This window comes from Sorex fumeus, unplaced genomic scaffold (assembly GCF_029834395.1).
Source record: "Sorex fumeus unplaced genomic scaffold, SorFum_2.1 ptg000018l, whole genome shotgun sequence".
Taxonomy (NCBI): domain Eukaryota; kingdom Metazoa; phylum Chordata; class Mammalia; order Eulipotyphla; family Soricidae; genus Sorex; species Sorex fumeus.
In genome coordinates, this window is record NW_026606075.1 from 3,381,251 (window position 1) to 3,453,094 (window position 71,844).

The window sequence follows — 71,844 nt, forward strand, 5'->3', positions numbered from 1 at the left end:
GAAAGAGCATAAGAAGGAAAGATCTTCTGTTTGAGAAGAGTTTTTTAAAATTTTTTTAAAAATATATTTATTGTAACGTGCCTGATCATGCATTTCACCTGAGCTCAACTGGGATTACTGCCAAGGAGACAGGGTGCAGGATGCCACATGCTCCATCTCTCCAGCTAGCTCCTGCCCAGCAGGACCTGGACAGGCTGGCCTGCTCACTGGACTCCCAGAAGCCAGGGCCACTCACCCTGGTGTAAGCCCGAAACATAGTGGAGGCCAAAGATAGCTGGGCTTCGAGGCTAAAAGGAAATTCTGGGAGGACCAATAGGACAGGAAGTAGCCGGGAGAGAGTACACCCAGTATGGCAGCTCTGTGCCAATCTGTGCCAACTCATGCCAATCTGTGCCATGCAGTGCCACGGCTTTGCTTTCAGGCTGGGTCTTGGAGAACAGGTGTGTGTAATTGAAGGGGCTCAGCTTGATTGGCCCCAGCTGCAAGGGGACATTCCTGGAAGGAGAGATTAAGGGCGGGGCCCACTTGTCAATCAGCACCAGGGGATGCTAACCAGTTCCAGGCAGCGGTTAACCATGCCAGCCAGTGCCAACCTATATCAGGGGGCACCAGTCTGTGCCACTCTGTACCAGCCAGTACCAGTGATGCCGGTCTGTGTGTGTTGGGACAGTGACTGTGCCCTTCTCTGATGCTTCATTAGAACTGTTAGTCACCTGGCCACATGGCTGCTCAGAGCTCCGCGCTTGCCATTCGCAGCATCCTCCAAGATGCTTCTCCACCTGGCCAGTTCAATGGGTGAAGCGGGCACTCTCTGCTAGAGTCCTGCTCATCGGCAGAAGGTTCTCATAGGATGAAACAGTTCCAGCCTTTCTGTACTCTCTGATAAATCTTCTCCTGGGCAGCTAATTCTTTTTATTTATTTATTTATTGCTCTTTGGGTCACACCCAGCGCTGCATAGGGGTTACTCCTGGCTCATGCTCTCAGGAATTATTACTGGCGATGCTCGGGGACCATATGGGATGCTCGGAATCGAACCCAAGTCGGCTGTGTGCAAGGCAAACACTCTACCCACCGTGCTATTGCTCCAGTCCCAGCAGCTAATTCTGGGCCCTTCTATTTCCCAGGAGATGCATAAGCAATGTGCTACCTGGGCTCTAGATTTACAGACGCCACCCTGTGCATACCCTGTGCCAGCCAGTGCACGGCCTGTGCCACCCCCCCAAAAATGCTTAGAACAGCTCGAGGGGTGATAGCATGGTAGGAGTGGTAGACTTGTGGCTGGTGGAAGGTCTTAGAGTGGCAAGGAGCTGGAGAGATGGTCCTGGGACACAGACAATTGCCCTGCACATGCCAAACCCCAGTTTGATCCTGGCAGGCACCACCTGGTCCCTGAGCATCCCCAGGTGTGGTCCTGGAAGGCCCTCCCTCAACTTCCAACTTCCAACAAATTAGCGCCAGTGTGACTGGGTAACACCCAGAACTGCACGACTTGAGCAGTACCACATTTCAGACCCTGGCATTGAACCTGGCATTGAACCTTGACTCAGGTGGCTGAGAACTGCCGGGAGCCCCATCACGTGCCACCAAATAATGGAGATCTGAGCATCCATCAGGGGGTTCATTTTGCTCCATATAGGTGTCTGCCCTGCCCTGCAACAGGTTTTCATAGAACTTAAATGGCCTGACCCACAAATAAATCTTGGAAGAGAAGCAACATACTGCAGAGATGCCTCCTCATCCTGCATCAGGCTGACTTCATCTGGGAAACCTTGGAGGAGGGCAAATGAGTCCTTCCGCCTGCCCCAACAGAACCCCGGCAGCCACAAGCTCCAGAACCCAATCGCCGCCATGCTCATGGCTGACTTCATAGGCTCAGGATGAGGCCCTCAAGCGTGAGAATGAATCCGCTGTAAAGCCTAGATACGTGGCGTTTTGTGACTGAAACCTCCAGGCTCGCACGGAGTTGGGAATGGGCTCCTTCCATCTCCCTGTGCTTTCAGAGACTGGCAATCACGCCCAAGAACTGTCTCTGGGCGGCACCTGAGCACATTAATGGCCATGATGCAGACACTCAGAAATAAATCTTGGAAGAGAACAGCACACTGCAGAGATGCCTCCAGACCTCAAGATCACCATCAAGTTAAAGATTTACCTCCAACTCTATCACTCTATTTAAAATTTTAGAATTCCTGCAGCGACATCGCATTCTCTGCTCCCCTGATGTACTAAGAGGAGCACACCACATTTGATGGGGTGTAATGTAGAAGGGAATCTATTTCAAATATATATAAGCATACAAGACTCAACTGTGACAATCTGGCTTAATGGCTCCAGGGTGAGATACAACAATTTTCACACGATTTTCTCTAAGCAAAGCTTTGTGGATAATTTCTAGTGGATTACAAGAGGTACAAAATGAATTACTTAAGTTCTGCCTTTGGGGCAGGCTTGGGTGTCAATCCCCTGAGTATCGCCAGGAGTGATTCCTGAGCACAGGGCCAGGAGAAAGTCTTGAGCAGCCTTGATTATGACCCAAAAGGAGAATTCGGAATAATGGTGATGGGAAGGTGTAATGGTGGTGGGATTGGTGTTGAAATATTGGTAAAGGTAAAAGGTAAAGGCCCTCCCGTTGATCGTCGATTTGCTCGAGCGGGCCCAGTAACGTCTCCATTGGAGACTTTGTTGTTACTGTGTCTGGCATATCAAATACTCTCGTAATATATTATTGTGAACAACTTTATAAAAATAAATAAAAAAAAACCACAAAAATGATCTGCAGGCTAGGTCTGTTCAGCCTCTGGACCACACTCCGTGTGTGTGTGTGTGCGTGCGTGTGTGTGTTCGTGTGTGTGTGTGTGTGTGTGTGTGTGGTGTTACATAAGATAACTGAAGATTTAAAAGAAGCTTAAAATAAGGTGATTTAAAAAAGTTCCTACAGGAATTTCATCATCCAATTCCATAGATGCTTTCTCATATTCCTGTCACATGTAGCCTCTGTCCCCAGCATCGGTGCTCTACAGGCAACGCTTAGCAATGAGGTCATCCAAGATTTACTAATGCTGATAGAGGCTCCAGGGAGGGAGACTGCAGGAAAGGGGCAACGCCGGTTGAATCAGGATGGGGAAAAGTCCCCTATGAGCACCTGCACAGCACCTCACCAGCACCACTCTCCACACGCTTGGACGAGGAACTGGCAGAGGAACCCAGGTGTGCGGGACCTGGGGCTGAGATCTCCAAGCCTGCTCGGTTCGGGACTGGGCCTCCTCCACCCAGATCCCCCACCTTCCAGTAGCTAGACAGTTACACCCGCCAACTGCCGTGTAACCCCTTCACCGTCCAGGATCCAGAGACTCTAAAACCAAGCTCCCGGAAGCGACCTCTTGTTCTCTAATTTTCACTCTCAGAGGACCCGGCAGGCTACTGAAAGTATCATACCTGCCTATATGCCTGACTAGGAACACCTGTAAAGGTGATTAGAGGTTGCCCCAAAAGCTTCCATCCCCCTCGGAGAGCCCAGCAAGCTACTAAGAGTATCCTGCCCGCACGGTTAGCCTGACAAGCTAACCATGGAGTACTCAATACGTCAAAAACACTAACAATGAATGGTCCTCATTCCCCTGATCCTGAAGGAGCCCCCTATATGTCATCGGGCTACACTAGCACGTGACAGGGACGAATGGAGACGTTACTGGGCCCGCTCAAGTGAATCGATGAACAACGGGATGATAGAGATAGTGAATATAACATAACATACGTGTTCCACATGTTCCTCTGGAGAATTCTAATTGAGATCATATCCTCTGCTTTTCTTCCTAAATACTGCAATGCTGCCTAAATTCTCATGTCTTTACTTATTAGCTGTGTAACAATTTTCTCCATGGCTGTTTTACCCATAATGTCTCCTGTTATTCTCTTTCCAAGTCCTGTCAAATCCTTTTCATGAATTTTCTTCCATGTTTTTTTTACTGAGTTGCCCGTGTGCAATTTCTACCAACACTTTCTCACCTGAGAAAAACAGCAAGAGCAAAGAGGACTTGGCTCAATGATTGTCACCAACTCAGTCAGCCACCGCGAAGGACCTCTTTCCTTCCTCCACTTTCTACAGGCAATTCCACAAAGACAGGGATGCTAATTGGTCTCGTCTGAGCATTATTTCTTCAAAGAAGATCGGGTGTGATCCTGTGCTGTCCTATTTTAGGACACCCTGAAGGCCTCCAGACCTGGAAAATCTTGCTCCCCAGAAGTTACCACGCAGGGAACAGACACTTTGCCAATGGTCCGTGCTACCTTTTTTTTTTTTTTTAGTGAAACACCATGAGGTACAGTTATAGGCTTACAAATTTTGTGCTTGGGTTTCAGTTATACAATGATCAAGTGCCCATCGCCAAGTGCATGTCCCAGATCTGTGTGTCCACCCGTTACTGGAGATACCCTCCCGGGAAGACGGCGGCGCACCAGCCACACACAGCCTGGCTGATTCACAACAGCTTCAAATTCACGGAGAGAAGCTCCACACTTCTGAAATTTGTGGGTAGGTTAGTGATGAGGATGGTTGCTATCCACACCCCCACTCCCCATTTCCGCCTCATGTGTGTCTCTCATCTTCTCCCAGCAGGTGTCAGTATAACCACAGGACAAACATTCCACAGCATGGCATGTCACTTTATTTTTCTAGCATAATAATTTAAAGTATTTACACACTGCACACTCACTGTTTTACACAGATACTTATTCATATACCTATGAACCACATCTAAAGGTTTCTTTGCAAAGACTCGACGACACTGGGGGTGGGGTTCCAAGCATAAGAATAGGACCAAAAAAATACTGAGTCTTTTAAAGCCAGCCAGCCATGTGGAGCATCTGTGAAAACCAGTGTTTCCCTCCGAGTTCCTCTGGGAGACTGCAGAGCAGCTGCCCATGTGTGGGTGTGACCCCAAACGCTTCTGAGGATTTTTTGAGAACCAAGAAGTAGTTTCTCTATAAAATCCTAGAAAATAAACAGGAGAAATACCAAATCTGTTCTTTACTGAAATACCTGCATTTTGGAAAGTGACCCAGGGGGGATGTCAGGTACAGGGCTACTGAGGGTGTTGGGGAGACACGGGGACTAGTCCTAGTGCACTGGAACAATGACTGTGCACCCTCTCTAACTAAAAGACAGGGGCAAACAGAGCCCATTGTCTTCTCCCAATTAGTAAGGAGAGAAATTTGCCTACTTGGACAGGGAAAAGGCATTTGTCATATAAAACAACTCAACAATCAGATTCTGCAGACATTCCTACTTGCTTCTTACTTCACCTTGAATACCATTTGCACAAAAATAGTGGTTAGAAACATCCTATTTTCCCTTCTTTGTTCTATTCAATTTATAAAAGAAAACTCCCAGCTCATCACAGCTACGGAGCCTGGCACGAGGCCCCCAGAGGTGAACCGAGGCAGCCTAGTCCTTCCTACCCCTGTAAAGTCATGGGTTCGGGCACCATTCTGGGCAGTCTTGATTCAGAGACAGGATACTGTTTTTTCTCCCCTCCGCTGGACAGGGGGTGTCTCTCTGCGAGAGCTTCCCAGCTCTGTGAGGTGTGCATCACAGAATCTCAGCCTGGGTCCCCAGCAGGGCAGGGCCACCAACCAAAGAGACAGGGCTTAAGGAAAACAAGTGACCTGGCTGGTACCAAGTATGATCTTAAGCTCACCCCTTTGTTCCCAAGGAATCCAGACCTTCGCTCTAGGATGTTACCTCTCAGGTCACTGCCTTCAGTTTGCACTGAGCAGGAGGAGTGGAACCTACTCTCTAATTATCAGCCTTCCCGATGATTCTCTTTCCCTTCTGCTGGCCGTGCTCTCCTGGCATGAGGGAAGGCCGGCAGGACGGAAGCGGCAGGAAGATATTTGATCCTAAGGATATTCCACCTGGGCACGTCCAAGCGGGCTATATGACCCCCTCAGGCAGCTTGGCTTATTTATCCAGAGTGTGTGACTCTGCCCCGGCCACCCTGGGTCTCAGTGCAGACACGGCCGAAACAGCACTGGCCAGATGGTGGAGCCAGTGACGCACCCAAGCCTGGGAACCCAAAACCCAGCTCAGCAGTCGGGCCCAGAGGGCTGCCAAGGGGCCACCTGGACAGCTCAGAGAAAAGGGCAAGGTAGGATTACAAGACCGTTTGCTCAGGGCAAAGCCGGACGGGGCAAGCGTACGCTTTGTTCAAAAAGGAGAGCTCTGCTCGGGGTCCTGCGAGATGCTGGGCATTGGTGGCACAGGTGCCCGCACTGGCCTCCTCTGGGCTCGGAGAAACAGCAGTTTGGCTGGGTTGGCCGAATATCCGCTGGTCATCAACCAGAGCTGCGCCCCGCACCCCCCTGCTCGGGGGTCAGCGCGTCATTCCAGTGCAGAACGGGCAGAAAGGGAGCAAGGGGAGGCCCGAAGGGGCGGGAGGGGGCAGGAAGGGGTCCCAGCGGCGACCCTGGGGGCGGACCGCTCCAGGGCAGCGTCTAGGCATGGTATATATACTAACCAGGTACACACATAAATATTTAATATATAAAAAATAAAGTGCTTTCTAACAGGTCCCGGGGCGGGGACATTATAAAACATCTCACGACACGGCCAAACAGAACGGGTGGAGTCACAGGAGAGGGCGGAGTGGGGGCTGGGGAGGGGAGCGTCCCCGCGCCGCGGCTCCGGCTCCAGGGCGCTCCTGGGGATGCGCTCAGCACCGCGACCCCGGGCGCGATCCCTCGGGGCAAGTTCCAAGGGGCTCGGCCCTACAGGGCCAGGGCCAGGGCCAGGGCCAGGAGGGCGCCCAGCAGCCCCGCGCCCACCCGCGCCTGCGGGGGCGCGGCGTGGCCGCTGCGCGGTGGCAGGTGCCAGCGCTCGCGGCGCGGGTGCAGCGCGCGCACGTCGGCCAGGGCGCTGAGCGCGGCGGCCGAGAAGTTGGTGTCGCCGGTGGTGAGCAGGTCGAAGACGCACGACTGGAAGTAGATGTCCCGCTGGGGCATGGTGTCCCCGCAGCGCGCGCGGGCGCTCTGCAGCGTGAAGCCCGCGGGGCCCGGCGCCAGGCCGGCCGGGCCGGGGCCGTCGGCGATGCGCTCGGCGGCCGGGCAGCCGCTCACGCACAGCTGCAGGTCGTGGCCGTCGTCGTGGGCCAGCGCCAGCGCGGCGGGCATGCGCACGGCCAGCGTCAGGTAGCGGCCCAGCTGGCGCACCAGCACGGTGCTGGCCAGGTGGCGCGCGTGCAGGGCCACGCGCCCGCCCTCCCGCGCCTCCACGCGCACGCTGGCGCCGCCCGCGCTGCCGTCCACGAAGGCGGCGGGCACGTCGTCCGTCACGGCCTGGTACACCTTCTGCTCCGTGCACGCGCCGTGCGCCTTGAAGATGACGGTCACCTGCGGAGGGAAGGCCACAGGTGAGCAGCGGGCGCGGGGGCCGTGACCGACGGCCCCCCGCGCCTTCCCCAAGGCCGGGCCCCCCGTGCGCGCCAGGCGCCGGGGCCCTTCTGCTCGGTCACCGCCCTCCCGGCTCCTCCCTGCGCACGCACCGGCTGAGACACGCGTTCCCTTCGGTGGCACAAGCACTTACCTGGCGACTTCCAGGAAGGGTTTGCCATGGAACGGAAGGCCAGACGTGTCCCCCTCCTCCCCCCCCCACCCCCTCCCGCAGACCTCCCAGCTGCTCCTTCCTACGTGTGGGGGCCCTGAAGGCTGCCAAGGGATGGGGGGGTGGGGCGTTCTGGTAATTCCTGTGCTCCAGAAGAGCCCCCACATCTCTGAAGCCAACCGTCCCAGAGGCGCTCACCTGTCAGCCCCGGAGGCGGCCCACATGTGGCCCCAGGTACCCGCAGGCGCAACCCCTTGGGATTGTGGTGAGGCCCCTGCAGTGCCCAGTGGCGCCCTGGCTCACACCCACGGCTGTCGGACACCCGGCGCATCCAAGACTGGAGAGGGAAGCCGCTGGCTATGTCACGGTCACAAAGAAGCATCTCAGACAGGAAAGGAAGGACCCCTCCCCCCCAAGAGGCAGAGAGGTCTCTGGTTCACATGAGGTAGGCGAACAGCCCCCTACGGACTGGGGGGCGGGGGGCGTTGCACACTGTGACATCTGAGTCACCCTGGGTAAGTAACTGAGCCACAGCTCGTTTATTCTCCAAGAAGCAAAAACAAACACCCCCTCCCCGGCCCCACCCCCCAAGGCGTCAGGTGACTGGACTCAAGGGGCCAGTGGACAGGCCAGGGTCTGGCGGCATTGGCCTCTGGGGAGGGGGGGCGGCTCACAGCCCTGCAGGCTAATCAGAACAACAGACCCTTGTTCGCCACCGCCAGCCTGTGCTCACCATTCAAGTCCACATGTTCCCACTGGTGGGACTTGCCTGGAATTTTCCAGCCACTTCCTAAGCCGGATCCGCCCCAGCCACTGGCCACTGGTTAAACTCAGATCCGCTGTGTGCAGCTGCTGCTGAAGCCAGACAACGGGCTGCGGGAAAACGCCTGGCCTGGTTGCTCCCTTCCTAATTACCCCAGTGAGCGGCCACTACTTCATTTCGCTCCGACCATCTCACATTTCAACACCAGCGACCCCGAGGAGGTGGAGCAGAGATGATTTCAGGAAATTTGCTGTGTACCCAACCACGGGGCCTTGCGGAGTCTGTGGGGGTCTGCAGCCAGACACCTAAAGACATCACAGGCTCTTAAGTCAGTTGGACAAGTGGTTTTCCAAGGCAAGTGAGAATCCCTGGGAGGCACCAAAATGCAGTTAAATAAATTCCGCACCGAAGGTGGCCAGTGTAAGCTGATAACAGGGACAAAAATCAGATAAAGACTTGCCAGCTCCTCACTACCCTCACCGTCAACGCAAACATTCACACTCAAAGATAAAACAAACTGTCAGCAAACCCCGCACAGACACCAGCTTGGCATCATCTGCAAGCAGCCAAGTTCTTTTTCAGTCACCATAGGGAGAAATGTCGAGGAAGTGCTTTCGATGATCACAGAGTGATCCAATCGCAGGTAAGCGCCCAAAGAAGCCAGGATGGGTATTAGGGTCGGGTCCTGGGGTGGGGGTGGGGGACGGACGGTTCCACCTGTCTGAGCGACCAACAAGCCATGGTTGGTTTTGTAAGGCGCAAGTCCAAAGCGGGGCTCAGTTTAAACACCGCCGTCCCCCCGCCCCACCAGCATGACTGCTCTGCCAGGACCCCCAGCTTCCCGCATCTCTACAGCATCACATCAAACTCAAGCCTGCCCTGCGCTGTTGGCACCGACACCTCCCCAAGTACAGTTTACCCAGTAAACTTTGGTCTGGTTTCTTGGGGAGCACTAAAGCGAATGAATGAAGACGCAGGGAAGAGGAGGAGGAAGAGGAGGAAGAGGAAGAGGAGAAGGAGGAGGTGGCATCCCTCTCAGAGCAGAAGACACCTTTCCTAAGTGGTCCATTGCAGATGCACTGACGGGGACACAGACTCCATCTGAATGTGGAAACACTCAAGCATTTGCAGTGACATTTCAGCCCTCAGATCAAAGATGGTGCCGACTCTTAAACAGTGAGCACTAAGCCCCATAGAAGCTGAAACATATTTCAGACTCTGCCTTTGTCTTAAAAAAAAAAGACACAAACAAGCTTATTCACTTTCAGTAACTCTGAAAAGATTTAACAACAGTTTGTTCACTTTTAGTAACTCTGACTATACAAACAAATAAACAAACCCACAACACCACTGAAAATGTACATCAGAACTCTGGGAAATTCCAAAATTTTCTATTTCCAGTTAGCGGCTCTATGAGTGTGAACAACAGGGATCCTCCAAACGGCTCTAAAGCTCTCAAACAGATAATTCAAGAACACCAGCCGTACCCCCCTCCCCCCACCCCGCCCCCAGGATCTGATCCATAGGCTGTAATAATTCAATTTGGCACATCTGGGCTATGCCACCCCATTTATTATTGATGGATGGCATTTCTGTGCATTTAAAACATCAATGCCTTTTGTTAAACCTCCCCCACCTCAGACACACTACTTTAGTCCTCCTCGTTCATTTTTAATGGCTCACTCCTGAGATCTTCACCACCCACAAGGGCTATTAGGAAGAGAGCGACAGCGGCTACAAATCAACCTTTCTACACGGGAGAGGAAGTCGGGATGCAGGCGCTGCCGCTGCTGTGAAATATCAGGACCAGGCGGCTGCCCGCTTCCCCCGCGCACCCCCCAGCCCCCCGGGGGAAGAGAAAAGCAACTGGAGGCAACGATGATCAGGCCAAGACAGCAGCCCCAGGAGAGGCCCAGGCGTGGCCTGCTGGCCCGGCTGGTGGATGGCAGATTCCCCCAGCCCCCACTTACCAACTTGGGCCTACTGCACTGCAGAGCAAGCATTTGCGGGTATTTCATTGGCCACTGGACCCGACCGGAATCCAGTCCTGGAAGGCCAGGACTGGATTCTACCAGGACACCCAAGTTGGGCCTGAAGGTGAAGACCCACAGGGCGTGGTCACAGGCCAGCCACCTGGCCCTGACCTGACTCTCCAAGCCCCCGCCAGACTTCTGAGCTCCTGGTTTGCAGTGAGGGGGAAGGGGGAGGAGAGGCAGGAGGCACCTTCCCTGCACCCACTCCTGGCTAGGGTCACCTCCAGAGGGTGCTCCTGGCTGTGCCCAGTTTCCAGGAGTCTACAGAAGTGTGTCCTGACCACTGTGCTGTCCCCCCCTCGGGGCAAACCCATGGCCTAGGACACGATCCACATCTCAGGTGATCTTCCCAGGAGAGGAAGGGACAGGCCTGTCTGGGAGGGGGTGGGGGCGGGGGTCCTGCGGCCGCTGACCTATAAGCCAACAGGAGTATCCACTCCCTCAGGTGGAGCTGAGGACCACAGAAAAGTGACTGTCTAGATGCAGGCCACCCGATGAGCAGGGGACAGCAGGGGAAGGGCCTGGGCGGGCTGGAAAAGCCTCCACCACCATCTTCACAGGCACCAGGCACTGACCAGAAGGACCAGAAGCTGCGGCCACCTGTGCTGCCGGGCGTCTGGGTCCGTGTCCCCCAGCGAGGGCGAGGCGGCCCCTGGGGACACCAGCATGATGGGGGAGTAGGGTGGCCCTGGGGGAACTGGAGGGCCTCTGGGTGGCAGTGGGGGGGGGAAGGGAGAGGTCAAAGCAGAGCAGGACACCCACAGTGGGGCTGCCAGATGGAGGAGCAATCTGTGGATGGCGCAGCTGAGGGACGGGCATGCAGTCCACTTGCAGAGTGGTTTCTGGACATGCCGAGGAAGGCAGAGCTGGGGGGGTGGGGCACAGGGCCTGGTGTATGTGGGGGTGGCGGTGGGGCTCTGTGCGTCTGGGAGCTGCATGGGGACAGGAATCCAGGACTCCGCTCCCACAGGGGCTGCCAGGCTGCAGCGCAGCTGTTCCCAAACCCGCCGGCGGCCAGCAAGAAACCTGACTCGCTCCGACCCTCTCCCTGGCTTGAAGGGCTCCAGGGACACTGAGGCTCTGCGATGCATGACACAGTTCTGGTGCTCACTGAGTACTTAAAAAAAAACCCTGAGGGACAAGGGGATCAGGGGCGAGAACTGCACATCTCTGCCCTCGCAGTCTCCATGCCAAATTCCAATACTGACAGGAGCACAAGGGCCAAAGCTCCAAGGCTTCAAACGCCCAGTGGCTAACCTTGTGCCAAGTTCCCGGGGCACAAAGAGGCGCCCTCGCCCCAGAACCAGCACAGGCACCTTAAGGCTGGGCGACCTCCTGCCCCTGAGACGTGGCTACTCTGGCCGTTTTCGCTTACTGGTTTTCATCGTTTCAATTTGGGGGCCCACTCCGGGCAGTAACCAGGGCTTGCCGATGGCTCTGTGCTCAAGGGCCACTTCTGGCAGGGCTCTGGGGAACCCTGTGGGGTGCCTCCGAGGAACCGAACCCTGGTCAGCCACGTGCACGGCAAGCGCCTTCCCCACTGTGCGACTGCTCCCGCCCACAAGTTTTCACGGACAAGTTGAGCAGTTGGAAACGTCCTTAAATCACCCCGCCCACCAGAACACCAAATTCAAAACAGTGGAAGAGCAAGTTCTGCTGCAGTCAAAACAAATAAAGACAAAACGGGTGAAGGTAGCATTTTCCATTGTTCCACACTGGAGGTAACCATTTTTACATGCCACATTCCGCACCGGCGAAACTGTTTGCTTAGCATTAATCGGAGCCAACAAAGAAAGCACCAACGTTTCCTTCGAGCCCGTCTCTCAAAACGTTGACGCAAAGAAACTGAACAAGGCCGGGAGAGAGAGAGAGAGAGAGAGAGAGGAGAGAGAGAGGAGAGAGAGAGAGGAGAGAGAGAGAGAGAGAGAGAGAGAGAGAGAGATTTGGACGTGTGACAGAAAAACAAGTTCTAACTCTCAGCTGTGTACCAGACTTGGCCCCGCGCCTCCGGGTGTAAACGGTGGAGGAGTGAGGATCGGTTTTAAAGCAGCAGAGGCCTGCTTGGCGGAGGCGGCCGCAGGTTCATTTCACTCACAAACAGGCCACGGTGCCGCCCTCCCGGCCCCCACCCACCTCTTTCCGACAAGCCCGGGATGGAGGGCGGATGGGGAGAGCCAGGGAGGTTCCAGACGCCTAGAAGACAGACAGGCACGAGCGATCCTTGGTTTCGAAACGACCACCAGGCTGCCCTGCCCGTCTCCCTTATCCGGAGAATGAATGACAAGCCAGCCAAGGCTCACCCCCCTGAGTACGGGAGTGGACAGGCCGAGGCCGGGCGTGGAGAGCACAGAATCGAGACCAAGGCCGGCAGGGCCAGTCGTTTTGAAAACTGGCACAGCTCAGACCTTCTCCTCCCCTTTCAGGCCCCCCCCCCCCCCCCCCGCCCCACATGCCAGTGGAAACCCTTCTACCTCCGGGCAATTTGCTGAAACTAGAAGAAGCCAAGTTCCTGGGCCTGAGACTTCAGAATCCAGCACAAACAGGAGCTCCGCGGGATGCCAGGGAGGACAAACGGGAACGGGGCCAGCGGGCCTCACTGCCCACTCCCGCCCCTCCGCAGAGGGCGGCCTGCTTGGCATCGGCTCTGCCCGGGGCGAGGGGGGCCGGGAGACGAGCCGGGGCCCCAGGAAGGAACAGGCCCCGCCACAAGCAATGGAGAGTCCGAGGCTCGGCCGCTCTGGAGGCCCCATCGAAGACCGAACACCTCCCACCCGGTCCTCGGGCCTCTCGGCAGCCGGGACAGCGGCTGGAAGGAGCCGGAAAGAGTCGGGCAAGAAGGAAGTGAGGCGAGGCGGCCCGAGCAAGGCGGTGCCAGGCACAGGGCTGAAAGCGACGGCAAGGCCAAGGGGCTGCGGGCGAGTGGCGTCTCTCTGGGCCTCCCTCCTGACCCTCCTGGCCACGGAGACCTGCGGCTAAGTGGCCGCACTCAGGAGCAGCTGTGACTGACGGGGGCTGCCACCAGCTAAGGTGTCGCCCCGAGCAGGCCTCCGAGCCTTGCACTGGTTTCGGAGAAGGAAGTTTCTTCCACCTACACCGGGACTCTGCACCTGGTGTGTGGGTGCTGGGGGCCGAGGCGGGGAGCGCACTCGCCCCTGCACTGCAGACACCCCCGGGACTGAAGCCAGACACAGCCCCGACAAGCCCCACAGCTCTGCAGAGACACTGAGCCAAGCACAAACGCTTCCTGCCTCCCGCGGCAGCAGGCCTTGGCCAGTCGAGCCTCAGCTCTGCTGGGAACCTTCGGAGGGCGAGAAGGAGGGTGCTTGGCGGAGACAGCGGGCCCAGAACAAAGGGCCATCCTGGATGAAGACTCAGCCCCCGTGTCTCTGCCAGACCGTCTGTGCCCTCTGCCCTGCTCTCCAAGAAAAGGGCGCCCGTCCCTCACCGCAGGCAAGAAAAACGAGGTCAGAAACGATGCAAACTCGTGAAAAGTCTCCCCTAAGTGCCAATGTGATGCTGATACCTTGCCCATAAAGAGAATAAAAGCGTAACAGGTTATAAAACAGTGGCTACCAAAAAAAAAAAAAAAAAAAAGAAAGAAAGAAAGCCTGAGGTCAAGGGAGGCTGCATTTCCAAACCCTGATGTAGTGAGAGGCTTAAAATGAGAGGTGGAATGAGCTGGAAGGGCGGCAATGCGGGCATGTCTGGCTCTGACTCGGGAACCGAGAGAAAGATCCAGAACACTTCTCTGTGCCCGCGTGCCATCCTGGAACAGTAGCTAAGTGCTAAGAGCAGCAGAGAACGGCAGCCCTGTCTGTGCTCTGGGCACGGCACAGGGTCGCTTCTCGTAACTCTGAGAACGAACCCTCCGGCCTCTCTGGGCTCAGAGGCGCGGGCGCCCCGAGGCAGGAGCCAGGCGGGTTAAGGCCACTGGCCTGGGAACCCGCGCGTCTTTCTGTGGCTCTCGCAGGGCACAGTGATGCACGCGCCCAGGCAGTTCAAAGCGCAGGGCTCGAACCCTTGTTAGAGGCTTTTAAACATACGTGGGCGGGGTGGCAAGGCCTCTCCTTGACTTGGGATGGGCGCAGGCCAGAGGCAACGGCTGGTTTCCACCCAAACGGGGACAGGGCGGGGAGTCCGTGGTGGCTCTATAAAGGGACCCGCAGTCACCCCCATCTCCCCGCCCGCTTCTGATTCTGTTTAACGACTGAAGGTTCAGGAAAGGAGGGTGCTGGGGAAGGGCGGGAGCGGCCAGGGAAACAGGAGGAAAACATAAAGTGAAAGTATCCAACCACTTGTAAACAGGAACACTTTGGAATATTCCCATCATCGGGCGGGTGCAATAAAATATATTCCTGACGCTGTCTGGAAAAGCATCTTCTTAAAGGCCCCCGAGAGACCAGAGATTTTTTTAATGTCCCTATCAGGGAAACCACTTACACAGTCCAAAATCCTGCCGGAAAATGCCGAAACCTACTCTCCAAAATACTTTCTGCGCTCACAGAAACAGATGCCCGTCTCCCGAGCTCCCCTAGAGGCGGGGGGGGGGGGGGGGGGGGGGAACAGCAGCCACCCTGCGGGGCAGGAAGAGTCAGCCCAGAGTCAGGCCTGCCCCACAGAGCGTGCTCACTCCTGGGTCAGGCCCAGGGGCCGGCGCTGCTCTCTGCTCCGCAGACGTCGCTGCCAGCTGAACGCTGCCCGCTCCTTCCCACTCACCAGCCTGACTGGAGGAGAGCCACAGAGGGGCTTGGCTGCTCCTGCAGGAACCTGTGAAACACCCCGCTGCCCTCAGAAATGCCTTCTCGGCACCCCACAACCAAGACCTTAGTTTCCCAGGAGGCGGCAGAGAAAGCAGAAGCAGGGTAACAAGCCACGAGGCTGAGCACTGGATACCGAGCTGCCCTCCTGGCCCGTGGAAAGAGGCAAAGGTGTGGCCAGCCCTTAATGGGCCTCGGAGCACACAGCACCTGCCTTTCTCCTCCTGCTTCTGCCGTGTCTCTCTGGGAGGGGAAAGGCTGGTTTCGCTCAGGGCCCGGGGTAGGCAGAGCTGGCCTGTCCCAGAGGCCCATTCCCGGTACCCTGGGGCCGCAGTGGTGCCACCGATGGCCTGAAGCCTTGGTGGGAAAGGAACTGGACCACAGACTGACCCCGCAGCTGCCTCACCCAACAGTCTATAGATATGATCCCAGCAGAGCCAAAACTTGTATTAAAAAAAAAGAAAGAAAAAGAAAAAATTTCTTTTTAAAGGAATTTCAATAAACACGGGGGGGGGGGGCGCGGATTAGACATCTGGGAGAACTGATCTCATAGGTCCTTGCTGCCAAATCTTTTTTTCTTTCAAAATTATCTTTATGACCATACTCGTGTTCACTGCTGAGAATTCTGAAGCTTTTATTTTGGTCCTGGTAAAAGGAAATTGCGTGGCAAAATTTTAGGCCTTTGCTTGGCGTGGTTTCCCGGGCACACGTCACGCTAGCACGGAGAAAGGCGTTCCACGGTGAGCCTCCAGATGCTTTGAGGGCTTCAGAGTTAGAAAAAGAAGGAAGAAAAACAGCTACTAGAGGTCACGAGGAGTCATTCGTTACTGCGCGGCATGGCCACCAGATGCGGGGAACACTCTAACTGATGTCAGAGACAGTCTCCCCTGGGCCCCACTTTTGGAACGGGTAGAAACCTTTGAACCCAAAAGGGCTGAGGGAGGAAACTCAGATCCACTTTCTGCTGGCTAAAACTTCGGAGTGATCTGACCACAACTTAAACGGGTGCTAGAAAGCGCCTGCTTCAACTCATTCATTTTAGCCCATTCTCCAACTATCACCACGGTTTGTCAAGAGTAGAACTCGGAGGGTCAAGCGCCAAACAGACCAGTAACACGTGACTCGACAGGAGGAGAGGAGAAAATATGCCTGGGCTTGTGAGAGGAACCCAAGAGATATCCCTGTGGTTGCTGTTTTGGTTTTAGTGCCACACCTAGCTGTACTCAGGGATCAAGCCTGGCAACGTTCCATGAACTATGGCTCCTGCCCCATAATCCTTGTGTTTTCCCTACACGCACTGCCCTCTGGAATCCCAACAGTACTGCTCAAAGGTGCTCTTTGCAAGCCCCTAGGGATCAGCACGGCCATCTCGGGTTCTTTCCACTCTCAGTAGAACTCTCCTTTGGGGGGAGGTTCTCAGTGCTACAGGCTTTGTTCTGGAAGCCCAAGGAGCACTGGGGGATAACATGGCCTGAGCTTGCTTCACCAGGAAACTTTGTAACATAAATGGCAGCAGGTATGTCAGTGTGCAGACACGAAGAATTGTTTGTATTGTTCTAAAAATCAAAAATAAAAGGGGGAAGTTTGGGAAAGGAGAATTTTGTTAGGCAGAAGATAAGACCGGGCTTCCCAGGGTGTTGAAGTGTAAACATTTTGGAGTTCCCCCAGGAAGTGGGACTAAAGCAACAGTGCTCTTTGTCCAGAGCCCTGATTTGGCCTCTGGCATTTCTGACACCCCTGGGTGTCTCCTGCTATCTCGAGCGGTGCTGTAACCTGTAACGTTCCTTCCACAAAATGCCAAGTGAAATCATTTCAATTCACTGTGAAGATAAGCTGGTGCGGTGGTGCTCAGGGCAAGGTGTGACACCACTTCATTCGTGCGTTTTTCGTTTTTAGACTAAAAAGCCAGCTTAAGTGGAGCTCAAAGAAACAAGGACACTGAGCCTGGTAAGATGCCCTGCATGTGATTTTCTGGTAGCAGCAGGGAGGGGAGGCTGCTCCCATGGAACAGTATTTTGTGGGAAGCCCTCTGGCCTCTCACATCGACTCCCAGCTTTTCTCCAGGCCCTTGGGTGAAAACACTGGCACTCCAGGCTGGCCAAATGGCCGAGACGGCGCTTTCTCTGGGACTATTTAGAACAGACAGGGCCAGATGTACTGCCAGGTAGGCAGGGCAGAGCAGGACAGAACCAAGTCAATTTCCAACCTGATGCCAGCGGGCCGCAGACACCAGTGTCTGCTGCGGCCCCTCGGGACTCCTGGTCACTGTGAGATCAGCAAGGACCATGACACTGTGGCTTGCCATGTCCCCATGTCAGCTCAGCCACTTCCAACCGATTCAGAACACCCACCCACCAAGGATTTCTTTAAGAGGAGTCACACTCCAAAGGGAAGAAATGCAAACGGGAACTCAAACAGGGCATGCGTTTTTTTGTTTCGTGCTACAAAAGCCCACCTCGCCCCGTAAGAATCCAACCTCACAATGCTCACTTCTCATTTCTGTCATAGCCCTGTCTACTGGAATTCAAGGCCTCGTTTCACACAAGCCCCAGAATTCCAAAGAGAACTTCCTTCCTAGCTAATGTTCATTCCTTCTTTTATCAGACCCCTTAATGCTTTTTCTGAGAGGGCCCAAGACCAGTCCCTAGTAGCCTCCCACCCCCCCGCCCCACCCATACACAAAGTGGGGAGTCAGACACAGGGGCTGGGCCAACAGAGGAGAATGCAAGGCGGAGACTTGCCTTATTAGTCGCGGTGGCACTGGATCCAGGGACCACCGGCACGTTTGTCACTTGAACCGACAGGTAATTATTGTCAATGAGCGGCCAGGCCCCTTCCACTTTGCAGGTCTGGAAGTGATCCTTGAATGTCCTAAGGTGAGGATCTCCAAACAAACCACAAAAAAGGTAATTGGGGGAACTCTCGTCCCCGCCTCTGTGTTCTCTGGCCCCTTCTGGGCCGTGATAGTTACAAGGATCATGGGTCACCTCTGGGTCGGTGGAGGACGTGGGTCCGTCCTTGGAACAGTTCCTCTGGCTCATGAGGTCGCTGATGCCCAGCACTGCGGAGTGGTACACGAGGTTGCCCCGGCAGGCTTTGGACGTCCGCTGCGTGCAGCCAGCATAAGCACGCAGGGCCTTGCAGAACTCGGAGTGGAAGCCGTCGAGGGCGGAGTTCAGGTGCGAGGTCAGAGACACAAAGTCCGTGGTGCACTTCTGGATCCGACACTGGGCAGGCTGCTGGCAGTGGCCTGGGGGAGAGAAGAGGAGATGGAACGGTTGTCAGACCCTTGCGGAGTCCCAGCAAGACCAGAAGATCGGCTCCTCTGGGAACCGTAACTTCTCTCTGTCCGAGTCGCCCTATGGAATAGGCTGGTGTGGGCTCCCGCGGCCTTTTCAGATGAAGCCCCAGGAAGATGTATATGCAGCCAGCTGTGGCCACGTCACACTGGCACCACAGCAGGAGAAAACAAAGCTGGGACCCTGCACAGGCCAGAGCTCTAAGGAGACGAAACCAACTACGTCCAGGACCGCACCCCTGCAGACAGATCTCACGAGGTGTCTTTGGGGGTAAGGCTGCAGCAAACACGTGCACTTGTTCTGTATTTAAAAATTCATGCAAGTCATCTGCTTCGGAAACTGCTGCCTGAGCCCAGTTGCAGACAAGGCCTCCGTGTCTGGTGTGTTGGGGGTGGGTGAGGGCCCTGAATTCTAGAAAGATTCTACCATGGTTCCAGAGTAAAAAACAGGGCAAGGAAAATGCATGCAACATTTCCTCAGGGATGTTCAGCTAGGAATAGTAAATACATCCAGCTCCCTTCCCAAGATTCTAAAGTTTTTCTTGCAAAGCGGAGGTGGGACTCTTACACAGCCTGGCCTAGGTTTGACCCACAGGCCCTTCAAAAAGGTGATGATTCCTTTGGCCAAGTTGTGGACATCCTCCTTCCTCCTTCCCCTCTTCTGCTCTCCCTGTAAGGTTACCAAGCATCCTAGCCACAGGACGCAGGAAAGGATGATGACATTATCTTGCAGAGACCGATACGTACAGTGTTTCTAAGAACTAAAACCACACACTTCAAGGTACAGAATTATTCTTTTTTGGTTTTCAGGTCACACTAGCAGTTATCAGGGATGATATACTTGGGTCTGAGCTCAGGGATCACACCTGGTAAGACTTGGGGGGACCGTATCGGGTGTGAGGGATGAAACTCAGGTTGGTAATGTGCAAGGTAAATGTCCTGCCCACTGAACCATCTCTCTGGCCCCCAAATTCTTTTAATATATAGAAACTTGACTTTTCCCTTTTAGATCAACAACTTTTTATAAGTTATTAAACAAAGCTAAAAAAAAAGTGAAGAAAATTCTACTACTATAAAAGTCAGTTTTCTGAAGTTTGGCCACTTGCTTCTCAGACAAGAATTTATCAAATTCCTCAAAGCAAAAGAAACTCCAGCAGCAGTCCAGTTGCGTGCCTCAAACGGCAAAGCCTTTCTCTTCTAATTAGCATAGGATTTCTGTTCTTAATCCACTGAGAACAATAAAATCACAGGAGAGGAAAATGCTTGTGTCATTCACCTCCAGTTTTATAGACGTGAACTCCCACACCTTGGTTTAACACTCAAGTGATCTCTGGACCACTGCTGCTTGTATTTTGCTTGTACTTGTGACCCATTTTTGCCCAAGAAATTTTTACATGACCTTGGCTATTATATGCACGCATAAAATACATATAAACACTAAATCTTCACTGGTATCATAAAGAGACTTATCTCAAAACAATATTTTTAAGAACTGAACTCAGCTCTACAATCCTGTTGAAGAGGCTCTGATTTCAGGGGTCAGGATTCGCCTCTCCAAGTCTTCAGGCCTCACCTGGGGAGCAAGAAGGTCATTCCAAAATAAACGGTCCTCTTCAGGCATGAGAGTATTTATAATCCATTCTACAAGTGAGACTCAGCCGAGGACCATCAAATGTATAATTATTTCAATACATGGGCATAATAAACTTTGGGATAATATCAAGACCTAGAACTTTATCTGATAAAGACTTCAGGCTATTCCCAGTATCTCGGGCAAGAGATATTTTATCCCTTTCAGTAGCAAATTGTTTTAAAATCTGAATTAAATTCCCTGTGACTGTTCCTGGCTCCAGCGGGAGAGACGAAGGTGGGTGGGGGTTGATAGCTTCCCCAGAGGCCAGCAACAACGCTCTCCCTCCACGCAATATTTAAATTTCAATAATCAAAGACTGAAAAACAGAATACTGAATTTAAGCCGAGGAAGACAAGATTAACATAGGTAAATAATTTGCAGTTATACATTTATAGCTGTAGCTATCATTAAAGTGCACTAAATAAAATTCATAAAACACTCTCATTTTTTTTTATACCCTCCAGTTCCACTTATGTTAAAAAACACTCTCATTTTATGTTTGCTTATTTCAAAGCTGACAAACACAACTTCAATTCCCGAGTCATTTCCAGTTATTCATAAAAAAAAAAAGAGGCTCTCTTCCTGGAAAGGCCATTTTACAGATGGAGAAACCAAGGCCTGGAGAAAACGTACACCACTGGCCGCTCTGGGTGGAGCCCAGGGTCTGGTTCCTTTCCTCAAATCCTCACGTCTATAAATTCCCAAGTCTCACAACAGTACTTAGTATCCTGAAAAATAAGTATTCTATCTTTACCCCCACCCCTCTTTTAATTAGATTCACAGCAAGCACAAAGCAAGGAAATAAAACCTGGGCCAAGATCACTCAGCATCGAATGGCTCTTACAGGACAGTAAATGACAGTACAAGAACTTTCCGCTAAACTTGCTGGGCCTATTTGTTCTTTTTATGGTCTATAAAATCTCTCCAAGCACACACTCACTTATAATTATTTCAAATAGTCGTAAAAAAATCAAAAGTAAGAACAGTGTGGAAATGCAGGCATAATTATTCCGAAGGGTCAGGACAGAATGGAGACTTGCACCTCCAGTGCTCTGCCTGGCAGATGGGGCCCCTCCTGAAGGAGTGTCGGGACCCAGGACGCCTGGCCAGCTCTGTCTTGGATCAGTGTTTCCTAACAGCTTTCTTCCAGCGGGTCCCGCTGGTGGGAGAAAGTGCTCTGGGGTCAGCAGCCTGCTGTATAATGACTAATTTGCAGCATCCACCCAGAAATACCCAGGCTTCATGAATTTATAATGACACTGCACACTTTGCCTGTGACGGGCGGTAAAGTCAGCCTGCTGTCAAAATGCCAAGACAATGCAGAGCGGCAGTCGAAGGGACGGAGCCAACAAAGCCCCAAAGTGTATGAGTAAGCAAGTATCCCACATTGGATCTCCATTCAGGAATTGCAGAGGTTTGCTTAAGAAAGGAAGGAAAAGAGAAAAGCAGGAGCTGGAGCGGCAGGACAGTGGGTAGGGTGCCTGCGTTGCACATGAGGATCTGGAGTTGATCCCTGGCACCTACAGGGTCCCCCAAGAGCTCAGAGCCAGGAGTAAGCCCTGTGCACCCCCAGGTGTGGCCCAAAAACCAAACAGAAAAGGAGGAAAAAAAGTAAAGAAAATCAAAACACTTCCCTTTCCAGGGCAGATTTCAGAGGCCTCAATTTCAGATCATCCCTGGTGTATGGGGCCCATTCTCTTCCCAGTTCACGGAAGCGGCAAAGGCTTTGTGAAGCCGAAAAGCTTTCCGCAGAGACCCAGACCTGCACATTCACGGCAGTTTCCTCAAAAGGCACAACAGCCATGCGTGAATCTGCCACTCAATCGCCAGATTATAAGAAAAGAAATGAGATCGGGCCGAGTTAAGTGAGACGTGGGGCCAGAGGGGGTACTAATGCAGATTATATGGAGCCAGACATAAAACATATGCTAGCCCATCTGCAGAGAGGGCCGGCGGGCTCCCTGCTTCAAGATGCAGGGCCCGCATTCAAAAGACGACTTTCTGGAGGCAGCCTCCCTGGTCTTCCTCCCTTTCACTCTCAGTCACATTAACCCTCGACTGGGGGGGGGGGGGGGGGGAAAGAGGCACAATCACAGGATTCTATCTCCATCTCCATGATGCCAGGCAGGATCCAAGGGGGCTTGGGGTGGGAAATGGATGTTAAGCTAATGAGAAGAGTCCCACATTTCTAGCTCCTGAACCTAGGCACCTAACTTTCCCAAACCACTCTGAGAGCTCGTTTTGTCTTCCCTCCCTGGGCGAGGGAAGGATCCCAAGGATCACACAGTGCAATCCCACCAGCACAGCCCAAAATCAATCAGGTAAGTGGGAAAGAAAGAGAACAGCACTCCGGGCCTCTCAATCCCATTGCAAGAAACGCGCACAGACTTTAACCCCCCCCCCCCCCCAAAAAAAAAACAGAAAAGAAAAATACGCCACCGTCTCTTTGGACAATTCATGGAAGTATTTCCCAGACAGCCGTAAGCAGGAGGAGCACATATCCTAAGGTTCCGACAGCACCCCCCAATCCAAACCTTAACCCTGGGAAAACTTGAGATGACCACTGATTAGGACCTCAGCCTCCTCTAAGTGACAGTATGAACAAGGCACTGTCACACCGCAGAAGTGACACAAAAGGCAAAACAAGAAAAGGTAGGGGTATGTGTGTGTGTGTGTGGGGGGGGGGGTCTTCTCCAACGCCTCCCATCAAGCTCTCCCTGACTTTGATGCCAACAGGCTTCGAGAAGAAAAACGTCCCCGGCGGGCCGGAGCCCAGGAGCCCAGGACTTGGGAGTGGTGGCCGCTGTCCCGCGCGCAGCACGGGAGGCAGAAGGCCCTGCAGTGGACACCACGCAACCCTCGGGCAGCTCTCGGGAGATGCAAGAGGCCGTTTCTGCCCGGCCTGGCGTTTGCAGCCGGGCCAAAAAAGAGGACCGAGACGAGGGGCGCGCCTTTGCGGGGCTCCCGCTCACCCGGGAGGAGAGGGAGGGCGGACCTGTCACCCCCGGCGCCGGGCACCGGGCCACGCGCGCCCCCCGGGAGACCCCGGGAAGCTGCATCCCGAGCCCGGGAGCTGGCGCCCGAGCGGCTTTTCTCGGCTCGCACCGCGGAGCCCGGCGCGCGGGGCAGCCGCTGGGCGCCCCCCACTCCGAGCCCGATCGCGGGCGGCTGCAAACTCGCCGGCGCATCCCGCGCTCGCGCCCCCGGCCCGGGGGAGTTGGGAATGGGGGTGGGGGGGACCCCGCCGCTCCGGCTCCGCGCGAGCCTCGGGGTGCGGCGGGCGCCGGCGGGGCGGGGCGGGGCGTCCGGGCGGGCGTGCGTGCCGGCGTGCGTGCGCGCGTGCGGGGACAAAGGCCGGGCGCGGCGGCCCCGCGCCTACCTGCGTGCGGCAGCCCGAGGCCGAGCAGCAGCGGCAGCAGCAGCAGCAGCGGCGGCGGCGGCGGGCGGAGCTGCGGGCGCGGGCGCGGCGGGGCCGGGGCGGCGGCGGCGGCGGCGGCGGCGCGGGACGGGGCTGCCCGCTGGCCCATGCCCGTCCATGCAGGGCTCCGGCGACGGCGGCGTGCGGCCGTGGCTGCGGCATGGGCCGGGGGCCGCCTCCTCCTCCTCCTCTTCCTCCTTCAGGCCCGCGCCGGGGTCGGGCCGCCGCCGCCAGCGTCGCAGCGGGCGGCGCGCGGCGGGCGGAGCGGGGCGGCGGCGGCGGCGGCGGCGGGGCGCGGCGGCATGGCGGGAGGGAAGGAGCGGGAGCGGGAGCGGAGGAGGCACAAAGGCCCCGAGCGAGGCGCCCCGAACCCCCCGATCCCCGAGCGCGTGGGCCCGGCGGGCGCGGAGCGAGTGCGGGCGCGCCCAGCCCCCGCTGCAGCCGCCGGCCGCCCGGCGAGCTGCGCTCAATCTCAGCCGCGCACTGCCGGCCCGCCCCCCGCGGAGCCCGCCAATCCGCGCCGCCGCCGCCCCCGCGCGCGCCCCGCCCCGCCTCCCGATTGGCCGCGAGCGAGGGCCCGCTGGGCGCCGCCCGCCACTCGCGGGGCCGCCTGCGCGCCTCGGCCCGCCCCCGGCGTGTAATTCGAGTCCCGCGCCCGCCCACTTTCGGGTCCGCGCGGCGGCGGGGGCCCGGGGCGGGCCCGGGGCCGCCGCCGCCGCCGCCGCCGCCGCCGCTCCCGCCGCTTCACGCCTCTCCGCACGCTGGGCTGTTTCCTCGGGGCCCCTAGGAACGGGGGGTGGGTGCGCTGGGTACTGGCCGGCCTGGGAGAGGAACCAGCCTTGGACCCCGCTTGGGATCGGGGTTTCCGGCTTCGACGTCCCTGCAGGGTCTGCAAAAAAGAAAAAAAAAAAAGAAAAGTCGTGCACATCCTGCCCACTCGCTCGGCCCCTGCAGGGAAGGGGGCGCCCCTGCGGGATGCGGCTCGGGGTTGAGCCCGCCCGCCCGCCGCGGGACCGAGGTGCGGCGCGCCGGGTGGCCGGAGCGCTGCTGCCCGCGCTCGGAGCACGTGGCCCGGCTCCCGGAGCGGCCGGCGCTGGCCGGCAGGTGGGCTAGGCTGCAGTCCACCTTGGCCGCCCCGGAGGCGGAGGCGAAGGCTCGGAGCGGGCGCGGGTCCACGCGGTGGGCTCTTGCGCAGTTAGATGAACGAGGAGGGCGACTTTCGAGTGCGTGCAGCGCGATTAAAACTTTTCGCTTTGCTGTCGCGCGTGGCTCCAGCAGAGATTTTCATAGTCTCATTAGAGGGGTTGGGAGGCAGGTCAGTTTCTAAGTGAGCAACGGGCTGGATCCAAAAAGAAAAGGAAAAAAAAAATAAACGAGATAACCTCAGTGTGCTGCCCAGAGAGGGACTGTTGCACGTGAAGCACCGCCTGTGCGTTGAGAGGCCGTGAGAGTGGCACGGGCTGGCACGCTGTCAGCAGGTGTGGAGTGTGGGATCCAACATGCAAGAGCCTTGTGGCATGCTCAGCATCTCCCAGCGGCTGGACTACGCTGCTGCTGCCGTGGTACACAACGTTGCGTGTGTGTGTTACAATGTGTAACACTGTAACACGGCCCTGTGTTTGGTGAAAGCGGAGCCCCGGTGACGGCAGCTGCACTCAGTGGGCGCCTTATGGGTGTCCAGGGCATCAGGCTCCTCCAGGAGGGTGCCCATGTGCCAGCCCATCTGCTTTTCGTCGCGACTTTTCATTACTTCGACATCCTATTATGGCATCTTATTATCTCATTCCTACTTTGGACAAACTGGCAGGCTAGCGAATGTAGCCTGCCCACACGGCAGAGTCTGGCAAACTCCCCGTGGCGTACCCAATATGCTAAATACCAGTAACAATGAAGGGTCTCATTCTCCTAAAGAGCCTTGAATATAATCTCGGGGCTAGGATGAAGGAGAGTTACTGGGGCCTGCTCGAGGCAATCGAGGATTAACAGGATGATTTGTGATTTTTTTTGGTGATTTCATTACTTACTCATTACCTATTACGGCGATTTAAGTGGTAAACACGCCTTCTTTCACTGCCCAAGATATAATCCGAGCCCTGTGCACATCCATAATATGCTTAATAATAGCCTCCAAGTTGCCCCGAGACGTGACTTTTTGGGGGGTGGGGCGGTGGGCGCTGTTATCTGCTGATAATCACATCAGCAGTATTGGATTAATTCTATCAGAGCAAAAACTCACTCTCCCAGTTGCTAATATCATCGGTGAAATAAGTTGAATACTGGCAAATGCCTTTTTGAAAGGACTTGGAATAGGAACACTTTCCCCAGCGAATCTTGCTAACAAAGGCCAACAGTAAAACGTTTCTTCTGTCTCGCAGCTGCAGAGGCACTGCAGCGGGTAGGGCGCTCGCTCACCTTCCCTCACTCCTCCCCCACCGTCCGACCTTCCTGCCCCCACCTGCACGTTCCTGAGCACAGGAGCTCTTCGTTTTCTAAGCAACAGAGGGCGCCCTCGAGTCACTGCCAGTGCTGGAGTCCTGAAGCCCAACTGCTCCAGGGAGGGAAAAACTTCATTTCTCCCAACGTGCTTTGTTGCTCTTCTGCGTAACATTTGACGAGTTGGAGATGCACAAGCCTAACAACTGGCTTTTTAAAACTGCTCGGCCGGCTAGAGGAAAATGTTTGCTACGAAATTGCCTGGCGGTTCCTAGTTCCAAACCCTTAAGCTAGAGTTTTTAAGTCTCCGGACACTGGGACTCTTAGAATATCCCCGATGGGCCCGGGGAGCCAGAGAACGGCGAGCAGAGTTGTTCGTCACCCACCCCTCCTCCAGCTCTTTACACCGCAGGTGAAGGTTGCTTTTAAGACGCTGTTAATCATCGTCGATTGCCCCGAGCAGGCCCCAGTAACGTCTCCTTCATCCTGGCCCCGAGATTATATTTAAGGCTCTTTAGGAGAATGAGACCCATCATTGTTACTGGTATTTGGCATATTGGGGACGCCACGGGGAGTTTATCAGACTCTGCCGTGTGGGCAGGCTACATTCGGTAACCTGCCAGTTTGTCCAAAGTAGGAATGAGATAATAAGATGTCATAAGACGCTACCAAGAGTAATCTGGGAAGGGAGTTGGAACAGAGACATAGATCGAGGACTCATTTTTAAAAAGTTTTGTATTTTAACTAGGAAAAAAAAAACCCTTGTCAAGTGACATCTTGTACAGTCCACAAACGCACCCCTGTTTTTTTTCCTCGCCACTTCGTCTTCGTTAAGGCTAAGATGAGGCAGGGCAGTGAATCCAAGGGAGCCAGCCAGGCCTCGCCTTCGAATGCCGGACCTCGCCTTCAGCACGGTCGGATGCTGAACAGAACGCGCATCCTTTCCTCGCCCCATGCACCGGACGCCTTAGCTACTCGCCAGCGTGAACCTAGAGTTCCTCAAGCTCAGTTCCTGCAGTTCCTCAAGCTCAGTTCCTGCAGTTCCTGCAGCTGGAGCAGCGAGGTCGTGCGCCCCGTCGGAGAGAGGCGTTCCCGGCTCCCCCCCCCCCCCCCCCCCCCCCCGGTCCGCGCGAGGGCCCGACCCCTAACGGAGACGTCTAGGGCCTCGTGCTTACATCATCCTTAACCTTTCCGCTTTGGCCGGGGGCCCCCGATCGGCGGACAGCCAAGGACCTGGGTGCCAGAGGAGAGCCCCGGGGGAAGGGCCACTTGGGCCGGGCGCACCCTGCCGGACAGAGACTCGGCGAGCGGGGCTGAGGGTGGGGGGTCCGCGCCACCACCGCGGCGCCGCCCAAAGCGGCAGGTGGTGCAGAACGCATTGGGGGGCCGCCTGCCAGCGCGCGGGGGCAATGCGCTTCCTGTGCATTTATCTTCTCAGGAAGCCAGCGCAGCCGGCCCTGGAAAACAAAATTAACCTCTCATTAGCCGGCCCCGCTCTCCCGAGAAGGCCTTAAAAGCTTGACCAGCTCACTAATGTGCTTCGGCGTCTCTGCCCACCCGGGGCGGCCGCGCCCCGGCGTTCTGCTGGGGTCTCCTGGGAGCCAGCAGCCAGTCCGCGCCCTGGGCCAAGTGCTGTCCACTCCGGCCAGCCGGGACCCGGGTCAGAAGCGCCGCATGCACTGACATCAGGCTGGGAGCTGGGCTTGCACCCCGGGTCGAGGCGCAGGGTGGTGGAGAGGGTCCAGCCGTCTGCACTGAGCGGAGTCCCCAGGGGGGTTCTGGGTCTGCCACTGCGGAAAAACTGGGGGGGGGATGGATGTTCGTGTCCCCCACCCGCCAGCCTCCCCAGCTGGCCGACTGATGCCACACAGGTGGACGAGACCTCGAACGGTCCCGGCCGCCGCCTGCTGCGGGGCACCCCGCGCCCCGGACCCCCGCAAACTTGCACAAAATAAGCAGCTCACGCAGGCAGAGCCCCTGTGTGCAGCGCTGCGCTCGCCAGCTGGGGAAAGAGGCCGCCAGTGCACTGGGGAGGGCCGGGCGGGGGTCGGCAGGACCCGGGCTGGGGGGCGGGAGGCGGCCCCAGAAACCGCGGGGGGCTGCGGCCCGTGGGGCGGGGGCGGGAGGCGAGGCGAGAGGCTTGGTCCCGGCTTGTCCCACGCGGTTCTCGACCCCCGTGCGCGCTTCCCGGACCCGCAACCCTCAGTCTCCCCGACAGGCCCCGGCAGCACACCCTGCTGACGCCCCCTCTCACCCTGCAGGGATCCCCGCGGCATCCCTGCTGGGACCCGCGCAGGACCCCTGCCTGGTCCTCAGCGGCTCATCCCCGCAGTCTCACCTGTCCCTGCCTCCAACCCCGTTGCGCCCACCCCACCCTCCCCCCTGCTCCCCGCGGAGTACACAGAGACCCCGTTGCCTCAGCCAGCACCCCCTCCCACGGCGGACAGCAGTGCTGGTGCGGGAGGCCGGGGGACGCGGCCAAGACTAGCCTCTTGCGCTGCGCCAGTAGTGCCCGAGGACCTGCCCAGCGACGAGAGAAGGGGGTAGTGACGGAGGAGAAGGTGGGGGGGAGGTCCCGCGATCTTCTCTGTGCCACCTCGAGCACTGGTGTGGCGGGCAGATCAGCCGGGCCGCTGACATGGGGCATCGCAGAGAAGCGCGAGGGGCTGGAAAGGGCTCCCCAGGCCCCAGGACAGGCGCGCGCTGGAACGGAGCCCTGGAGGATTCACGGACGCTCCGTCGGGCGAGGGTGCGAGGCGCACCGGGCAGCAGAGCGCCTTTTGGAGGGGGCAGCGCACCTGCCGATGTCAGCCAGCAGCCTGCGCACCCTGCGGCCGGCCCGGAGGAGCAGGGAGGGTTGGGGGCTGCCCACGCGCTCCGTGACCGGCCCAGTCCCCTGGGACACTGGTCTGTAGCCCTGGGGTCATGGTCTCCATCGGGGTGTGAAGGCAGTGACCCCAAGTTCCTTGGCGGCGGATGTCTTTTTACGTCCGTAGACCTTCCTTCCTTCCTTCCTCCCTTCCCTCCTCCCTCCCTTCCTTCCTTCCTCCCTCCCTCCCTTCCTTCCTTCCTTCCTTCCCTCCTCCCTCCCTCCCTTCCTTCCTTCCTTCCTTCCTTCCTTCCTTCCTTCCTTCCTTCCTTCCTTCCTTCCTTCCTTCCCTCCTTCCCTCCCTCCTTCCTTCCTTCCTTCCTTCCCTCCTTCCCTCCCTCCTACCTTCCTTCCTTCCTTCCCTCCTTCCCTTCCTCCTTCCTTCCTTCCCTCCTCCCTTCCTTCCTTCCTTCCTTCCTTCCTTCCTTCCCTCCTCCCTTCCTTCCTTCCTTCCTTCCTTCCTTCCTTCCTTCCTTCCTTCCCTCCTTTCCTCCTTCCTTCCTTCCTTCCTTCCTTCCTTCCCTCCTTCCTTCCTTCCTTCCTTCCTTCCCTCCTTCCCTCCTTCCTTCCTTCCTTCCTTCCTTCCCTCCTTCCCTCCTTCCTTCCTTCCTTCCCTCCTTCCCTCCTTCCTTCCTTCCTTCCCTCCTTCCCTCCCTCCCTCCCTCCTTCCTTCCTTCCTTCCTTCCTTCCTTCCTTCCTTCCTTCCTTCCTTCCCTCCTTCCTTCCTTCCCTCCTCCCTTCCTTCCCTCCTTCTCTCCTTCCTTCCTTCCTTCCTTCCTTCCCTCCTTCTCTCCTTCCTTCCTTCCTTCCTTCCTTCCTTCCTTCCTTCCTTCCTTCCTTCCTTCCTCCCTTCCTCCCTCCCTCCCTCCCTTCCTTCCTTTCTCCCTCCCTTCCTTCCTTCTCTTCTTCCTCATTTCCGCCCTCCCTTCTTCCCTCCCTTCCCCCCCTCCCCCCATCCGTTGCTTTGTTTCTTCCAAACCCAGTCCAATTGAGATAAAACTAACGGAAACACCCTAAGCACCAGAGATGTTTTCACGAAAATGTTCCGGGAAAAGCAGTCAGGATCGCAAACCACCCAGAAAAGCTCAGCTCCTCTCAGGACGGGAACTCATGCCCGGTCTGCGCTGCTCTAAGCACTGCTCCAGATTCACCAGAGCAGAGCTTTGGTTTAGCAGCACCTAAAGGCGAGTTTGTTTTTCTCTACCCTTCCGTCAACACAGAGACAAAAGGCCGCACAAAGAAGGATGCGCAGGAGATCAAAGTGAGTCTGGAGAGCAAGCACGGAGGATGCAGCGCTGTCTTTTCCACTCTCCAGTACTGCAGGACAAAGGGACCAGAACGCGGGATCCCTCTGCATCCCTTGTTCCTGTTCCTTATCAATACTGGTCACTAGGACCTAGAGCTGACATTGTCAGTTATCATGAAGCTGCCTTCATCAAATCAATAGTCTAATTCCCTTTGAAACACATGATGTTTTTTCAGGATATTTGATTTCATTACCCACTTTAGAACCGTGAATCTTAATTCTGTTTCTGGACAACCTTGACTGTTTTTAGTGGAATCTCTTCTAAAATCCAGTACCCTCCACACCCCCCTCCAAAGTGAAATTTCATGATATAATATGTCATTAAATTTTCAATAAAACATCTCTGCTTTAATTTCAAAAGCAGAATTTTAGAATTATTTTTATAGCAGTGAACACTTAAAAATCATTTGTGAAAGTTTTTTTTTTAATTGGTGGCAGGGGGGCATACCTGACTGTGTTCAGGGTTCTGTACTCAGGGATCACTCCAAGCAGGGCGTGGGAACCATATTTGGTGTCAGGGATCTAACCTAGGTGGACTGTGTGAAAGACAAATGCTTTATACACTGTGCCATCTTTCTGGACTTTGCTAAAGATGGGTTTTAAATATACTTTAGCATTGAGGAAAAATTAATTTAGAAAACAATGATAGGAAAATATTTTCAGCTTATCTAATTTGGTGCTTGGTGGTGGGGTGTCTTACTGTCACTCACTGTGGTTTCTTTAATTGAATTCTAAAAATATTTTTTTCTAATTCCATTAACATGACTTGTGTTTTTCTCTGAAAATTCTTTATCTTGCTCATTGCACCTCATTTCCTCTCTTTTATTATATGGATGGTGTGGTTAAGGACTGTGCGGTGAGTGAGATAGAACCAGGGCCTCGGGCTTGCAAAGGTACAGCTCCTTGAACAATCTTCCTGACTACCTCAACTCACTCCCTTATTTCATTTCAGTATTTATTTATATACATATATACACATATGTACACATATATGCACACATATTTCCCCCCCCTCATACCCATTGAAACAACAATAGGACAAATTAAAAATTGAATAGTCATTTCTTTTTTAATTTAATTTAATTTTTATAAAGTTGTTCACTTTGTTCACTTTGCCGTGCTCTCCAAGAGGGGCGGAGGAATCGAACTCGGGTCGGCCAGGACGGCCACGTGCAAAACAAATACCCTACCCGCTGTGCTATTGCTCCAGCCCATGAAGTATTTGATATACCAAACACAGTAACAACAAGTCTCACGATGGAGATGTTACTGGGCCCGCTCGAGCAAATCAACGAACAACAGAGGACAGTGTTACAGTGCTCAAGTTTTTCACAATTGATTACATTTAATATTTGAACACCCATCCCACCATGATTACATCTCTCCACCACCATATTTTGAATGTTTCCATCCCAAGCCCCAAAACCTGCCCCCAAAGCAGAACTGAAGTAATTTATATTGCTTGTTATGAATGATTTCCTAAAAATGATCCAAAAATTTTTTCTTAGAGAAAAGTATATGAAGACTGGTGTATTTTACTCAGGCGCTATTAAGCGCTTCTATAAAAGATTAGTAAAATGTTGTTAAAGGTTGAGCTTTGTGTGCTTATATGTATGTATATGTCTGTCTGTCTATCTATCTATCTATCTATATTTGCCCCTAAGATGTGTTGCCTTCTACTTTAAACCCCATCAAATGTGGTGTGCTTCTCTTAGCATATCAGTTCGTGGCTGCATGGTCCAGGAATAGATTCACTCTTGACTGAGGCCCGTCCAAGCATGTGGAGTGTGGTGGTGAGCTTGGCAATGATTCAGCTCAGGGGTTTTTCAGCTAGCAGGGCTGGCTCCGTTAGAGTGGGGAGAAAATTCACCCACCCCTGTCTGGGTTGCCCTGAATGAAACAGCCTGGAGCGGGATCTGGCGGCATGGATGATCATTTCTTTACTACCTGTAAAGAACCTAATGATAATGTGATGGGTATTTGCACTTCTATATCTTCACATAAGTGAGATAGATCTCCAGATTTTTTAAAGATTCATTAGTTTATGATGTTTGAGAATTATTAGCAATTTGAATGTATTGCTAATAAATTGTACTATTAAAATATAAGTATCAGCAATAATAGATTGGTAAAGAACTATTTTTTATAAAATAGTGTCAGAAAGATAGTACAGCAGGTAAAGTGTTTGCCTTGCATTCAGTCGACCTGAATTTGACCCCAAAGCCCCACAAGACCCTCTGAATACTGTCAGCTAAGAGTGACTCCTGAGCACAGAGCCAGAGTAAGCCCCGAGCATTCAGGTGTGGCACCCAAAAATCAAAACCAAAAAATATTCATTATTATTTATTAAATAATGACCAATGAAAACATCATTTTCTACAACTGATTATTGAAAATATTTTTAGATAAATGGTATTAAAGTTCAACAAGATCTGTTCATTTTGGGGGCCACACTTGGTGGTACTCAGGGCTTACTCCTGGCCCTGTGCTCAGTGCTCAGGGATCACTCCTGGTATGGCTCTGAAACCAAAGGAGTGGAGATTGAACACAGGTTAACCAGGCACAAAGCAAGCACCTTCCCTGTACTATTTCTCCAACTCACGAGCTTTTTTTTTTTTTTTTTGTAAGCTTCTGCACTGCTAAAGAAATGATGACTAGACTGAAAGGACATTGTACAGAGAGGGAGAAAATACTCGCTGAGCACATCTAACAGAAGGCTACAATCAAGATTTATCAACCACTCACAAAACTTAACAATAAACATTTCCATCAAAAAATGGGGAGGGGAGATGAAGAGATAGCTTCTCAAAGAAAGCATACAGGTGGTCAGTAGGTGGATAAAAATGTGCTCTCAACACTTATCATCAAGAAGATGCAAATCAAGATGCCAATGAAATATTTATCGCTTCACAGCAGTGAGAATAGCATATAGTGAAAAGATGGGAAACAGCCAGTGATGGTGAGGATGTAGTAGAATTGGAACTCACCCCCGTTTAGTGGGAATGTTGTCTGGTCCAGCCTCTATGGAAAACATTACAGACACATCTCAGAAATTTAAGGAGAGTCTCCATTAAGGAGACTGTATTAAGAGTCTCCATAAAGGAGTCAGAAAGAGAGGGATAGACATAAAAAGATTGCATTCATCTGGGGGACATAAAGTAACAAAATAGGAGATTAATACCCAAGAATAGCCGCGATCAGTACCAGGACGATTACTCCATGGCTTAGAGGCCAGCTGGGCATTCTAGGGGAAAGGGCAGCCCAGATAGAGAAGGGAGCACCAAATAAAGGGTGTTTGGAGGATCCTCCCAGGATGGGAGATGCATGTTGAAAGTAGACTATGGATCGAACATGATTGCCACTCAATGCCTCTTTTGCAGACCACAACACCCAAAAGGAGAGAGAAAACAAAAGGGAATGCCCTGCCACAGAGGCAGGGTGGGATGGGGTGGGGTGGGGGGGATATTATCCATGGGGGTGGGAAATGGGCACTGGTGGAGGGATGGGCATTTGATCATTGTATAACCAAAACCCAAGCACAAACATTTGTAAGTCTACAACTGTACCTCATGGTGTTTCACTAATAAAAATATAAGCAACAACAACAACAACAAGAGTCTCCATTAAGGAGAGCCCAGCAGTTCCACTTCCTGGCATCTTAAAGCACATACTCATAAAGCACAAAAATCATTAAATTGGAAAGCTATTTCTACTCCCAAGTTCATTATAGCACTAGTCACAATAGTCAAGGCACTGGAAAGGACCCAAGAGCCTAAGAACAGATGAGCGGGTAAAGAAGTTGTACGTGGGTTGGAGAGATAGTACAGTGGGCAGGGTGTTTGCTTTGCACATGGCTGACTTGGGTTCAATCCCCATCATCCCATATGCACCCCTCAGGAGTGATCCCTGAGCACAGATCCAGAAGCCCCTCCTGAGCACCACCAGGTTTGGTTCTCCAAACCAACACAATAATTAAACTAATTAATTAATTAATTAAAAGTTGGGCCTAATTTAAAAAAAGTTGTGGCATATAAACACAAGGGAATACTACTCAGTTATGAGAAAAGAGGAAATTCTTCAGTTTACTGCAACTTGGATAGGAGAGAGGGTATCATGCTGACTGTGATGCGTCAAAGGATGAATAGCAATTGACCTCACTCATGTGGGATATAAAGAAACATAGAGAATAAACTGCCCAATGATAACAGATTGCAGGAGTCTACCTAGAGAACTGAGTTTGCTGAATGCAGGGTGAGGCGTGGAAGATGAGAAAGAACACTTAGGGCCAGTGGGGTAAGGATGCTGACTCTAGTGGGTGTTTATTGCAACAACACTGTATTCCTGAAACATTAGCAGTCTTTATAAACCATAATGCCTACATCTCAAAACAAATAAGGAAAAGGAGATCTCTTGTCTTACAGTGTATTTAATTGGGAAAAATAAAAACAATACATATGCATTATTATTTTTTTTTAAGGTCACACCCGGTGATGCACAGGGATTACTCCTGGCTCTGCACTCAGGAATTACTCCTGGCAGTGCTCAGGAGACAATATGGGCTGCTGGGAATCGAATTTGGGGTGGCCGCATGCAGGGCAAACACCCTACCCGCTGTGCTCTAGCTCCAGCCCCAGAATACATATGCATTATTCTTTTAAGAGGTGAGGATTTATTGAGATTTTCCCAAAGCAGAGCTAATAGAATGGTGAAGGTGGAGGGAGGGGTCTGGAAATAGCTCAAAAGTCTGAAGTCCCTCGTGGAAGCCTCAAGTTCAATCTCTGCATTTCTGGGGAGTGTGTGTGTGTGTGTGTGTGTGTGTGTGTGTGTGTGTACGTGTATGTATGTATGTGTGTGTGTGGGGGGGTTATCACCTCTGCAAGCAAAATGGGAATATCTGACCTAGTTGGCTGAGTATTTCAGGGAGTAGAAAATTGCTCGGAACACCCACTTCTCCCTTGCAAAAGAATCCTAATATCTTAATATGTTAGAGGTGCCACACCCTGTGGTGCTCAAGGCTTACTCCTAGTTCTGTGCTCAGGGGTCACTCCTGGTGGGCTTGGGGGTCTCTATGGGGTGCTGGGGGTTGAAACCAGGTAGGCTGCAGTCAAGGTAAGTGCCCTACCTCCTCTGGCCACAAGAATCCTAATAAATTTTTAAAAAAATTATTATATTAAATCACCATGAGATACAGTTACAAGCTTTCATGAGTTACAATCATACAATGTTTAAACACCCATCCCTCCACCAGTGCAGATTCCCTACCACAGATCTCCCTAGTGTACTCCCCCCCTTTCCCACCCTCCCCCTGCCTCCATGGCAGACAATTTCCCACATACTCTTTCTCTACTTTTGGGAATTATAAGAATCCTAATACATTTTAAGACACATCTCAGACCCCTAGATCATGAATAAAACAAATGAACATGAACAATATCCTTCCGAAGATGAAAATGATTCTTTCAAGCATAGTATAATTCTGATTGCCAAGAAAGTATTCCATGGTTCTAGAGTAGTTGAGCATATACACACAATAAAATAGGTAAATGAGTGCATATTAAATCAATAAAGCCAATTATCATGAAAATTAGAAGATTAACAATTGAGACTAAACTTCTTGAAGTGTTAGGAGAAAGGGTATACTTCATTATTATTTTTAATTGAAGCACTGTGAATTAAAAAGTTGCCCATAGTTGAGTTTCAGGCATACAGTGTCCCAACACCAATCCCTTCCTCAGTGTCCACTGCCCTCCACCAATGTCCCTACTTCCCTCCTACCTCCACACCACCCCAACCCCCACTATGGCAGGCACTTTTTTCTTTTTCTTCTTTGAAAAGTATATTTTTTGTCACTTGCAATTATCAATCCTCTGTGTGCAATTTTTTGAGGGAGGCCCACTCCTGGCAGTACTTATGGTTACTCCTGGCTCTGTACTCAGGGATATTTCCTGGCAGGGATCAGGGACCATATAGGGTGCTGAAGAGATCAAACCTTAGTTTGGCTGAGTACAAGGCAAATGCCTTACCCATTATATTATCTCTCTTTCTTCATTTCATTTGCTCTATTAAAAGAAATCTCAAAAATTATTTTTAGAAAAGTAAATAAATATGAACTACCCATCTATAAATAAATTTAGACTTCTCATCATCATCTCCAGGGCCTTTAAAGGCAAAAATCTCTACCCCTACAGTCAACTTTACATACAGAAGCAAGGGCATTATGAAAGCATGACAGAACAAAATTCATCATGACCCTAAAAGTTTCATGAAATCTAAGACATATGTGGGAAATTGAGACTCTAGTAGCCAACATTACTATTTAGGAGCTTAAATGATAACCCCTGGCAGGGATGTCCCAAAATACAGGTAAATGCTATGTATCATCTTTCTCTACAAATATTAGAGAAAATTCCAGGGGGACGTGTTGTCTTTTGAAAGAGAAAAGAACCAAGAAATAAACATTTGATAATCACAAGTACAGAGAGAGAGAGAGAGAGAGAGAGAGAGAGAGAGAGAGAGAGAGAGAGAGAGAGGGAGAGAGAATTCCACTTTTTCTTCTAATAGTTCATCTTCTTATTGTTTGAAATTGTCCAAGCCACATGAAGAGATTCAGGCAGAGTGTCAGAAGCAAGGTTTGACTCCAACCTGAGAATGCGCTCAGGGATCAAAGTGGTGCCCGTTCATCAGAAGTCTAAACTCCATCTGGCTGGACTCAGCAGTGGGGTTTGTTTGAAAAGCAGAGAGTAGCTAGGAAGCAGGAAAGTGTTCTCGGAGGCTGTGCTTCTCTGCATAATTGTTCATGTGCTTCTCAGCTGTCCCAGCTGGGCCTGTCCATCAAAGAGGAATGTGAGGAAAGGATGACAGGCGCCTGGATCTGTGTGAAATCCCTGAAGCTTCCCTTCCTCCGGCCCCCTGTGGTGGGTGCAGGGAGGGGGAGCAGCTACCTCCAGATGCCCCCTGGGAGGGGAACCAGCATCCAGGATGCTTTTTTGTTGTGAAGAAATGACGTAATACCGATTCCTGCTCAAATACCAAAACTGTGGTGAAAAAGCACAATTCCTGAGAAAATAGAAATCTTTATTTTTAATCCCTTTTTTTTTTCTTTTTGGGTCACACCCGGCGATGCACGGGGGTTACTCCTGGCTCTGCACTCAGGAGTTACTCCTGGCGGTGCTCAGGGGACCATATGGGATGCTGGGAATAGAACCCGGGTAGGCTGCATGCAAGGCAAACGCCCTACCCCCTGTGCTATCTCTCCAGCCCCTATTTTAATCCCTTTAAAAAGATAATTGCTTTTAGTTTTTATTTATTTTTTAAAAGATTATTGTTTTTGAAAACATCCTTTTAATTGAATCAGGAGGAGAAACACAGTTACAAACTGTGTTTGACTGAGTTGTTCACGACTGAGTTTCAGTCATACAATGTTCCAACATCCTTCTCTTCACCAGTGCACATTTCCTACCACCAATGTCCCCAGTTTCCCCCCACATCTACCCTTGTCTTCTGCCTCTTTGCAGATACTTCTCTCTCTCTCTCTCTCTGAAGATGAATTTTGAATTCTCAGTAGTAAACCCAGTAATTGTGTATCTCCTGGGCCTATTGCTGCAAAAAAAATTTTTTTTTAACCACAGTTAGGAAGTTGTTCGTAGTTGAGGTTCGGTCATACAATATTCCAATACTCATTCCTTCACCAGTGTACACTTCCCACCATCCCACCACCAATGTCCCCAGTTTCCCTCCTGCAACTACCCCACCACCAGCTTCTATGACAAGCACTTTTCTTCTCTCTTTCTCTCTCTCTCCTATTCTAGACATTATGGTTTTCAATACATGTACTGAAAGGTTATCATGTATATCTTTTTACCTACTTTCAGCACTGAGTTTTTATCCAGAGTGATAATTTCCAACTATCACTGATTGTAGTGGCAGCTTCTCTATCCTAATTGCCTTCTCCCCACCCTTCCATTTGGGGACCAGTCCTCCTGGCCCTTCTTTCTACTGTCCATGGGTATTAGTCACATCACGATCACGATCACGATCACGACCACCCTGTTGTTCGTCGATTGCCTCGAGCAGGTGCCAGTAACGTCTTCTTCGTCCTAGCCCTGAGATTTTTTTTTTAAAGTGCCATACTAAAGGCTCTTTCAGGGTTAGGAGAATGAGACCCATCATTGTTACTGGTATTTGGCATATTGGGTATACCACGGGGAGTTTGCCAGACTCTGCCGTGTGGGCATGTTACATTTGGCAGCCTGCCAGTTTGACCAAATTGGGAATGAGATGATAAGATGTCGCGCGGCCGCGAATTAGTCACATATTAAGTTATTTTTAATGTTCCACAGATGAGTTCAATCATTTTATGTCTGTCTCTCTCCTTTTGACTCATTTCACTCAGCATGATACTCTCCATGTCCACCCATTTATAGGCAAGTTTCATGACTTTGGCTTTTCCTTGTGGATACATAATTTTCCATTGTGTCAATGGACCATAGTTTCTTCATCCAGTCATCTGTTCTTGGGCGCTTAGGCTGTTTCCAGCTTCTGGCTCTTGTGGATAGTGCTGCAAAGAACATAGAAGTGCAGATGGTGTTTCTGCTGTGTGTCCCCCAAGGTATATTCCCAGAACTGATATTGCTGGATCAGAAGATACAAACAATTTAGACAAGTCTTTTAGGGCTGGAGCGATAGCACAGCGGGTAGGGCGTTCGCCTTGCACGCAGCCAACATGGCCGACCCGAGTTCGATTCCTCCGCCCCTCTCGGAGAGCCCGGCAAGCTACCGAGAGTATTCGATATGCCAGACACAGTAACAACAAAGTCTCCAATGGGGACGTTACTGGGCCCGCTCGAGCAAATCGACGATCAACGGGAGGGCCTTTACTTACTTACTTACTTTACTTTTAGGAATGTATATTCAGTGGTGAGAGAATAAATAGGTTAAAAAAAGTCAATAAACAGACTGATAGTTTTTTTTTCTTTTTGGGTCACACCTGGCGATGCACAGAGGTTACTCCTGGCTCTGCACTCAGGAATTACTCCTGGCGGTGCTCAGGGGACCATATGGGATGCTGGGAATTGAACTCGGGTCAGCCACGTGCAAGGCAAAAGCCCTACCTGCTGTGCTATCGCTCTAGCCCCACAAACTGATGTTTAATTGATCACTTGATCATGTGACATCCCATTACTTATTGATTCGCAGGAGTGGGCTCCAGTAATGTCTCCATTTGTCCCTGTTACGTGCTAGTGTAGCCCATTAGCGTCTGCTCATTCTAGGAACACGAAGAGCCTCAAACCGATTGTTCAGAGTCTATACAAAGAAGTCTGACCATCTCGTAGGTGAGCGGCCACTTGATCTTTTGACATCCCATGGAATCCAGTCCATAATGGCTCTAGTCCAGTGGTCATCTCCAAATCTCATTACATGTTCAGCCCTTCTGATTTTCAATGCCTTGGCAAATGAGACAGTGTCCCTGATTCTTGACTGTCAACAGAGGTTGGAACTCCGGATTCTTTATCTCATTTGAGTGAAGCGTGATACTCCAAGATTCCTCTTTGGGAGACCCGAATAGTGTTCTCATCCTGTTTTCATGGGGCCCAGGTCTCTGAGGCATATGTTAATGCAGGGAGAACAGTGGAATCGAAGAGATGTGCCGGGAGCCGGAGGTTCTTCATCCTCTTAGCTGTTTCTTCAACGCTCTTGAAGGCGTTCCAAGCTGCTCTCTTCCTCCTGTGCAAATCAGGTGCAAGGTCATTCGTCATGTTGACCACATTCGAGGCTCTTTCAGAGTCAGGGGAATGAGACCCATCATTGTTTCTGTTTTTTGGCATACTGAATATACCACGGGGAGTTTGCCAGACTTTGCCATGCGGGCAGGATACTTTCGGTCGCCTGCTGGATTCTCCAGAGTAAGAACTAGATAATAAGATGTCGTGGCTGCTTCTGGGAGCTGGGTTTTATAATCTCTGGGTCTTGGCTGTTGATGGGATTACACAGTGCCGGGGGCATTTGGTGGGTGTAATGCCTAGCTACTGGAAGATGGGGAATCTGGGTGGAGAAGACCCAGTCCCGATCCAAGCAGGCTTGGAGATCTCAGTCCCAGGTCCCGCATGCCTGGGTTCCTCTGCCAGTTCCTTTATGTGTGAGGTTCATCTGAACATGTGGAGAGTAGTCTCAGAATGGTTGTGGCTGGTTCCAGAGGTCTTTGACTGCCGGGGCTCCGCTTGGGGCGGGGAGGGAAACTCAACCTGCCCCACCTCCAAGGGGCCCTGGTGAGTCCAGCCAGGTGTGGGGGCAGGGGACTCTGCGCTGTTTTCTTCCGGGAGCTGGGTTTTATAGCAATATGAAGTAAATTATTTAGTGCCTGCTAAGTAAGCAGATTTGGAGGGAAGGTGGGAAACGGGACATTTGTAGAGGCAAGGGCACATTGTTGATGGGACCATTATTAGATTATTGAATACCTGAAACAACTTTATTGTGAACAACTCTGTAAATCAGTGTTTAAGTAAGGTTACGTTCAAGGCTAAAAACAATGAAATAGAGAGAGTCAAAGGTGAGAAGCAGGCCCCGTGGAAAGGCTTTCTGAGATAGCACACTAACACTGGTAATTCTGGTCCAGAGAGGTCGAAAAGTCAGGGTACAGACAACCTGGGGAAATGAAGTAGCAGAAAAAATTTTGGTGTGAAATGCTTTTCCCCAGAAAAGTATTAGCAATCGAAGGTAGAGTTCTTCTTCGTTTCCAGTTAGCATGAGAATTGGTAGTTTTGTTGTCTTCAGCCCCCAAGGATGCTAAGACAAGAGAATAATAATAATTTCCTCACTCCAAGTAGGCACTAGCTTTCAGGATATCAACCTGGCTCTCAACATTTTTCTGTTTCTCAACATTGTTCTCATTTCATAGATGAGAAAAGTTAGGCTAAAATTTTAAAATCTTGCCAAAAGATACATTATAAATGACAAGCACAGGATTTAAACCCAATATTTCTGAATGCAGTCTAGCTATTTCATTAGACTTTCATTGTCCCATATTATTTATTGAAGAGACCTGTTGTTAGAATGCGCAGAGATTTATTCTAAATGTTTTGAACTGCCAATACATAGACTGACTGTAATTAGTGGGAGAACTGAAAATGAACTGACTGGAAAAAAAATGTCAGAGGTAGTTTCATAAATTTAAAATTAAATTAGTGGTTTTCTTTTCAGTCTGATAAAGAATCTCTTAATAAGTACAGATAAGTGAGTCTCTTAATTCCTCAACACACATTCTGCCACTCTCTACAGTGCTTATCAAGACTAGAATGTTCTTTTTTTTTTTTGTGTATATCACACCTGGTGACGCTCCTGGCTCTGCACTCAGGAATCACTCCTGGCAGTGCTCAGGGGACCATATAGGATGCTGGGAATCGAACCCGGGTCGGCTGCGTGCGAGGCAAACGCTCTACCCACTGTGCTATCGCTCCAGCCCCTTTTCTAACCTTGACTTTACTACATGCCCAGTGGCCTACGACTTGATCTTCAGAATAGAGTTTGGAAATTATACTTATTCCTTTCATCCCCTCAAGTCTCCCTATCAGATACACCAAGCAATGCCTTTGAATCTAACTTCATAGAGTAAGGATCTCACCACTTCCAACCAGTTCCACTGCTATTGGCCTGACTGAGGCACTGTGTACTGAAATAACTGTCCCACCAGGTTAAGCGTCCACCGCTTATCAGGATAGTTTATTTTCAACAATTTAACACAAGTGAACTCCTAAACTATAACTCCATTACTTCTCTGCTCAAAATTCCTCATGCCCTCCCCATTTGATTGCACTGGCCTTTAAGTTCCTTATTATCTGTCTGTTGTGTGCCCAGCAATCTCTGATTTTATCACCTGTCATTCTTCCCTGCTCACTCAGTCCTGTATCCCTCTTTTTTTCTTCCGAGGACATGCCAGATGTGATCCTGCTTTAGTATCTGCCCCAATTCTTGCCCCTGCCTTGCATTTCCTCTCTTTTCAGAGCTACATAAGCCAAATGTCATCTTCAAGTGCTACTCCAGTGTCACTTCCTTGTGAAACTTTTTGTTTTGTGTATTGCCCACACAGTCTTGCAGCCTGCATCTCAATATTATGCTGTTTCTCCCGCAATTCACATCTTTATATATATTTCTTCTAAATAAATATATACATATTTTAGAATAAATTTATTTATGCTTATTGTTTCTTTCCCTCTTTGGGAGGGAAGAGGATCTTTACATTTGCGGTTCTGAACAAATTTCTTCCACTGAGATATACTGATTGATGAGGAGACTGTCTGATACATTGTAGAAAGCTCAATAAATAGTGGTTGAAGGGTTAGTGGTGGAGCTAGGTCTCGGGTTGGATCACTGGCCTCACAAACGTGTATATACACATACACACACACACACACACACACACACATATATATATATATACACACACACATATATATACCCCCAAATAGTTGTGTGTGTGTGTGTGTGTGTGTGTGTATGTGTGTTTATTCATGTTGAAAGACTGGACAAGTTAACTGTCTGAATAGATAAATCTCACAGTACTAGCTGTTTAAAGTCAAAGTGAATGAAACTGTGTGACTGAGTTCATCTTCTGTCAGGATTCTGTTGGACTTTTCAGATTCCCATTGTGGCAGAAAACCACTAGTATTACTGTGTATGTCCTGCCACGGACACCACCTGTTTGTTGCCATAGTCACTTAGCCCTAAACACGGAAATAATAAACAATGGCACAAGGTAACTTCTGAAGCAGATAAGAGTGTGTACACAAGACAAATGTGCTTGTGAAGTTGTTAGAAATCTAGGAGATTCTCATTGAAGGAACAAGAAAAGACATTGAATAGTTTTGACTCTAACGATAATTTCTAGGTGGTCTATTTTGATTACTGGTGCTTTGGGTTATTTTTCCCTCTCAGCAGACAAAATTCTAATTGACCCCAAGAGCTACCTTCACTAGCTTAACTAGTTAACTTAAAACACATAAGGCTGGGGTCCAAGTGAAGCCAGCAGTTAGTCTCTTGCCTTGCATGTGACTGACCTGGGTTTGATTCCAGGCACACTGTTTGTCCCCCTGAGCCTGCTAGAAGTGATTCCTGAGTGGAGAGATGGGAGTAATTCCTGAGCACTGCCAGGTGTGTCCTCCAAACAAAATAAACAAAATATCAGACTGGGGCAGGAGAGATACTACTGGGGTTAAGGTACTTGGCTGAACCTGGTTCTATCTCCAGCACTACGTATGGTCCCCTGAGCCCTGTCAGAAATGATCCCTGGGCATAGAATTGGGAGTAAGCCCTGAACACTGTGGGGGAGTGGTCTCCAAACCAAAACAACAACAACAATTGCCAAAAAGTAATAATCTCAGTCTGTATTTACTGCAATATTCATAACTTTGTGACTTCAGTAATGCATTTTCTCCTGTAGATCTTTGAACCCGCCAATACCAGTTAATTTAGACATGAGTTAATAAAGCAATCACAAAGCTAGTTTTGCTCTGTAGCTAAAATTTATGGAAAAGGGATAAATCAAAGTTTAACATACCATTTAATTCACTGACCAATATTTCTCCTTTTATTTTATTCTACTTTTGTTTTGTTTTGGGGTTACACTTGCGGTGCTCAGGTCTTATTCCTGGTTCTGTGCTCAGGGATCACTCCTGGCAGAGTTCAGGGCACCATATGGGGTGCCAAGGATGGAACTCAGGTTAGCCATGTGCAAGGCAATCATCCTTCATGCTGTAATATTTATTTAGTCCTCACTTTTTAACATTAATCACAAGGAATCTGTCTTAGGACATACTTTGATTTTTTGATACCTCTTCTTTGCAAGGCTCTTCATGTTAACTCACTGATTTTTTTTAAACAAGTCAAGACTGGTGTCAATCAACTCCCATTTTTCAGTGTGAAACTTCCATACTTTGAGTCCCACAGGAATAGAGTTATTATGAGTCCTCAAGTTAATCTTTCTCTTCCCTTTTCTTAAAAAATATCAATAACAAACCAGTCAATAAAGAAACTTGTGCCTAGCCAACTTGAGTTGATATCCCAGACACTACCTATGTCCTCTGAGCATCACAGGAACAGCCCCTGGCCACAAACTCAGACATAAATTCTGAGTAGCACTAGGTGAGCCCCCCCACCCCCAAGCCCAAATAAATGAAAAAAAAATCAATAAAATACAACTTGAAGGAAATTCTTAATTTTCTTCTTTTCTTCCTTCAGAGAATATTTCTAGTAAGGAGGGTTAAGAAAATCAAGTAATTTTATATTCTAAACTAAAAAAGGAGAAAGAACTCTCTCATATGCTCCTTATTACTATCCTTTGTTCTGAGAATAACAGGTAATTGAAAGAATTGGAACTTCCCAGTCATTGACTCTTTTAGCACTACTTTGACAAGCTTGCTAGTAGTATCTTTATGTACTTAATTAGATCTATCCAAGTCCTCGCTATTTTTAAAATTTAGACTCTGATTTACAAAATAATTTACAATTAGGGTTTGGCATACAAAGTTTCTACTTTAAAATAATTGCATCCCCTATTTTTGTTGAGGATCATAGTATTTGATTAAAACCCAGTCAGCTGCATGTTAGGCAATTTTTTCCCCATTATACAATCTCTTCAGTCCTTACCTATATATGATCTCTTAACTAAATAGGTGAATTATAAGCTTGGTAGTTTCTTAGAGTCAACATTACAGATACTTAATCCTATATTATTTGGACATCAATAAAATGTCATTATTGAATAAATATATAGAGAAAATAAAGATTTTTGATTTATTCTTTTAAACATATTTTATTAATTAACATATTTTGGAGGTGGTTTTGGGTCTTTTCTGGGGGCTTTCAAGGGAGAAATTAGAGCTCAGTGCTTGGGACTCACTCTGGGCTGTGCTCAGGGGACAATGTGGTGCCCGGGATCAAACCCAGACTTCCCACATTCAGAGCCTGCCTCCAACCCTTTACTTATGTCCCTGGCCCTCATCATTAAAATTATTTAGAGGGACTCGAGTGATAGCACAGCGGGTAGGGAGTTTGCCTTGCACGAGGCCAACCTGGGTTCTATTCCCAGCATCCCATATGGTCCCCTGAGTATCTCCAGGAGTAATTCCTGAGTGCAGAGCCAGGAATAATCCCTGTGCATTGCCAGGTGTGATCCAAAAGGAAACAAAAATAAAATAAATTATTTTATCATCCCTAGAATGTTACACAGAAACAGGAAGTGAACATTAGAGAGTACATGAAGTATAATATCTTTGTTCATGTTTTGGTCTCCAGATGAGCCAGAGGAAAAATTTTCAGAAAGCTGCTTACTGAGAAACACTTAGTAATTACTGGGGAGTGATTTGTTCTACACTTTCCATGTTACTAGGGCGTGTTTTCTCTTTTCTTCTTTCTCCTTCCCTTCCCTTTTGCTGTTGTTGTGGATGGGGTCACACAAGGTTATGATGGCACTTGTGTACATGGCCACAGTGTTTGTCAGGAGGTCCTGCTTTAGCTGAACTGTTCACAAACATCCAGCTACTGTGCTCCAGAGTTCCCACACTCTTGCAGGCACAGGCTCTGCAGAGAACCAGAAATGGCTTCAGCAGGTGTGAACAGCACCAGGGATTGAACTCAACACCTCTCACTTGCAGGGCAGGTACGCTTTACCCCTGAGCCACCCTCTGGGTAGCAGATACATAGCATGTGTATTTATCATATTAAAAAAATGTATTTGCTCGAGCGGGCCCAGTAACGTCTCCATTGGAGACTTTGTTGTTACTGTGTCTGGCATATCGAATACATCACGGGGAGCTTGCCAGGCTCTGCCGTGCGGGCGAGAGACTCTCGGTAGCTTGCCGGGCTCTCCGAGAGGGGCATGTCCACAAGGAAAAGGCATAAAGATGATTTGAAACAAAGCAAGCAAGAAAGGGGCTAAGTAGGCAACTACTAAAAATAAAATAAAAATGAGGAGTTTTAAAGATTTTATTGAGTAGTAACTCTCAGGGTATGTGATAGATAAAATCTGAGAAAAGATCATTGAAATGTTAGCATAAGCTTCTCTTTGTGTTAAGAAATCAGGGTTAGCTTCAGCTTTCAGATGACTTTTGTCACCAAAACATCTTTGAAGGCCTGTCTTTGTCACATTTTTCCCCCTGAAATTAAAGCTACCATTTCCTGTAGCACTGGAACATTGCAGCACTGTCCTCCCGTTGTTCATCAATTTGCTCGAGCGGACACCAGTAACGTCTCACGACAAATTGTGAGACTTGTTGTTACTGTTTTTGGCATATTGAATATGCCACGGGGTGCTTGCCAGGTTCTGCCATTTGGGAGGGATACTCTTGGTAGCTTGCCAGGCTCTCCGAGAGGGACGAAGGAATCGAACCTGGGTCAGCCATATGAAAGGCAAATGCCCTACCCACTGTGCTATCACTCCAGTCCTTACCATTTTCTACTGTGTACATTTATATGTATATAGGCATATATGCATATATAACATATATGACATATATATGTTACAGAGTATTTAGATGGGCTCAGGGAAAATGAAAATTTTGTTTTAGGGCCACACCCAGAGGTACTCAGGGCTCTGAGTTCAGGGATTCCATATGATTCTAGAGATTGAATCCGAGTCAGCTGTGTGCACGGCAAGCACCTTACCTGCTGCTCTCTCTCTCTCTCTCTCTCTCTCTCTCTCTCTCTCTCTCTCTCTTTTTCTCTCTCTCTCTCACTCTCTCACTCTCTTGCTCTCGCTCTCTTTGGTCTGAAACCCTTGCTTTAATAAATCCTCTAGTTTATAGTGCTAGAGGCTCCCAAGCAGTGCTTGGAGGGCCTGGGGGTCACTTCCAGCCAGTTGGTTTAGAGCCTGATAGGTGATGTGGTGTGAAGTTCACTAGAAACCATGATGGATCTAGCAGCTAAATTTAGGTGCCAGCTCATGCCAGCCACATGTGCCAACTGCTGAGTTGTCACCCGTGGCCCCAAATGTGCTTATTAAGCCTCCAATGAAGGTGCTGCCAGAGCAGAAAGAAATTCAGATTCTTAAGCCCCATCTCAAACCTCTGGAATCAGAATATCCATCACAGCAAGACGATTTCTCTATGCAGTAAGACCTGGGGTACAGACTCCTGCCATACTATCCAAGTTTGGAGCGGGATGGGACCACTTGGGGCTGTTTAGAACAATTCCTTCCAAATACCCTGATTTAATCCCTCATGTGGGTTGTTTGGACATTATGGTCTTTTTTTTTTCTTTCCAAAGCTCCCAGATAATTCCAAAATATGGGTAAGCTTGCTAATTATTGCTTTAAATCTTTAAGCAGATTTGTTTACTTTTGCTTGTTTGATTTCCAACCTTCCAGGAAATAAGAATCTTTAGCTTCATGAATAGAAGGAACAGCCTTGGTAAAACAGGGGATTATTTTTCTTTATTTTATTTTCATGAATTTTGGTTTGTTTGTTCTTGGGCCAGACCCTGTGATGTTCAGGGTTTACTCTTAGATCTATGCTCAAGGGTTACTCCTGGAGGTGCTTGGGGGACCATAAGAGATGTTGTAGCTTGAACCCTGGTCAGCCATGAGCAAGGCAACCCCCTATCAGCTATATTATTGCTCTGGACCCATATTTTGTTTTATTTTAAAATACCAGTTGATGTCTCAGTCACTGCCTTTCAATCTAGGTACCTTTCTGCAGAAGAACATAAAAAAAAAACCAGAGCATATTTAGAAGGTTATGGCCAAGAAAAGCAATGCAAATGAGAAATGGTTACAAGAATTTGCAATGCTTAGGCAGCCAGAATGATCCTTTTAAAATGTAAATCAGATTTTACTGCTGTCATGCCTGTCACTTGCCATTGCATTGAGAAAGAAATAGAACCATAGAACTCCCCCCCCCCCCCGCCCCTCCTCCACTCTGCTGCCCCCCTCCCCTCCACTCCAGCCAACGAATTGTATGATCTGGTGTTGCAACACTCTCACCTCATTTCACAATACTTTTCCTCTTCTTCCTCACCCTCTTTGGCCATGGTTGCCTCCTGTAAGCTCCTTAATCGCTCTTAGAGTTTTCTTGTTTCTGTTTGCATTTTAGCATGGTACTCTGGTTACAGTTGTGGTTACTCTTATGACTTGGTTGCACACAGTTACAACATCTTCGCCATCACCAAAGTGCCCTCCACTGCTACTTCTGTGCCACTTCGAATCCACTTCTTCCTTCCTGCTTTTCTCCATTACTTGATAACTTTAGTTTTATTCTCCAGAACCAAGGATCTTTCATCCATCAATATTGCCCATTCTCTTGTTGTCTTATTCTCTCCATACCAGAGAAGTGAGAGCAAATCTGGTATCTCCTCTTCTCCCACTGAAGTATTTTACTATTTAGGGGATGGTTCAATATATGCAAGTCAATTAATGTAATATACCTCATAAACAAAGGGAAAGGAAAAAATCCTACGATGATATCAATAGATGCAGAAAAGTCTTTAGACAAGATTTAATATCATTCATGATAAATATCATCAACAAAAATAGGGATAGAAGGAATATACCTCAAGATAATATTGGCCAATTAAACAACTTACCACCAAGTTCATACCCAATATTGAAAAATGGAAAGTCTTCCCTGAGATCAACCACAAGGTCAGTATGTCCACTTTCCCATTGTTATTCAACATATATAATATATATATATATATATATATATATATATATATATATATATAGGCTTTTGGGTCACACCCAGCAATACTCAGGAGTTACTCCTGCCTCTGCACTCAGGAATTACTCCTGGCAGTGCTTAGAGTACCATATGGGATGCCGGGAATTGGACCCAGGTTGGCCACATATATGGTAAATACCCTATCCACGGTTCTATCGGTCAGTCCCTTAATATAAGTTTTGAAACATTCATCAGCATATTCAGGTTCCAAATTAGTAAAGAAGTTAAACTACCTCTACTTGCAGATGACATGATGATATGCATAGAAGACTCCAAAGACTTCACTGAAAAATCTTTTGGGAGTTTTCTTTCTTGAAAGAAAACTTTCTTTAAGCAAATTTGTTTATTTTTGTTGGTATAATTTTCAACCTTCCAGGAAAGAAGAATCTTTAGTTTTCTCAAAGGGACATTCATGCGGTACCTTCTCTAAAGACGTGTTTCTCATTTGTCTTTTCCCATGGATGGAGCTTCAGTTTTTGTCTCTACTCAGATAAAGTCCTTTCCCTATGTACTCAATCCTTCCTTTCTGTGTCTTCCTGGTACAAAAAAGGGAATAGACAGTATCAAACAATAACAAACCCATGGCTTGGATTATAAGATAGATTTCTAAGCAGTATGGGTAGGGGGTGGGAAAGGAAGGAAGAGGTTGATTACAAGAGATATAGGGACAGTGGCTTGGCACTTTGGTGGTGTACTACTATATTACTAGTAGCATTTATTAGTGGGCTAGAATGATAGCACTGTGGGTAGGGCGTTTGTCTTGCACGCAGCCAACATGGTCGACCCGCGTTCGATTCCTCCACCCCTCTCAGAGAGCCCTGCAAGCTACCAAGACTATCTCGCTCGCTCGTATTTGATATGCCAAACACTGTAAGAAGTCTCACAATGTTACTGGGTCCCCTTGAGCAAATTGATGAACAATGGGAGGACAGTGATAGATTTATTAGTATTATAGAGTTTGAGAAGTCCATCCAGCATACTTCAGGAAATTCAAAATATTTAATTGTACAGCTAAAGTTAAGCATTTAACTCGGTGGTGGCTTTGGAGTATGGACATGACTACTGGGGTTTCTGGAAGTAAAGGGAGATGCTGGGATTTGAACCCGGGTTGGCTGTGTACAAGGAAAATGCCTTACCCACTGTGTTATCACTCCAGTCCCAACACTTGTACTTTTCCTTTTGAAAAAGTGTACAATTTTAATTTTGGAATAAATATGAATTTAATACATACAGGTAATAAATTTTGCATATTTTGTTCATTTTATATGTATATGTCATCTGAATAGGCCTTAATTATGGTTTTCAATTATACATTTTGTTCATTATTTTTGTTGTTTAAAGAAAAAAGTAATATATGATTTATTTTGGAAAGGATTCTACCAAAGAAAATGGATAGAGATTGGGAATGTTATGTTACAATGTGAATTTTTAATTAAAAATGGAGCCATCTAGAAAATTTGTTCACTTAGTGTTCTATTCCAAATGATTTTACATTTCAAATTTGTGTATGTGCATTTATATTGATTGATAAGAGATATTATTAATAATTTAGATCACCTGCATTTACTCTTATTGGTTTTATTGTCACTGTCCACTCATCTGTGGAAATGCTTGCTCATAATCAAGCTGAACTATTTTCTAGAATGGAGAAGAGATTAGTAGGTTAAGATATTTCACTCATTGATTTTTATACTGACTCTGTATATCAAATAGAGGTTTTAACCTATACTTCATTTGATAGTTGGTGGTTAGGTTTATATCTGATGTTTCAAGTAAGAAAATCTTATCATAAAGATTCGGTATAAATGCCATACAAAGGTTTGAAACCTTGGTGATAAGGGAGATAATAGATTAGATACTTTCTTTACTTTGGATACTCAGCCTTTATTTTTCAGTCTTTCAGTTTCATTGTTGTTGTTGCCCTAAGCTGTTTGTTATCATTAAATTGTCAGTGAACTCAATGATTACAACTAATTTGGGCAATTAATTACTGGAATGGAGGATAGAGGCCTTAACACAGAATTAGTGTCTGACTAATCAACGTGCTCACAAGCAGTTAAATTATAGTTTTCCTCTCCTACTGCCAGTCATGCTGTTAGATTTTTGGAAGAGGATTTCTTAGCCAGCTGATACATGGTCTATCATTCTTTCTAAACCATGATGGAATTATCAGTCCTTCAGGTCCTCAAATACTCTGTTCTATTTACTTAACTGCTTTCTTCCTCTCCCCTTCTAGTTTTATTAAAATACATTGACACATATTATTGTGTCAATTTAAGGTATGTAATGTGTTTAGTTGATATATTTGACATACGTTATACATTGCAAATGGATCCATTATTAGCTAGCATCTCTATCAATTCCCATTATGGGCTGAATCCCAGGGCATAACCAATACCACCTAGACTTTTGTCTCCCACTCTCTCATCTTTACATTTCCTTGGTTGACTTTTTCTCTTTTTTTTCTTTTTGGGCATCACCCCACAATTCTTAGGACTTACTTCTGACTCTCCACTCAGGGATTATTCCTGGTGGTGCTCAGGGGACCATATGGGATGCTGAGGATCAAAAAGGTTGTCTGCATCCAAAGCAAATGCTCTATCCACTGTACTCTCTCGGCAGCCCCGTTCCTTGGTTGACTTTAACTCTAGAAGGACCCTTGAAGGACTCTCCTCTCACAGTAATAGCAGCTCTTAATCTTGCTGATCTGGTCTTTCACTCTCTGTTTCTCTCTGGGACATTTGTTCAACAATAGACCTGTCACTGTGGTAATTAGTGTGGGGATATTGTGTTATGCTGACTGGGTTAGGTCTGCATCATAAATCATCTGGAAACGTTCTCCTGTAGCTATGGTGCTTTGGAGGAGTAAGAATTAGCTTCATGGCATTGTGTAAGGAAGGAAGGAAAGAAAGAAGGGAAGAAGGAAGGGAGGAAGGAAGGAAGGAAGGGAGGGAGGAAGGAAGGTGGAAGGAAGAGGGGGGAAGGAAGGAAGGAAAGGAGGAAGGAAAGAGGAAGGAAGAGAAGGAATGAAGGAAGAAAGGATGGAAGAAGGATGTTAGGAAGGAGGGAGGAAGGAAGGTGGAAGGAAGAGAGAAACTTAGGGAGGGAGGGAGAGAGGGATGAAGTAAGGAAAAAAGGGAAAGAGGAAGGGAGGGAGGAAGGAAGGATGGGAGGGAGGAAGGGGGAGGAAAGAGAGAGGGAGGAAGGGATGGAGGAAAGGAGGGAGGAAGGGAGGTAGGAAAGAGAGAGGAAGGAAGAAAGGGAGGAAGGGAGGAAGAAAGGAAGGAAGGAAGGAAGGAAGGAAGGAAGGAAGGAAGGAAGGAAGGAAGGAGGTGTTCAATCCAGCACCTGACATATGCAAGGTATATAACTCTATCACCAAACTACATTCCTGGTATTATACTTTTAAATAAAAAATTTAAAGTGAAATATTAAGAATAAAATGATGGGGAAAGGTCAAAAGCATAGACATAAAATGGCAGAATTAACTGCATTATGAGAAAAAAGGGACTGGAGCGATAACACAGCAGGTAGGGTGTTTGCCTTGCATGTGGCCATCCTGGCCGATCCAGGTTCGATTCCTCCACCCCTCTCGGAGATCCTGGAAAGCTACCAAGAGTATCTCATCTGCATGGCAAAGCCTGGCAAGCCACCCTTGATGTATTCGATATGCTAAACACAGTAACAAGTGTCACAATGGAGACGTTACTGTGCCTGCTCGAGCAAATCAATGAACAACGGGAGGACAGTGACAGTGACAGTGATGAGAAAAAAGAGAAATAACAATAAAAAAATAGACTATGACACAGCTAAAGAGAAAAAATCATTTCATGATGTTTGGGATTGAAACCATTAGGAAGATATAACAATCCTTAAAAATATACAAACCAAAATCTGCTAAAAATGTAAATAGAAAGATTTTAACATATTCACTTGATCACTTGACATCCTGTTAGTCATTAATTTGCTCGAGCAGGCGCCATTAATGTCTCCATTCATCCCTGTCGTATGCTAGTGTAGCCCATTGGTATCTGCTTGTTCTAGGAATACAAAGAGCTTCAAACTGATCGTTCAGGGTCTTGACAAAGAAGTCTGACCATCTCGTAGGTAGGCGGCCACAGGAACTTTTGACGTCCTGTGGAATCCATCGGTAATGGCTCTAGTCCAGCGGTCGTCTCTAAATCTCATTATGTGTTCAGCCCACCTGAGTTTTGACGCTTTGGCAAACAAGACAGCATCCCTGATTCTTGATCGTCGACGGAGGTTAGAACTCCGGATTCTTTCTCTCATTTGAGTGAAGTGTGATACTCCAAGCATAGCTCTTTTGATTCCTCTTTGAGAGACCCAAATAGCGTAATAGTGTTCTCATCCTGTTTTCGTAGGGCCCACTTCTCTGAGACGTATGTTAATGCAGGAAGAACAGTGGAATTGAAGAGATGCGCCTGGAGCCGAAGGTTCTTCATCCTCTTAGCTATTTCTTTGACGCTCTTGAAGGTGTTCCAAGCTGATGTCTTCCTCCTGCGCAATTCAGGTGCCAGGTCATTCGTCATGTTAACTTCTCGACCTAGGTACACATAACTGTTGCATTTGGAGATGGTCATCCGTTGAGAGTGAATGGAACATCAGGAACAAGACTATTTCTCATAAACATTGTCTTCGTAAGATTTAGCTGTAGTCCGACCTTTCCACCCTCACAGTCAAAGTCAGCCAGCATTTGTGATGCTTGGCTGATGTTTGATGTTATTAGAACGATATCATCAGCAAAGTGGAGGTGGTGTAGTTGTCGATTGTCTATCTTCACTCCCATTCCTTCCCATTCTAATCATTGCATGATGTTCTTGAGGGTGGCACTGAAGAGTTTTGGTGAATAGGTATCACCCTGCCAAACCCCTCTCTTGACAGGGATGATCACTTCTTTGTAGAATGGTGAGATCCTGGTACTGAATCTGCAATACAGCTCATGGAGCATCCTGATGTATTGAGTTTGAATGCCCTGTTTGGCTAGGGTTTTGATGACCGCTTCAGTCTCAACAGAATCAGAGGCCTTCTTTAAATCAATGAACGCACCTGGAGTGACAGAGTGGCATCTTGAACTCCCGAGAAACCTCAATGAGCTTGGTTGTTGTGTGGATATGGTCAATCATGCTGAATCCTTTGCGGAACCCGGCTTGCTCGCATGGTTGTCCTTCATCTAGTGTTCTGCCAATCCTATTCAGGATGACTCGAGTGAACAGCCTGGAGATGACAGACAACAGGCAGATTGGGCGATAGTTGCCAATATCGTGGATGTCTCCCTTCTTGTACAGTAGTACAGTCCTGCTGGTTTTCCACTGGGACGACACCTTGCATTCATACAGGTAGTATGTGAAGAGCCAAGCCAGTGTATAGATGAGTACTGATGGCAGGTTCTTCAGGTGTTTGGTCTGACCTTGTCTGGGCTGGGTGCTGTTCGCTTCTTTACCGATGAAATGGTGTGTTGGATTTCAGAAGGGAGAACATTGGGAACGACATATCCATCCTGCAGAACTTGGTATGTGGGCAGATGGACATAGCTATCAAAGAGATCTGAGTATAAGTCATGGATAATCTTCTCCACTGCCCTACTTATTCCAAAAAGGAATACAGATTTTTATAAGGATTTGAGCCTATTGTTTCAAGTGGAAGATGTCCAGGTGCTTATACAAGTGAGTTGGAATGGGCAATGTTAGAGGAGCTCTGGTAGGCTGGGCAGAGGTGAAGGATGAATGTGAGTTAGCTGTGGGATTGCTGTGATGTGCAGCTTAAGAGTATACTCATGACACAGTCATTCGTGGGTGAATTCTGAACACATGCATTGATGGTAAACCTGTGATTTTTCAGTGGCAGTGTTCTCGGACATCATGAATGCTGAACTGAGGGAAGCAAGATTGGGTCCTTGTGGGTCTCTGGCCACAACATTGGGAACCTTTTCTGGTTTCTTTGTTGGGAAATGTTATTTAACAGACACTGGATTGATCGATGTTGAATTCATGGCCATCTGCAATAGAACAACTGTCTGAAGGATGCTTACCTATATGTGTTTTCACTGTAAGGCGCCTGGAGCCTTTTTTTTCACTCAATAGAACTTCATTACTTTCTTTTTTTTAAAAAAAATTATTAAATCACCGTGGGAAAGTTATAAGCTTTCATGTTTGGCTTACAATCACACAATGATCAAACACCCATCCCTCCACCAGTGCACATTCCCCATCACCAATCTCCCCAGTATACCCTCCCTTCCCCACCCTTCCTCTGCTTCCACGGCAGGCAATATTAATACTCTTTCTCTACTTTGGGGCATTGTGGTTTGTAATACAGACATTGAGAGGTAATCATGTTTGGTCCATTATCTACTTTCAGCATACATCTCCATTTTAAGCAGCAAAATCAAACAATAAAAGCCAATACGATGGGTCTTTCAGGTTTATGCAGGACACTGTTTCACAGCAGCAGTGTTGGGACGAGAATGTCATGGTGTTCAGCCTCCCCTGGGACTGAGGCCTTTGGCTCACTAAGGGTGCGGGCTGCTCTGCACTTGTCTGTGAATGACCTCAGTAGTGCAGCAAGTATGGATTCTGGAATTACAAGTAGACTTTAATGAGTAGGCAAATTCGATAGTACAGAATAAATAAATGATGAGAATTGACTACATTTTGTTTTGAAATCCGATTTTATTGAGTTGCCATTGGTTTTAGTATGTAGTTTGGGGCTACAGATTCACACCTCTGTATGTGCACATCTTACCAAAGTTTCACTGGCACCCACTGTCAAAATCACCCTCTACCCTTCACTTCACTGCTTGTCTCCTTCCCTTCTGGACACTTTGTTTTTGGGTGTCGGAGTGATTTTTGCATTTGCCAGCATATAGGTTTTGGTTGTTTATGTTTCATATAGGAGTGAAACCATAAGATAATTGTTTACTTTTTCCCTCTTTCACTCAGTCTAGTCACCTCGAGTTTTATCCATACTGTCTTTAAAGGCATAACTTCATCTTTTTAAAATAGCTCAGTAGTGTTTTATTCACTTTAGATCTTGCATCTTCTTTATCCAATATAGAAGATTGCTTTTCACTCTGTCTTGTTGACTTAAATACCTCATACCAGGCTTTCACTATGAGTCTAAGTTCATTTTATTAACTGATGCATAGTTTCTTATATGTGTAAATTAGATTGATACTACTCTATTTTTTTTAAATCTGTCTAGCCACTTCATGTCTTCTTATTGAACAAAAAGTGAAAAATTTTAAACTTTAAATCACAATTAGAGTAATTACTGATGCAAAGGACTTAATCACCACCATTCTATCTTGTTTTCTGATTGTTTTGTATTTTTACTACTTCCTTTTCCATAAGTTTCTACTTGTCTTTTGTTTAAAAAAAAACAGCAACAACAACAAAAAGCCCCTGCTTTTATGCATCCCTTGTAGTTAACAGCTCCAGATAGGGGCTCAGGGAAGAGAGAGGAGGGAAATAAGCCCAACAATCTTTAAATAGCGTCTTGTCTTCCATGCCTTTTTTCTATTCACTTTCGTTGTGGTTCTGAAATTCAGATGTTTTCCTTTTTATCTATTTCTTTAAAAATATTATATAGGCTTCAGAGATAAATTAGCTGGTAGGGATCTTCCTTTGATCTGGGTTCAATCCCTGACATCACATATGGAGCATTGCCAGAAGTGATCCCTGAGCAGAGAGGCAGGAGTAGTTTCCGAGCACATCTGGACCCTAAAACCAAATAACGTTTATGTTTTTAATGCACATGATTATTGCACCTCACGGTCACCAAAATGCACAAGACTCTCCACATCTGTCCCATTGTCACCTCTAGACTGATCTGCGCTCCCCCTACCTTCTCCCACCACTGTAAATAGTGACAGCTTAAGTTCTTTTCCAAGATAAGTGGCATTTCTTTATTTTTCTTTAATTTTTCTTGCTTGATGGCAATATCAAGTTCCCAAATGATTTCGCTAATAAAGATCTATGATCTTGTCAACAAATGTTTTCCTAATCCTGGAATTCATGGGGGTCCTTATAAATGAAGACTTGATGGTTCCACTACAGAGTTTGGAATCTGTGCCATCACAGCACAGCACTGTCCTCTTTGCTTAAACAGCAGCGGAGGCGCCCAGTCTCTTCTTCCTATTCTGCCACCAATACATTCTTTTGGGGATTTACTTTCAGAAATGCAGGTACTATATTGATCAGAAGTCCTCTGATGCTAAATGTAAGAATTTGGGTGCTGGTTATATTTTCAGGGAATCTTCCCCTGGATTGGTCTATTTCTCTATGCTCTCTAAACATTTATATTTTTATCTTGACTGTTTTCATTATGTGTTAGAATTTTTCAACCACAATAAAATCTCAAATTCTATTTTAATGTTCCAAGTGGAAAGGAAAGAAGAACATTCCTGTTTAAAATGTGGCTAGTAGTGCTGGTGCAGATGACAGGAGAAAAGGGCTCTCATTCTCATTGTTGGTGGGAATGCCGACTGGTTCAGCAATTTTGGAAAACAATATGGACATTCCTCCAAAAAATAGAAATTAAGCTCCCATTTGACCCAGAAATACCACTTCTGGGAATATATCCCAGTGATGCAAAGAAATACAGTAGAAATAACACCTGTACTTGTATGTTTATTACAGCCCTGTTTACAATAGCCAGAATCTGGAAAAAAAACCCGAGTGTCTGAGAACAGATGACTGGTTAAAGAAAGTTTGGGGGGCTGGAGCGATAGCACAGTGGATAGGGCATTTGCCTTGCATGTGGCTGACCCAGGTTTGATTCCCAACATCCCATATGGTCCCCCGAGCACTGCCAGGAGTAATTCTTGAGTGAAGAGCCGCCAGGAGTAACCCCTGTGCATCGCCGATGTGACTCAAAAAGAAAAAAAAGAAACTTTGGTACGTCTACACAATGAAATACTATTCAGCTGTTAGAACTGATGAAATCATGAAATTTGTGTATAAGTGGATGGACATAGAGAGTATCAAGCTAAGTGAAATTAGTCAGAAAGAGAGGGGCAGACATAGAATAACTGCACTCATTTGTGGAATATAAATTAAAATAATAGGAGACTAACACCTAAGGACAGTAGAGATAAGAGGCAGGAGGATCACACCACGGCTTGGAAACTGGCCTCACATTCTGAGGGAAAAGGCATTGGGATAGAGAAGGGACCACTAAGTAAATGATGGTTGGAGGGATTGTTTGGGATGGGAGATGTGTCCTGAAAGTAGACCATGGACCAAACATGATGACCTCTTAGTACCTGTATTGCAGACCATAACACCCAAAAGGAGAATGAGAGTAAGAAGAAATGTGCTTGCCACAGAGACAAGGGATGGAAAGAGGTGGGAATGGTGGGAGGGATACTGGGAACATTGGTGGTGGAGAATGGGCACTGATGGAGAGAGGGGTGCTTGATCATTGTGTAACTGAAATGTAATCATGAAAGTTTGTAAGCCTATAACTGTATCTATGGTGATTCAAGTAAAAAAAAAGAGAAAAAAGAAAAAATTGAAAAAAATGTGGTTAGACACAATGCCCCAAAGTAGAGAGAGAATAAGAAGGAAATTGTCTGCCACAGAGGCAAGGGGTAGGGTCGGGTGGGAGTGGCTAGAGGGATACTGGGGACATTGGTGATGAAGAATATACACTGGTGGAGAGATGGGTGTTTGATCACTTTATGACTGAAATTCAGTCATAAAATGTTAATGTTAATTAACAATGTTAATTTAGCAACTTTGCTTCTTTTTTTTTTTTTACTTACAAATTTTTGTGCTTGGGTTTCAGTTATACAATGATCGAGTACCCATACCTCCACCAGTGCCCATTCTCCACCACCAATGACCTCAGTATCCCTCCCACCCCCCAACCCCCCATCCCACCCCGCCTCTGTGACAGGGCATTCCCTTTTGTCTTCTCTCTCCTTTTGAGTGCTGTGGTTTGCAAAAGAGACATTGAGTGGCAATCATGTTTGGTCTAGAGTCTATTTTCAGCATCCATCTCTCATCCTCTGCGCTGTTCTCTTCCGGGAGCTGGGTTTTATAGTTTCTGAGTCTTGGCCGTTGATGGGATTACACGGCGCAGAGTCTCCTGCCCCTGTGCCCGGCTGTCCTCGCCGGGGCCCCTTGGAGGGGAACGGGTTGAGCTTTCCTCCCCGCCCCGGCCAGGGCTCCGGCAGCCGAAGACCTCCAGGACCAGCCACCACCATGCTGAGACCACTCTCCGCACACCTGAAGGTACTGGCAGAGGGACAAAGCCACGCGGGTCCTGGGGCCGAGATCTCCAAGCCTACTCGGATTTGGGCTGAGCATCCTTCACCCAGATCCTCCAAATTCCAGTAGGCGGGGGTCACACCCACCAACTGGCCCCCTGGCGCCGTGTAATTCCATCAACGGCCAAGACTCAGAGACTATAAAATCCAGCTCCCAATACGCCAAATACCAGTAACAATGAAGGGTCTCATTCTCCTAACTCTGAAAGAGCCTTGAAAATGGCACTTGAAAAAAAAAATCTCAGGGCTAGGACGAAGGAGACGTTACTGGGGCCTGCCCGAGGCAATTGACGAATAACAGGATGGTTGTGATTGTGATTGTGATTGATCTCTCATCCTGGGAGGATCCTCCCAACACCCTTTACTTGGTGCTTCCTTCTCTATCTGAGCTGCCTTTCCCCCTAGAATGTGCGGCTGGCCTCCAAGCCATGGAGTGAACCTCCTGGTACTTATCTCGACTATTCTTGGGCATTAGTCTCCTATTTTGTTACTTTATATCCCCCAGATGAATGCAGTCTTTCTCTCTGTCCCTCTCTTTTTGACTCATTTCACTTAGCATGATACTTTCCATATAGTACCACTTGTATGTGAATTTCATGACTTCATCTTTTCTAACGCAACTTTGCTTTTTTTTGAAGTGTTATTTTCATCCAAATTTTTAGTGTATTTCAGAAAATTGATGGAACAAATACTAAAATTTAAAGATCATACATGTACAGACTTATGAGTACTTCTGAGTAAAAACCATAGGAAAATTTGGGTTAATTTGGTATATTGAAATAAATCAGTCTATATTCCCAGAAGTTCAAATGTTTTTTGTTTAATTTAACACTTAAAATCACCTGTAAAGATATAGGACTTCTAAAGGAATGTGTAAAAATTGACTAAGATTCTTTCATCAAATGTATAACAATCACATGAAAATAATTTAAAGACATCAGTGACCAAAAATATATTGTATATCTGATGTTATTTATTTGTAATTTTTTAAAGAATTTAATAGCTTTATTTAGCCTATTTAAAAAAATTTTAAATACATTTGAAGAAAATGAGTTTCCCCAGATATCAAAACCAATTTTTAAACATGAGCTTTGCCTAAAGGTAGATATCTCTTTTTTGGCCTGGTCAGTGATATGAATGTCCCTCTTGATGCTGCCCCATTTAGGTATTATTTTCATTGTTTACACAGTGTCTTCCTCCTCCTCTTCATCCTCCTCCTCCCCTTCCTCCTCTTCTCTCCCCTTCTTCTTTGAGCTCACAAATTCAATTCCCTCAGTTATGCTGTTGAATTCTCTATTATGTGTTTTTAACTCATCTACAGTATTCTTTGTTGAATTTCTTTTCCATTGTTCTCAGTGAGCAACAGCAGTTCCGTTACTTTGAAGTCTTACTCAGCTCACATAGCTGTGTTTCGTTCTTTCTATACTTGACTCCATCCATTGGTAGATAAGTTTATCTATCTCCACATGATGTCTAGGATTACACAAAGGTCTGAACAGGAGCCTGGAGACTATGTTTTAGTTAGCCTGTGTGGGATATAGGTAATTTTGAGGTTCCTGGGTTATAGTTTAAGCAGACCTGACTAGTGCCTTGGGAGTTCACTATCCAGTGTGACAAGATGTTTAATCAGGCCTGAGCAACAACTAGGGACTCAATTACACTAGAGTCAGCAGCAACTGGACTATCTGACTTTAGAGAAAGGATTCTGGTAGCCCAAGTCTACCCTACATGTTGATATCTCTATCTTTTTACCCCTTTTATCACAGTTTTACCCAACATAATTAATAAAAATATATATAGCAACAGGAAATACTCTCACTTAAAAAAACCCTTTCATATTTAATATTTATTAGTATAAACTGAGCTATACTTGGAGTATCAGGCTTCACTCAAATAAGAGATAGAATCTGGAGTTCTGATCTCTGTCAACGCTCAAGAATCAGGGATGCTGTCTCATTTGCCAAGGCATCAAAAATCAGATGGGTTGGACACGTAATGAGGTTTAGAGATGACCGCTGGACTAGAGCCATTACTGACTGGATTCCATGGGACGTCAAAAGATTGCATGGACGCCCACCTATGAGATGGTCAGACTTCTTCGTCAAGACCCTGAATGATCGGTTTGAGGTTCTTCATGTTCCTAGAACGAGCAGATGCCGTTGGGCTACTCTTGCACGCAACAGGGAGGGATGGAGACGTTACTGGCGCCCGCTCGAGCAAATCGATGAGTAACAGGGGATCAAGTGATCAAGTATAAACTGTACAGGAGAGTGTTAAAAGGCTTCGGATTATAAGGTTTCAGCTCAAGAATGAGTGGACTTTTGAGGCAATTGAACAGAGATTGCTTGGGAAGGGGTAGAATGAAGCTCTTAGATCTTGCCACATGGACATCCATGATAATGTGGAATTAGATCAAAGAATTTTCAATCTCATCAAAGCGTCAACAAGATCTGAATTATAAGCATCTAATTAATGATTTAATTTCTTACAAGTGTGTGGAGGAAAGAACTTAATGGAACTGTAAAGAAAAATGAGTTGTGTCTTTCAACTAAGGATTTTGTGCCTCGATTATTTTGCATAACAGAGCCAGAATCTCTTGCTTTATCTTTCTTTTTTTCAATGAATGGGCATCTGTAATTTTTTAATTATAGGATTAGGAAAGCATCCACATAATAGTTCTTTATTTATGGAACCATTTGGGAAGCTGACTTTGCAAATGTGACTTTGTTACCACTATGCTTGACCTGCATAGATGTGGTAAGAATGAAGCAATTGTTGATATTAACTGTATTGAAGTGGACACAGTATATGGACCTTAGATAGCATGGTCTACTTTTTGTTTATTTATCATTATTTGAATTGTTAGATATTAGAGTGGGTGGGTTCTAGAATTATCAGTAAAATAGTTATTAATTGATTTAGAAGTTTTGAACTGTTGGGAGACAAGCTCTCACTCTGAAGTCTTTGAAGTCTAATTGCAATAATATGACTATAATCTCATTTTATAAACAGATAGAAAGACTATGTGGCACATATCTGAAAACTAAATTCAATTCGATATAGAAATGGAAACAAAGGACACAAATGATCAGCTTTTTTATTATTTACTTAACTACTTTGTTTTTAACCTAGGCAGTGGTGTTCTGTTTATTTTTCAAGGATTTTGGTTGGAACATGTGAAAACTAATTCTTGATTCTATGGGCCCCAGAAGCTGTCAAAAAATAGTAAAATTTTTTGCTATGGCTTGGTTAGAAATTGTTGAGATCTGCCCAAGCAGAGTCGCCAGCAGCCGCTTGCTTCCACAATCCAAAATCGCTGCCATATTTCTGGCCTGACTTCACTGTCTCAGAGCGGACCTCACCAAGATATAATCTGTTGAAAATTCTGGTATGTAGGGTTTGTGACTGAAATCTCCAGGCTTTCTCAGAGTTGGGATAGACTACGTCCCCCCACTTTCCGATACTCATGAAAGCACTGACAGTCATTCCCACGAACCAACTCCAGCACCGCCATGTAAGCTCTACTACTGGACTTGCTTCAGAGACCCATAAATAAATCTAGAAAGAGATCAAAAGCGGCAGTTAATCTTGGACCCACACATGGCTGAGCAGAACAAGTAAATCGTAGGGGGGGTGGGCTGGCTTGTGCCCACCCAAGCAGAGCCCCTGGAAACCACTTGCTTCCACAATCCAAAATTGCTGCTATACCCCCGGACTGACTCTACCATATCAGAATGGACCTCACCAAGATATGATCTGCTGAATATTTGGGCATGTGGGTTGTATGATTGAAATCTCCAGGCTTTCTTGGGGTTAGGATGGGCTGCTTCCCCCCACCTTCCTGTTCTTCCAGAGCCTTGGTAATCACATCCACACCCCAAAGCTTCCACCCAATTGAAAAGTTACTCCAGCCTTACCGTCCCAATAAAAATATTGAATGCCCTGAGTAAACACCATGACCTCTTATTACATGACCTGTATTACAAACCATAATGCATAAAAAGAAAAGGAGATAGAGAAATCAAGAAAGAAAATGCTTCCCATAGAGGGAGGCTGGGCTAGGGGGTGGGAGACTGAGGGATGGTGGTGGGAAACGGGATATCGGTGGTGGAAAATGTATTTTGGTGGAGGGATGGGTTCTGGATCATTGTATGACTGAAACCCAATTATGAACAGCTTTGTAATGGTCTATCTCATGAATATCCAATTAAAAAATTAAAAACAAAGTAATGTGACGTTCATGCCCAATTCAATCAACTTAATGGCTATATGAAGAGCAGTACTCTTACATTAAAAAAAGAAATTGTTGAGATTATTAGTCAAATTCATATTATTTGACTTAACTGTCTACAGCCTTGTTTTATTTAATTTTATTTAAGTGTTTTGTAATAGAGCAACTTTCTATTTGCCTAACTTGTCTTAATGTATCACTTTTTATTTTTTTTGTAAGATAAGTACAGAAATTTGCAATGATTCAAAGTAATGGATGGCATTCCCAGCCATATTCTATACATCTGCCCATGATCTGGACAGAAGGAGAACTCATTAGTGCAGGTTTTGGTTTCCTAATAAAAGTAGTGAACTTATCAAAACAAACATTTGCAAGCTCATCACATCATGTGTAAATGGTGAGTACAGTTTCACTTTCTTACCTGCAGTCATGTATAATTTATTTTTCTTGATAAAGTTCAATTATGATTCAATTTCAATTATCTAGAGAGATGAAGACCAAAGATACTAAGATACTATATGATTGTATACTTACCATGTGATAGATACTCTATATTATTATACTTGATCTCCCAAGAACTAATGAAAGTAGGCGCTAAGGGTAAAAGGTTAAAACTCAAAGAACTTAAACTATTTTCCTAAGATGATTTGATTGGTAAGTGGGGATGCTGAATCCAAACTCAAAACTAAAACAGAAGCATAATAGGGGAAAATTTTATGCTGAAGGGTAGTACTACACTTTTAGGGGTGATCTTAATTATATATATATATATATATATATATATATATATATATATATATATATGTTTGTGTGTGTATATATGCATTTGAGGGGATACCACAGTATCAATTCTATCCTGGCTCAGTACCCAGGGCTTATTACTGCAGTGCTGGGATTAAACCCAGGTCCCCTGGAAAGTATTGCTGCCAAGGAATTCTTTCTGTAGTACATATACTTCTGAGTTTTAATGGTGCACACCAGAAAATACACAATGCTATATTGCAATGTTACTTCAATAAAAAAAGAAAAAGAGAGAATGGAAAGAAGGAAGAAATAATGGAAAGAAGGAACACTGGAAGGAAGGAAAGAAGGAAGAAACGAAGGAAGGAAAAACAACCCAGATGCACTGTGTAAGAAGGCGTTGAGGGAAGCAGAGTCCAACTAGGGGAAATTTTTTTGAACTTTTTGGGTTCAACCACACTTTTTGTGGAGCACCATTTTTGTAACACCATTTTCCTGTGCCCTTGCTCATTTTACTAAATTCTTTCCCTCTCGCAACACAGAATTTTTTTTTGTTTTGCTGACTTCAAGGTCATGTTTTTAAAGCAATTGACCTAGAGTTTTCATCACATTCTTCCCACTTCAAACAATTTGAATGGTAAGGTAAATATATTCTCCACCACTTTACTGCTAACCAGAGTGACCCTTCAAACAAAGGGAAGGAGTGAATTCAGGAAGCACAATATATTATACCTTGTGATATACTTGCTTCCACAGTGAGAACTCTACCATATCTTGAAGTTTAATAAGTCAATTGGAGTGTTTCTATCTAGAATAGTCCATATGAGAAGTTAGGATTCTAAAAGCTAAAAATAAAAGAGAAAAAAGAACATTAAAAACCATGGGGATGGGGCTGGAGAGATAGCACAGCCGGTAGGGTGTTTGCCTTGCACGCAGCCAACCCAGGTTCGATTCCCAGCATCCCATATGGTCCCCTGAGCACCGCCAGGAGTGATTTTTGAGTGCAGAGCCAGGAGGAACCCCTGTGCATCACGGGGTGTGACCCAAAAAGCCAAAAAAAAAAAACCCATGGGGGTGGGCCAAGGAGATAGTTCAAATGGTAGAGAACAAGTCTAGAAAATAAAATAAAAGAATCAAGAATTCAAGCTTTAGGTAACTGTAAAAGTCAAATTGCTGTTAACTGAGGTAAGTTAAAATAAGGAACTGACAGTGTGTACTTATAAGTTTCATAAGGATTTTCTTTAAGAGTTTCTATTGTAACTAATTTTGGTTGTCTCCACAAATGACTGCATTTATTCTCTTTAAAAGGAAACACTGTGGGGTGGACAAGTGAAGGAGAAAAGCTATGAAACAAAGCAAGAGAATCATGAGATTTTTGGCATGGAAGTATAGAAATTTCAAAACTGACAAAAATTGCAATAAAGACAATACTTAGAATAATGATAATAGTTGTTGTCTACTAATAGTGCTAGCTGCTATTGTAACAGTTTTTCATATTGACACTTTTACCATTTATAACAACTCTTCAAAATAAATGCAATTCTTAACCTTTACTATATGAATAAGGAAACTGCTTTCACACATATTAAGTTGTTCCCTAGGTCTTAGTGTAAGTTAGCGAGGAACTGACATATGACTTTCAGTTATGAGGTTCTGCAGCTCATTTCTTTATCACTCTAGAAAGCATGGGTTCAAATCCTTATTAGATATTGTATCATTTAGTGTAGCAGTAGTTATTGTAGTCATTAAACTTCAGAAACAGAAAAAGACCTCAACACACATAAGTTTGGGGTGGTTTCATGTAATGATCGTGTATGAAAAAATGTGCATATCAGACAAGTGGCAGAAATTCCAACATCTTCAACGGAAAAGACAAGGAACGTGATGACTTAGTGTAAATCCACACTGGCTGAAATCTTTCAGGAAGACTCAGAGAAGAAGCAGTTACGGGAGCTGTTTGTGCAACACTCTTTGAGGGGTTTCAGGAAGAGAACACACCTTGAAGGCTTTTCTGGAAAAGAGAAAGAAGAGAATCTATTTACCTTGACTTCTTTGTAATTCGTGTGAACTGCAGGACTGAGCTCTCTAGAACTCATAGCTCAGTGGTCTGTCCTGCATTGTCTACTCTGGGACTTGGCCCCTCCACACCATTCCAGGGCGGGAGTGGAGTGACTCCCAGAGCAGTCGGGGCCATGGGTGGAGCATGAGGGCCTCACAACCATGGAGATTCACCTGGGTCTCCTGCTCCTTTGTAGAATGCAAGTAAAGCAGCTGCCAAGTGGTTCAAGCACTGGTCAGCATCCTTGGCATGAGGCAATTCAGGCAATTAAGATAGATTTGTGTCAATGAGCAAGGCTGGCAAAGTCACCTGGTGGATGTTCTTTCCAGCTGCCCCCAGGACAAGAGAAGATTGAAACAAAGAGGTTTGGAGCAGATAGGCCTTCCAGACATGTATCAGTCTGGAAGGTTTAACAGTCTGGAGGGCTATAGTTGCATTCTACTGATGTGAACTCATGATTTAACACATGGCCATGTTAAATCACAGAGGAGGCAGACGACTATCTTCTAGCTAAGTGCCCCCAAAGAAGCAGACCTGGGCTTTCAGAAGCATATGTTGAATACTTACCTGTATACTTAAAAAAATTTGGTCTGTGTTGCTTGCTAAAAGTGACACAATTTTCTCAATCATCCCTCACCAACTTGTTTCTCATTTATTTATTTAGCCTGAGAATACTCCTTCTGTTCATTTTTTTACCAGACATACAGGCTGATCCTTTTGGTGTTGAAAGTAAGGTATGACAATTAGTAGATACATTGATAGCCTCCTTCCTTTATTGGTAAAAGGTAAAGGCCCTCCCGTTGATCGTCGATGTGCTCGAGCGGGCCCAGTAACGTCTCCATTGGAGACTTTGTTGTTACTGTGTCTGGCATATCGAATACTCTCAGTAGCTTGCCGGGCTCTCCGAGAGGGGCGGAGGAATCGAACTCAGGTCGGCCGCTTGCAAGGCGAACGCCCTACCCGCTGTGCTATGGCTCCAGCCCCTTTATTGGTATTTGATAAGAATATCTGGATTCTGGGAAGAGATTCCATTTCCATGCCAATAAAATTAGCAACAACGGGATGTTTTCTTTGGCCAAACCCAGCAATGCTCAGTTTTACTCCCTGGATCTTTCTTCAGGGGTCACTCCTGGTGGTGCTCGGGGAAACATATATGGCACAGGGGATCAAACTTGCATTAACTGTATACAAGGCAAGTGTTTTAACACCTGAACTATACTTTTGGCTTGACAGTGGATCCTTTAGCTAATAAAACAAGATAATTTGTTTTAAATTTTAGTTAACATTAAACTAAGGTAAGGTAAAGGTAAAGGCCCTCCCGTTGATCGTCGATTTGCTCGAGCGGGCCCAGTAACGTCCCCATTGGAGACTTTGTTGTTACTGTGTCTGGCATATCGAATACTCTCGGTACCTTGCCGGGATCTCCGAGAGGGGCGGAGGAATCAAACTCGGGTCGGCCATGTTGGCCGCTTGTAAGGCGAACGCCCTACCCGCTGTGCTATCGCTCCAGCCCCAACATTAAACTAAAACTAAACTAACATTAAACTAAAAAACTTAAATCCTACCTCTTCTATGAAAACAAATTATGGGTAGCTGCTTTATTTTTTCCAATCTTTGAAGAAAAATAAAAGATTCTAGCCAATATAGGTTAGACTAACCCTAAGTGTGTGACTAAAGAAACGTTATAAAACATTTGAAAATTTATATTATATAAAATAAGTAAGGGCCAGAGTCCCCTTCTGAACAAAGGATAAGAACTTCCATGGAGGTGACCCAATTTTTACCCCTGCATCCCATATGGTCCCCTGAGTCCATCAGGAGTAACTCCTGAGTGCAGAGCCAGGAGTAACCCCCAAACAACTTCAGGTATGGCTCCAAAACAACAACACAAAACAATGACAACAATAAAAAAATCCCAAAATATGTAAGACATTTCCTGATAGACCATTTTGGAATGTTGGCTAAATCTCAAAGCCGAGGCCAATGAATACAGATTGGAACAGATATACCAGATATGTCTTAGCAGCACACCCTTAACAGGTGAACAGATAGATCTACGGTCAGCACTCAGATTGGCCTGGAGTTTTTATGAAGTCAATTTGGCAAAAGCAGCCTTTTTTTTAAAAAAAAAAATTTTATAAAATTGGATGGCATTTCTTTCCTTCTTGCTTAGAAGGAACTATCAGGAGGATAGGTGTAGAGTGGGAAAGGAGGGGTTAATTCTTTTTTCTCAAGCCAAGTTAAGGAGGGCTATGAAGAGCCACCCAGAAAATCTTTGCTGTTTGCAAAAGCAGAAGACTCATGCTTATGCTTTTCTGGAAAACTCTGATGACAGGAATCGGGTCTTTGTGTTTTCTCTAGCTCAGAGGGTAAAGCAAGAATTGCAGAGTCAGCAGTTGGCCACTCTGTGCTTGAAAATTTGGTTAGAGTCAAGCATTCAAGTGCCTTCTCTGGGCACCTGGGAAACATAGTTAGACTGAAGTTCTCTCAGGACCCAGAACACTCAGGGCTAAGTGTTGTGACAAGGAAAACCCAGCAGGGAGTACTGGGTCAGAATGTACTGAGCCATAGGGATTATCAGGAGAGTCCTCAGTATTTCCTACAGATAGTTGGGATCAGATTCCTCTGCCTATCTGCGGGAAGACATTCTTGGGATCCATATTTTGTTATTCCAAAACTTGATTGTCAACAGCTCTTATCGCTCTCGAATTTTTTTCTCTGCCTTTCTTCTTTATCCGTGAAGAGGTGAAAACAGACATCAAAACTTGGAAATTATTCCAAGTGATTCTGATGCTATGTAATTGCAGCAAAACAGATGGATTTTCTCATTTTATTTTACCAGGTTTTAAAACTTTTAGTGTGTTTTTGTTATTATTTTTTTCTTGTTCAACTTAGCTAAGCAACTGAGTAGGAACACATTTTTTTTTAAAAAAAATTATCCCCTGATTCTCATAAAAGTAGAATCTGACTTTGTAAAACTTTACTGTGTAGTGTACGGCCCCAGAGGCACAAGGACCTAATTTGGAACCCAGCAGCTTCTGGCAGAAATGTGAATGGACTATGCAGTAAGCTATGGTGCCGTGCTCCCCGGGAGGGAAAGGGTGTCTGTCTCTTCTGCCATTTTCCCCCCCACCCCCCAGTGGCATGGTGGCCGCTGTCTCAGAGCTTATTGGACAGCCAGGTATGAGCCGGTAGTGATGGGGCAACTGTGGCCTCATGGGATAGGGGGTGGAATCGGCATGTCCTTCTTGCCCTGCTGAGACCGTGAGTTGTCCCCCACGAGCGGCTCTCCGGCATGGCCGTGGACCCAGAGGCACACAAACCAATCTCAGAACTATTTGGCTTTTGGCAGAAATCCCTCCAGACTTAGTTAGTAAAATATCAGAAATCCAAAATCGAGTGGCTGAGACATCGTATGGTCTTCATAACCAGCAATAGAAAACAAATTATTTCATTTTCAGCATGTTTGATTGTTAAGGGGAAAATTCCAAATAATAATGGTGCATCTTTTGTCGAAATAATGAATGTAATCGAAGTAGAGAGAGATTTAAGTGGAAATCATCTGCCTCACAGGCACGGGGAGGGGTGGCTTGTGGGTATATGGGGGTTCTTGGTGGTGGAAATATGCATTGGTGAAGGGAGGGGTGTTTGATCATTGTATGAACGAGACTTAAACCTGAAAGCTTTGTAACTGTTCTCACAGTGATTCAATAAATAAATAAATTAAAAACCAAAAACCAAAAAAAAAAACCCCAAAAAATCCTTACTGTGTATATTTGTAGCGCATCTTAACACCACAATATGTTATTGTATCATACCACTCCCTATCCAGAGCAGAGAACAACTAGGAAAATAGAGGTAGCTGAGGACTCATGGAAAGCAAGGCTTCGCAGAACAAATTGACCCCTTCCACCCCTTCCATCCACACCCTATGACTTCTTCATCTTTGATAGCTGCTGTATTTACCTCAGAACTATTTTTATTGCATTTTGTTAGTTCATTTGATTGGCCTAATGATATCCCACATTTGAATGAAATAATTTGTGATTTGTCATTTAATTACTGTATTATTTTGCCTAGAATAATCACCTCAGATAGTCTATATAGTTATAAAAGAAATATTCAATTTTTGTTTATTTTTGGGCCACACCTAGTTGTGGTCAGATATTACACTTGCCTCTACAGTCAGGTATCACTCTGGGCTTGAAGGGACCATAAGGGATTCTGGGAATTGAATCCGGGTTAGCAGTGTGTAAGAAAAGTACTCTGCTGTAGAATCTCTCTACTAATTTAAAAAAATTTTTTTTTGTATTGACTATTGAGTATATTGTGTTGAGTAGTATTATGTTGAATATATATACATATATATATTTCCCACCATTTGTTGAATGTCATTTAGGTTGTTTCCATTTCTTGGCTGTTGTGACTGGTACTGTCCTGAACACAGTGGGGTGGGGAGTCCTGGAGAGGGGATGTGGGGGGAGACACATATATCTCTTCAAATTAGTGTTTTAATATTCTTTGGAAAAGTATCTAGGAATAGGACCTATGAATCATAGTTCTTTTATTTCTTTTGTTCCCTTCAAAAATGTCTTTTAGACACTGTAATATAAAAAATTGCTGACAGCAAAGTTTTAAGCATTCCAACTTCAATCCTTCCCATGTTACAGCAAGAGTGCCAAAGAGCTCCCAGTTGGTGGTCATTCTGGGAGTTCTCTTCTTAAACTTTGCAGCCCTTTCTCTCCACTCTGTGAAGTAGGATTTTGCATGAAGGAGACGGTGGTCTGATCCCATTTGGAATTTTGGGACAACAGCAACATCAGTCAGGCAAAACTGTCGATTGAATATGATGTGGTCAATTTCGTTGTGAAACCATCCACCGGGAGACTCCCATGTCCAACGTTTAGATTCGACCTTCTGGAACTGCGAGTTTCCATGGATGGTCTTGGTCGACATGATGAACTCAGACAGTCTCTCACCCTGTTCGTTCCATTCTAGGCCATGGGTCCTGATGTTGAGTTCTTTGGCTGATCTTCTTGGTCCTATCTTGGCATTAAAATCACCCACAATGATCTTGTAGAAGGTGTGGTCTTCTTTATAGAATTTCTCCAGCCCCATGTAGAATTTCTCAATTTCTCCTTCATCATAATTGGATGTTGGTGCGTAGACAACGAAGATAGAAACTGCCGGCAGTGAGCGAAATGAGTCATAAAGAGAGGGATAGACATAGAAAGATTGCATTCATCTGGGGAACATGAAGTAACAAAATAGGAGACTAACACCCAAGAACAGCCGAGATAAAAACCAGGAGGTTTACTCCATGGCTTGGAGGCCAGCTTCACACTCTAGGGGTAAAGGCAGCCCAGATGTAGAAGGGAGCACCAAATGGGGGGTATTGGGAGGATGCCCCCAAGATGGGAGAAGCATGCTAAGACTAGACTCTAGATGGAACATGTTGCCACTCGATGCCTCTTTTACAGGCCACAGCACTCAAAGGGAGAGAGAGAACAAAAAGGAGTGCCATGCCACAGAGGCAGGGTGGGATGGGGGGGGATAAGGGGGGTGGGAGGGGTACTGGGATCAGTGGTGGTGGAAAATGGGCACTGGTGGGGGGATGGGTACTCGACCATTGTACAACGGAAACCCAAGCACAAAAATTTGTAAGTCTACAACTGTACCTCATGGTGTTTCACTAATAAAAAAAAAGAAA

General features: G+C 47.4%; 1 protein-coding gene across 1 annotated transcript; it reads right to left on the reverse strand.

Annotated features, from left to right (window-relative positions):
* Positions 1–6,766: 6,766 nt before the first annotated feature.
* RGMB (repulsive guidance molecule BMP co-receptor b) lies at positions 6,767–23,634 on the reverse strand. The gene is made up of 3 exons (XM_056112406.1): positions 23,462–23,634; positions 17,893–18,401; positions 6,767–7,387 (listed from the first exon to the last, which is right to left on the reverse strand). The coding sequence occupies exons 1-3, from the start codon at positions 23,607–23,609 to the stop codon at positions 6,767–6,769; spliced, it is 1,278 nt and encodes a 425-aa protein (XP_055968381.1). The 5' UTR covers positions 23,610–23,634.
* Positions 23,635–71,844: the final 48,210 nt, after the last annotated feature.

Excerpts from the sequence above, each read along its gene's own strand:
- RGMB (XM_056112406.1), bottom strand. The coding sequence starts at position 23,609 with ATGGGCCAGCGGGCAGCCCCGTCCCGCGCCGCCGCCGCCGCCGCCGCC. Across the intron at positions 18,402-23,461 it reads CCTCGGGCTGCCGCACGCAG|GCCACTGCCAGCAGCCTGCC; the intron begins GTAGGCGCGGGG and ends TCTCTCCCCCAG. Across the intron at positions 7,388-17,892 it reads GTGCCACCGCGACTAATAAG|GTGACCGTCATCTTCAAGGC; the intron begins GCAAGTCTCCGC and ends TTCCCTCCGCAG.